The sequence below is a fragment of the Thunnus maccoyii genome, chromosome 22, assembly GCF_910596095.1.
Source record: "Thunnus maccoyii chromosome 22, fThuMac1.1, whole genome shotgun sequence".
Classification (NCBI taxonomy): domain Eukaryota; kingdom Metazoa; phylum Chordata; class Actinopteri; order Scombriformes; family Scombridae; genus Thunnus; species Thunnus maccoyii.
The window spans coordinates 7,076,362-7,148,450 of NC_056554.1; the positions used below are offsets into that span (position 1 = coordinate 7,076,362).

General features: G+C 41.3%; 3 protein-coding genes across 34 annotated transcripts in view; 2 read left to right on the forward strand and 1 right to left on the reverse strand.

The window, feature by feature from the left end:
- Positions 1-18,835: 18,835 nt before the first annotated feature.
- serpinh2 (serine (or cysteine) peptidase inhibitor, clade H, member 2) lies at positions 18,836-41,166 on the forward strand. Its single transcript, XM_042400770.1, has 6 exons — positions 18,836-19,241; positions 19,466-19,640; positions 20,239-20,879; positions 25,136-25,228; positions 25,842-26,074; positions 39,798-41,166. The coding sequence occupies exons 3-6, from the start codon at positions 20,246-20,248 to the stop codon at positions 40,101-40,103; spliced, it is 1,266 nt and encodes a 421-aa protein (XP_042256704.1). The 5' UTR covers positions 18,836-19,241; positions 19,466-19,640; positions 20,239-20,245; the 3' UTR covers positions 40,104-41,166.
- LOC121889082 (zinc finger MYM-type protein 1-like) lies at positions 26,673-30,761 on the reverse strand. Of its 2 annotated transcripts, none has more exons than XM_042400769.1 (3): positions 30,493-30,761; positions 29,849-30,271; positions 26,673-29,300 (listed from the first exon to the last, which is right to left on the reverse strand). In XM_042400769.1, exons 2-3 carry the CDS (start codon positions 30,267-30,269, stop codon positions 27,139-27,141), a joined length of 2,583 nt encoding a protein of 860 aa, XP_042256703.1. In that variant the 5' UTR covers positions 30,270-30,271; positions 30,493-30,761; the 3' UTR covers positions 26,673-27,138. The 2 variants fall into 2 exon arrangements, with proteins under 2 accessions (XP_042256703.1, XP_042256702.1); XM_042400768.1 differs by having other exon boundaries at positions 29,849-30,274.
- A 2,956-nt stretch (positions 41,167-44,122) lies between the features above and the next one.
- Positions 44,123-72,089, forward strand: part of LOC121888825 — a 149,165-nt gene continuing 121,198 nt past the window's right edge. For 10 of the 31 annotated variants that reach the window (XR_006093316.1, XR_006093317.1, XR_006093318.1 and 7 more), the window contains exons 1-6: positions 56,720-56,822; positions 60,343-60,500; positions 64,408-64,542; positions 65,504-65,638; positions 71,424-71,510; positions 71,753-72,089. The exon at positions 71,753-72,089 is cut by the window's right edge and continues 763 nt beyond it. Coding sequence is in view for 12 of the 31 variants with exons in the window: in XM_042400344.1 (XP_042256278.1) it covers positions 45,948-46,085; positions 49,404-49,544; positions 50,596-50,637; positions 50,750-50,819; positions 53,290-53,400; positions 53,895-54,087; positions 54,448-54,484 (732 nt within the window). In the remaining 19 variants the exon portion in view is untranslated. Of the gene's footprint in view, positions 46,086-48,716; positions 48,805-49,403; positions 49,545-50,595; positions 50,820-50,984; positions 53,401-53,894; positions 54,088-54,447; positions 54,561-56,715; positions 56,823-60,342; positions 60,501-64,407; positions 64,543-65,503; positions 65,639-65,829; positions 66,443-66,464; positions 68,116-69,933; positions 70,024-71,423; positions 71,511-71,752 lie in introns of those variants that run through there. The other 21 variants (XR_006093311.1, XR_006093308.1, XR_006093309.1 and 18 more) reach the window with 21 other exon arrangements.

Genomic DNA, 72,089 nt, shown 5'->3' on the forward strand with positions numbered 1-72,089 from the left:
TTCGCCCTACTTTTTGGTTCATTTTATCTGCTTTCATTTGTAAGTTGCATTTCCAAGTGTCTGCTGCCGAGATTGTTTTTAGAAAACCTGCCTGGTCTGCAGTCTACTGATCGATTCTACATCAGCGACCTTCACCTGTGATCTTTCCTCTATTATCAATAGAGATTAGCCTTCTCCTCGTATTCACATCTATCACTCCATCTATTCTCTGCCTCTCCCATACACACACAGTCACACACACCTAATGCTACATGTGATATACACACAGTCGATCAGCTCGAGTTGAAATCTCTTCACTCCCCATTTACTCCCGACTCCGTGTGTATGCATGCATACAGACACACACACCCACACACACACACAGACCTGTGAGATGTGCACAGGAACAAATCACCAGCTGCCAGTGGTAAATGAAGATATAACCACTCCTGGCCGCCATGTACCCTCAGCAGTGCCACTTAATCCTGCCATAGGACCTAATGTGGATGGACACTCAGTGATGGAGAAAGACACGCACTAACAAACACATCCACTCGGGCTAACAGTGATTGACACAAGCCTGCACAGCGCACTCTGTCTTTTACACGCAGTCATCCCGCACAAACAGGCCAACATGCAGAAACATGCATGCACAAGAACACACAAACACACACAATGCCTGTATCCTATTACTACAGCTGCAAACTCGTTAAAAAGATACGTACCAAATATAGTTTTCTTTTTCTACTGCTGCCAAATCTCTGATGTTTATTGTTGAATTGCATTTTGCCAAGACAGAATGGAACTATGATTTCATGACACGCCACATAAACACGCTTTCATTAATTAATGTACACATGCTCGCACACCCTCTTTCCCTCTCTTTGTACTGTAGGGTTTCATCAAGTCTTTAGCTCTCCATTTTGGTGCTGTCAGAGTGTTAACATTGTATCTCCAAAATGAATTGGATGAATGTACAGTACATTAAAGGGGACATATTATGCTTTTTGTGATTTTGTTATTTATATACTGTTATAATGTTGGGTATCTATTTTAAACACAGTCAAAGTTTGAAAACTTGAGGTTAATGTATGTAGAAATGCTCCCTGCAAGACAAAAGCCAGGGCTTCATCCTGCTCTGAATGCTTCGTTTGCGACGTTTTTTTCTACCTTGCCAACGAGCTGATGTCAGCTCATCATGCATGCTCAAAAACGTCGATTCTGTACCTTTGTACCATTGCTAAGGTTTTTGGTTTTTTTGGTTTTTGTTGTCCACTCTCATATTTTGGATCGGATTTTGGCTCACACATGTACAAATGTATTTGAGAAGTTTGTATTCCGAGTAAAGAACGAGAAAAAGCAGTAAAATCCTACCACTATGGTTTGTTGCATGCTTTGTTGACATAACCCCCAGAGTAGGCGAAAGTATCACGAGAGGCATCTTCCAAGAGCTGGCCAATCAGAACAGAGTAGGCTCTTTGGGAGGAGGGCCTTCAAAAGACAGGAGCTAAAACGACCTGTTTCAGACAGAGGCTGAACTGATTTAAATCATGATTTAAATATTGAAATTCTAAATTAAAATTTGTAATCAAATCTCCTAAAATATTCACTAAGATCAAATTCACTAATATATTTTATTTAATGTACTTTTTTCTTCTAAAAGTTGTATTGGCAGGTACCACATTTCTAATTTTCAAATGAAGAACCTACATATAGCTCTTGCCACGGTGTACTCTCTCTCTCTCTCTCTCTCCCTCTCTCCCTCTCTCTCTCTCTCTGTCTGCCTCCTTTGTTCCCGTCGCCTCTCTGTCGGGGTCTGTCACCATTGCCTCCATCTGCAGAGAGCAGTGATCATCGTTAATGACAGGCGGGCTTTAATTAGCCCACAGTAAACAATTAACACAACAGAAAAAAAACATTTCAATGCAAATCACATCCTGCCATGATAAAGTGCTGCAACAATATCAATGAATACATTTGCCTGTAATTAGGAATACCTTCCAGGTTATTTCTTTGTGTTTGTGTGTGTGTGTGTTTGTGTGTATGTGTGTATTTGTGTGTGTGTGTGTGTTGTCCTAATAAATTCCTTTAAAACTGTTTTCCTTTCCACTTTGCTGGCCTTTTGTGTGACTCACTCATTAATGCTTATAGAATTGCTATTTCAGTAATGGATGGTCTGAAAGAAAAGCCATAGAAACTACAATCACATAAGACTGAATGGGCTGCAAATGAGCAGGGAAACAGGATACAATGAAATAGCTTTTTCTGAATGTCTCTCTCGCTCACTCTCACTTTACTTAACGTGTTTTTAACGCATCTTGTTTATGGTGTCCAGTGTAAAGAGGAGCTATACTGTATAGTATCTGCATTGGATCGAATAGACTTCATGAGTAGAAATGAAATATGGCGCACTGCCAAGAATAGCATACAATCACACCAGTTGGATTGTATATGAAAACACATCCAGCATTGTAATTGCAATTGCAATTACATTGTTAAGAACAGGACAAAGAATTACATGCGGAAGGAATTAAGACGTATTAGTCCATCTGTCATTTATGGGTTGTCAGACTCTAGAGAACATCTTCTCTCTGTTGGTGATTTGGTATAGTGAGCCTCTCCATATGCATCACACTCCCCAGATCCCTCAGTCACGGATGAAATACTGGACTCCAGCATCCCAACATCGTAATGTCTGGCTTACAAATTAAAGACAGACAAATGGCATCGATCCTTGAATGCACTGGCTTTGTGTTAATTGCCGCAGAGTAAGTAATGGGTCTTGGCTAAATCTCTGCTAAAGGCCGTTTGCACGTAACTGATCAAAGTTCCCACATGGAATGAAACAAGGGGCTATGGTGGTATTTTTCACTTTCAGTCTTTCTTTTTTTTACAGGGGACTATAGTAAATGGCATGGAGTGAAAGTGGTGCTGTTGACAATAAATAATTTGTCATCTTCAGGTGGTGATACAGTAGGTTTTACTGCGAGTAAATTGAAAGCCTTCTCCGTTGTAACAATATACCAGCTGATAGGCCTGTTAAAAACCAGACACGAGCAAAAATGTCACATCCAGCAAATGCTGTGGTTTGTATCTAGGTCAATCACTTACAAATATGTCACCTTGTTTTGACCTGTAATAGTAGGACCTCCCCTTGGGCCAGTCACTGGAATATAAGAAATAAGCAGGCGCCAGATGTAGAAATGATGTACAATATCTTGACAAAGGAAAACCACTTTTCCACACAGAATCTGGTATTTATTGTTAAATAAATGTGCATTCCCTTTCACACAGGCTTTACACCATGTGTGACACTTCATTTGAAACCGCAGTTTTATCATGACATCATAGCCCTCAACAACAGCTTCGGTAACATTTATAGCTGTGTGAATAAATATGTCTTTCTACACATTCGGTTTTACTCCAGCATGTGCAAATTGTTTTATATAGTCACCCAAATTATCAAAACAGGATAATCACGAATTTGACCTACTTATGTATCATTATTCTTATTAGTAGGCTGTTAGAGGTCACTACACTCTGTATACTGATACATGCTGTACTGCTCAATGTAACACCACTAAACGCTGCTTTGGCGCTGTCATAGCACACTGCCAGTGCCAGATCAATGATGGAATGAGTCTGGGTTTTGTCCAAACAAGATTAAATAGGGGTGTGTTAACATTAATTTATGAATAATTTTGCGCACATGCAAACACTTTCTCAATGACTCAGATGACTATAAATCTGCCACAAAGACTGAATGTAGATGTTTCAGCTTTTGTGCACAGATGTTTTAGTCTATGTACAGTAGGCGACTTTTTAAACATCAGGCCTCTAGTGAGATGCATTATTTAGCAAATCAAAAATCTTGGATGTGATACAGAAAAAAACACATGGATATAAGTCTGATATGCTCAAAAAACATGAGATGTGTTCAGTGTACTGTTCCATTTTGAACCAAACCTGTGTTGTCTCCATCTGGATCCCTGAGCCTCCAAATGGATTTTGCATTGTCAAAATTACCACTTTGATTTTAGCACATATTAACTGCATCCCTTCCCTTTAAGGACTAAAATCACTCTCCCTCTCTCTCTCCTCCTTTTTAATTCCGTGTTTTCCATGGCATCTCCATTTTGGCCCTGTTCTCCCATTTTATTCACTCCCCCCTCTCTCTCTCCCCTCTCTCTCCCTTTCTCTCTTTCCCCATTCTCTGGAGTAATTGCATTGATAGTGAACAGTGCTGCTAATTAATTATGCAACAGCCGAAAATTGAGGTGAGAGCGAGGGATGAGAGGAGGAGAGATGAGGCTTGTGCCAAATGGTCTACAGTAGAGAGAGCGAGAAGGGAAAGAGAGAGAGAATTTATGAAATACTTTGAGAAAAAAAAAAGGCAGATGGGAAGCAGAACAAAGAAAAAGCACAAGGAAATGAGGAAAGGAGGAAGATGAGAGGCAGAGAACGTAACAACTGAGAGGTTATGTTTGTAACAAGGATCTGTCAGGACATGGAGATCAACAGTGCGGAGGCAAATCAGGGCTCTTCTACAGAGGAAGATCAGAACCATAGATGCAAACACTGGTGGAAAAGTCAAAGGGAATTATCTGCATTCCCTGCTCTTCTCTGGTAAAAGGCAAAGATGTGTTTCTCATACTTAACATATGTCCCTGTACTCCACATAGAAAGTCCTATGGGACTTATACATCTATTGGACTGGAGAGGGTCAGGTTGAAAGGGGCTGATGCTGATTAATAACTTGAGTCAATATATTCCAAAATGAAGAGTGAGATGAAATTGTCTTTTATAAAAGAAATATATTCATATCTACTCCCTGTTTGGGGGATTAGCAGAGTAGCTAGTAGCTTAGCTACAATTTCCAGTAGCATGTGGTATTTTAACTATTGAAGCTATTCATTAATTTACACAGCCCCACAGCAGCAAGAGGGTTTCATATTCATTAATTGTTTGGCTTACTACTATTCACTTTCACATGAAAAAATAATAAAATTTTTAAAAACTAAAGATTAACTTTAGAAAGTAGTCTTCAGAATGTGATTTATAAAAAAAAAAGTCTTAAAACATGCAAAAATATGTTTTTTTAAATTTGATAGCCTAACTTTTTATTCATATTTATTGAAGAGTTCTTCTGGAATAACATGTTCTTGCAATCAGTTTTTCTATGAAATTGCTTGAATATATTTAAAAAAAAAAAAAAAAAAAAAAACCTCAACTCAAGGTCAACTTACTCACTTGTTACTGAGCTTTTGAACATATCACAAGGTCTTCATCAGCAGAAGGAGTTTGCTCAATTGTCATAGAACTGCAGACTTTCAACTTTGCATAATTTATGTAGGTTCTTGTCCTCGTTGGCTGGTTTGACAAATAGGGCTGTCACATTGGAGTCGAAACCTAGAAAAAATAAACATTCATTCTGTAATCCCCAAATTCAAGTGTATAAATGCAACACGCCAGGCCTTGTACTCCAGCACAAGTACTATATACTGTCCATGGCCCATTGCATGCCCTGTTACCCTGTCAGTAACTACAGTAAGCTAACACACAATGGAGTAACCTTCAGTAGCAAGCTGTGCTGAACAAATAATCATGAAACCAAGCCGTCAAGTAATGTATGGAAGCATTTTGTATTCAACACATACAACTCCTGAAGAAGACAGCGCAATATGGCTGAAAGCTCAGAAACAAGCAAAATCAAGAATGAACTGTCAGCTTCAATATAGTTAGCTACTGATTTGAAATAGCTTTAACTTTACCGCGTTTCTCTGAGTAGCAGCTTTGCTACAGCTGAACTACTGAAGCTGAGTTAGCTACATTTTGAGTTTAGCTTCCACTGTTCTCACACAATCGGTGCACTATGATATATCATATTTTGCATTAATTTGGGTTGACATTGAATTTAGCCAACTCTTGTACATCCTCATCAATTGATAGTTTGCTGAGTATTATTTTGAAAAAAAATCCTATCAGTGTCTTTCATGAGTCAATGTCAGCTATTTTAAGAGAGTAGAAGCTCTTAGAGAACTCTGACCTGCTGAATCAGTTTTAATTCAGACTGAATATTTTGTGCACACATCAGATCAAGTCTAGTCGAGCTTTAGTCCTGCATATCTCTCACTTTTCCGCCCCGTCTGTCATTTAATATTAGATTTAGATAAGATATTTTTCCTCAATATACAATCATTTTCAGTATTTTCAATATTATATTCCAATATTCCATCCCTCTGCAATGCATTCTCTCGCTTTATGCCTCACCCTTGCGCAGACGCTTCCTCTTCCACTTTCCCTCAAATTCCCCCACCCTCTCCTCCCCACCTCTCCCCTCTTCTCTCCCACTGTCTTCTCCATCTCTGCCGCCCTCTCCAGCTGAAGTGCTGGCTCGACTAATTAAAAGCCTTAATCAGGATTCATAATTAGGTCTAATCAGTGCCTTGTACATCATTCCCTTGCATTCTTCCTTCGCTGGTGGTGAAGGCCGAGATGCTTATGAAATAATTTAGGCAACTTAATGCGTCCAAATGCGGAGCTGGGAGCAGGGCTTCAGTGAAAAGGATAGAGAGAGGAACATGATTAGGACCAGGCGGCTGATTGCTTCCCCTTCCTCCCTCCCCCTCTGGTTCTCCACTTCACACATTCAGATTTTCTCTCTCTCTCTCTTTCTTTCCCCTTCTATCTTCTGCTCTTTTTCTCATACGTGTGTGCGCGTGGTGCCCTCATGACAAGACAGTGGGGTAATAAAGCAGACAGCCTCCCAGATTACAGCTCCCTCCTCTAACTCCACTGCATCCGCTTCATTACAGCTGAGGCCACAGCACACTAAACCCTGCAACAGCCCCCTCCGCTCTTTACCGCCTTCTGTCCACCTGAGCTCTCATCTGTTAGGATTAACACCCAACACAATGCAATACAGGAACAGAAAATAATTATACTGTTCATTATGCAAAAGGCCTCCGCATACCAAAGACTACAGCCTCCTGGTTTATTACCATGTCTCTGTGCTGCTGCTCTCATCACTTCTACAAAGTAGGAATATGATCCCACTGCACAGAAGCTGCTCCTTTTGAATTTCACCGGTCTGTATCATTGTAGCTCATAGAGTCCTGACCGTGCAGAACATTTCTCTTGTGCCTCTGTGTCAGCCTCATGCTGCCTGAATAAGAAATTGTTAAGGGAGAAAAAATGTAAATTGCCTTCAAGAAAGAAAACAGCAAACAGTAGGAGTCTGAGAAAAAAGCTGCATAGAACAGATTTCAGTGTGGCGCTCATTCTGCCCCCTTCAGAACCAGACCATTTGAAAAATATACACCAGGTACCCAGGTATGCGCTCATGCTGTGGTACACACATGTAATCGCTATTATGATGACAATGATTTTCCAGTGAGCCATACAGAAATTTGTCAGAATTATGATGTGCATTGTTCTGTGTGAGCTATTAGGCTTATAATGGAGTGGTTACCTTGGCGACCATAAATCAAGCCAGATAGTGCAACAGGATGAGGGTTACTGAGGGCAAAGAAAAGCTAGAATTGGTGTCATTTTCTAAAAAGGTTACTTTATTATCAGAGGGTGTAGTGTAATGCCCTGCAAGGTGGTCTCAGGAGCTGCTCATAGGTCTGTGGAAACCAGGCTTATCTACAATTCAGAACAGCCAAACAACAATACAGCAGACTCAGACTATTCAATCTACTTTTATATGAACAATAACAAAAATCCTTTGTATGCCCTTTGTTGTATGTGAGCTATAATCCAAGATATTTGCATCCATACCAAATAAAGCTCAGACTGACTTGTCTTGTCTGGAACATTAAACGAGAATGTTCCAAACACAGAGAGTTAGCATCTACCATAAGTCATTCAATACTTATGAAGAAAGGACCCCCGGAGAGGAAGACAGTAGATATGTATAACTTCACTTGCAGCAGCTTTGAGGAACACTACATCAGTGAAACAGCATGGACACTAGCGGGGTGCTATTTGTGAAAAAATCAGACGGGTGGATGTTTTTGAAACATTTTTATTCATGAAAATAAATCTGAACCACAGTGGGCCTTTATAGACTATGAAGCATATTAGGCTGTTTCTTGCAGCTGTCACAGTAACAGTTTAATAAAACATATACAAAACTTGAACTTGACCACTGCATTTGTAGGAATATTTTAATTCTTTTTTTTTTTTTCAATTTAATTAATCAAGTAGCGTGATATTTTCCCTCTCAGGGATGTGATGTCATGTTCATGCGTTGTCCTTTCCTCATCAGGACACATAGGAGATGTGATCATATACAACAAAACGGTTAAAAGGTTAAATGCTAATTTAACATTCCAGAATTAAATCCCCCAACACTCTTTTCAGTACTGTGGATAGCGCCGCTCGGCCGGACGTGCCAATACACTTAATGTCATTCTTGCAAAGTCACTGTTTAATTCAGCTCTATGTGCAGCACGCAGCAAACTTCAATATTGAATGGAAAATAATCATAACATGCAATAGCAAAACGTGCTGTCATGATCTAAAAAATAGGCTACAGTGTACGCGTACTTGTCAGACTAAGAAAACAGTCTGCTTTGACGATGGACTTCTATCTTCTTTTTATGCTTTCCTGTAGAGGGCTCATCAAGCGTCACAGCAGTGTGTCGCCATGGATGTATAAAGAGGCAGTGTTGGTGGCAGGGCCCCGTTCATTCCTTTGAAAGTTCCTCAGTGGTGCATGAAGCCAAAAAAGCCACTTCCCACCATTGGCCAAGCTAGCTAACTTCAGGTTTAGCCCTCCACTAACTTGAATGGGGATAAAACGATTCAATCATGTGGCTCTTCTAGATTTTCCAAATTTTATCAGACCGAATTGATCAAATTCTGATAGTGAAACAAGTCATTTCACGGGGGTTGTGATGTTGAAAAAATTTTATCCACCGTTTTACAGCTGCTCCTTTTCCCATGATTGTGTGTGAAAAAAATGCTTTTTGGGCCCAAGGTGGACCCGCAATATTTCCACAGTTTGGTCACTATGTCAAATTAGCTTCAAAGCCTGGCGCACTTCCCGGGGGCTTGCGTGTCGCCCATCTCTGCAAATCTCCAAGCAGGGAAGGAGGAAATCCCTGGTCCATTTACTGCATCATCACGTAGCCTAGACGCCATTTTATCTCCGATTTTATTGTTTGCACTACAGACTCTTCTCACATTGTGGCGCTTTGCTATATTAATTTTAAGTAGCCTATTTTTATTTTAGATTTTATCTATGGTTTATAGGTGAAGCAGCATAAATCACTATATGGGGGATAAAAATAACTCAATAAAGGCAGGGACGTATAGACCAGAGGGAGGGAAAGCCCCACCATCTCCCCCGGAAAATAACACCCTGGACACTAGACGAGACTAAAGAAATAGCAAAAGTAGATAACATCAGCTGTTGTTGAATACCAGTCGAAAGCTGGCCACAGAATCGACTGAGAGGGGGTCAAATTCATCGACACGGAGATCATGTTTGTTGTTGAAAGATCAAGGAGGCCAATTTGCATACAACAGCAAAGACCATCCTTGCACTGAGCTGGAGGTTACAGTCTCCCCCTTATGTATGATTACCTGTTATCAAATTACCCATGGTTCACATTAAACCTGCAATAATGATGAATGAGTTTTGGCCACTTGGGGGCAGCCAAAAAAGCTATAAATATAGAACTGACATATTATCACCATGTGGTTGCCTATATACACATCAAGCAGATATGTAGCCTTCATTTTGAGCCTAATAAATATAAATCCAATATTAATTTTCCTTTTAGCTCAGTCTTACTCTCCATTTGCTCCTGAGGGAAATATCTGGCTCTTTAGCTAAATGCTGCAATACTGTATGCTCACCAGCTAGTTATTCATTTTATCAGTCTGCTACCTGATGCTGGGCATGTATCACACTGTATGTTTTTATGCTTAACAATGAGCTGAAAGATGCTATAAAGCTCTGCAGAGCTGAGGGGAACTGCAGCGTCAGGTGATTATTCTCGTTCGGTTCATCACTACGAGCGACAGCTTTCACATATAAATAGTCATGTGATCCACTGTTGATTTAAAAAAAAAACTTTAAGGTCACATGAGGACACTTGAGCCAGCCACATTTGCTCAAAGAAGACTGTGAGATGTGGTTGAAAGCTCCAAAATCTACAAAGTGGACTTTTGAGCTCTGTTTATCTTAATACACTTTTTGTCAATATGTGTTCCCCAGAGGCAGACAATATTTTCTCATTGTACTTAACTACATTATTAAGGTGCAGTACTGTACCCTAGTGAATTCATTTCATTCAGTTTACTTAATTACTTAACTACATTTTCTCACCAATAATTCCATACTTTTACTAAATTAAAAAAGAGCATTTTTGCACTGTGGTATTGCTACTTTTACATAAGTTAAGGAAGCGAACATTTTTCCTACCACTGCTCTTCCCACTGCGTCTATTAATGAAATGAAAAACAGAAGAACTGGATGGAGAACAATGCACGGCCACTTCAGGCAAAAGAAATGTAACAGACCCAATCAGATTGTCCTTGTCACATCTGTTATAGCTTGATCTAGCATGGTCAGCCAATAACTATAAAATATGAATTCTCTTTTCTAAATCATTGCGTTCAAAGTTCTGGAAATCATTCATGCACGGTTATTAAATGAACGGATACAGCACTGTGGCATAAAGTAAGTACTAATCAATTGAGACAATGATGGAGATGATTGGTGCCCTCCGTCTCACGCCATGAGTATTTTAGCACGCATCCACATTTCCAATAATTACTGTTAGTTTTTGTCACAAAGATGACGTATCGTGCAGCACTGAGGTCAGTACAGTACATTTTTGTTTATGGAAATTGTTTTTATGTCTCAGAATTAATGTGACACAGAATTATGTATGTTTTAAATGCAATTGCTTTCTTCTGTCCCAACATACTATATGGGATAGACCTATAGATACATGAAGTACATACAGTCGGAGGCTTACAACATCACAAAAATAGCAGAAGGTTTGCTTTTAAACGCTTGGAGTCCTTAAGAGTCTGTATGTAGTGGACAGCCCCTTTAAAAATCCTCTGTGTGAGTTCTTGACTGCGCATTGCAGCAGGATGAGAGAGACATGAAGTGAATCTGCAGATCAGCATCACAACACAATGTAATCCAACAACTTAAAAATTTAAATGTGCTTTTAATAAATGCATGAGGGCTGCACCTGTGGCCACTTTGGTATTACAGAGAAGTAATATTTACAAGCCTCTCGGTGTATATCTTTTGACTTCACATTGGGTGAGACTGAAAGTAATGTAAATTTGATGAATGCAAACTGAACTCACGCACGCACTTTGACTAAATGATTTTTTTTCTTTTTATAAATCGCTGTGTTTGTAGTGCTTTAGAGAAAATAAAGAGCCAAGGAGCGCCATGGTAGCAGAATGGTTACAGCACATGCCACATCACCACAACATCCTTGGTTCTGATACACCTGGGACCTTTGTTGCGTGTCATGCCCCTCACCTCTCCCCCTTGTTTCCTGTCTGCTTCTCCACTGTCAACTGTCATATCAAGGCAAAAAAATGCCCCAAAAACATATCTTTAAAAAATAAGGGGCCAAAGTGGAGCTATAAACAAAAGGTCAAAACTGTACAGAGGCTGGATGAAGAGCAACGACAAAACGGACAAAAGTGTTTGTGTGTATGCGGCTATATGTGTGTGTGTGCAACTGGACGTGGATGAGTTTGAAGCCCGCTTCTGATTCAAAAGAGCATTATTAGTCTCTGTCATGTGACTCCACTGCAAGGTGGTCTCACTGCCTCTTGATATGACACACACGCGTGCACACACACACTGTATGCAGCTGTCTGAACAGTCATTTCCAGGGGTATTAGAGGCCCTATACATGGTGGGCCATTAACAGCAGAATAATATCACAAGTTGACCCTTGACATTCACAGCAGCTTATATCTCCTTGCTGATAGATGCAGGCTCTGCGTATACCACTCTGTACTGGAAATGAACTGAAACAGACGGAGGAGAGAGCAAAATCCCTCCATCTTAAGCCTCGCCAGAGCGAATAGCAGAGCAGCTTAGGGGAGGTGGGAGCGTGGAGGGGAGGGAGGGAGAGAGAGAGAGAGAGAAAGAGAGTGAGAGAGAGGCTTTGATACAAACTGGAGAGAGAGGAAGAGATGATGGGATAATGAGAATGGAGAGAGCAGATTTTTTCCCCCCTCCTCTTTTACAAGGTTGCAGTTACAGCCCCTCACCCAGCTCAACCCTGTCGCCCCAAACCCGGCGTGACGGTGTTGCATTCACTCAGATGACATCACCTGTTGATTTGGTAGCAGAGCAGTGATATATTAGACTTCTCGCTCTTTTTTTTACACGCGATTTTATTCTGCCCCTGCACGCCACTCACCTCGGCTTTCATTCCTTTGCCGTTACTCATCCGCTCATTCTCTCTTTTTGCCTGGCGCTTACCAGAATTCCACTATTTTTGGATGTATCTTTTTGTGTGATCCTGTGATTCCCCCGTGTTTAACCCGCCCCTCCACCTTTCCTAGCCGGAGTGATTAATAAAGCAGTAACACTGTTCATTAACATCTCTCAGTTACTCAAATCTCTTCCTGCGCCCCATACTTTGACCTTCTCCCCTCTCCCCTCTCCCCTCTCCCCTTCTGCTTGCTTCTGCTTTCCCACAGGATTTCGGTTTCCTCCCTCCATCGGTGTGTGCCCTTAAGCGGTGGTGGAACCAGTTTCCCATGAGGCTGAGTGGCGGTTTGACCGACAGTCTACCTCTACCTAACTTCATCTCTTTCCAACCCCTCCCTGCCCCAAGATTCTCCACCTATTTCCCCTCCATCCATTCCACCTCCCAACACCCACAGATGACTCAACGCCCACCTGCCCCGCAGCCATCATCTATCAGTCAATCTGAATCACACACACACACAATGGGTCTCTGTGTGTGCTCCATGGGATACACGCGTACAGTACAGTAACCGCTGTGAAGGACTAAAATGACAGCTTCAGCCCTCAGGGATAGGCTGAACTTCTGTGTGCACATGTGTGTGTGTGTGTATGTGCTCACGGGTGTCCATGTACATGTAAATGCAGTTATCTCTATAAATATGTATGGTAATGCACAGGGAGAGGTTGTGAATAAAACATGGGAACAGGTGATGGTTGCTCCGCTATACTCTTTATGGATGTTAATCTCTGAGGCCGTTACCTGGCTGTGATTGTGAGGACTTCACAGTAATCCTGTTCAAATGTCAAAGCCTTCTGCGTTAACGCTAAAATGAATATATGCTATATGACTGCTCTTTATGTTAGGAATTACATTACAATAACAATGACTTTTTTAATATATGAATAATCTGGCTGTATGAGGTAGAATGGTAAAAGTTCAACAATTTAATTTAGCCAGCGAGCATGAAAAGTTTCACGATAAAGTTTGACTATAATGAAAGGGCAGCCATAAATTCTCTTGTTATAATAAAACTTGAAAACTTTCACGACAGTCAAACACAACGCAGCTACTTATAATTCTGGTTATATAACTCATTTTGACAGACTTGTGTTTTTCTGTTGATGCATGTAAACATCATGACTTGCTTATAATGACCCAGATAAGCTCTTCTCCCAGTTATGAAGAAATCTAATTAACATACAGTATTTTTTTTTTCAGATTTGTGGAAACATTTGGAAATTTGAGTGTATTCAAAGATGTGTACATGGATATTTGTACGTGGGAAACGAACATGAAAGTTTGCCCCGAATAAAACCTGAAATTGAGTGTGAAAAATCAATGTTGACCTTGAAAATAGTAGTTTGACACAAAAACATCGGCCTTTGCAACTTACAAGCTATTACTGTAAGTGGATGTCCAAGGTTTTTTTTTGTGAAAAGACTTGAAATACTGAGCCATCTTTCAGAATTATATGGACTGAATGTCTATTGACTAAAAGGTATCCAAAACAAATCGAATTCACTCTATAGAATAGAACATTGAGACACTTCTTAAAAAGCTTATACACTTGAGATCCCAAAGATATTGTTGACTAATTGCACATAGTAACCTATTCCATCAACATGCTGTTTACCACTGATCAGGTCCACCAGCATCACTTCAGCAGTTGTGAGTGAGACAGCTTCTGAAAAGAAATGGGGTCTCTGAATTTTTTCGTTTTATTTCTCATGCAAATACCTACAATCTTTTGTTCTGGAAAAATTAGAACACAATTGAATAAAATTGGACCCAGTCTCATTCAAGACAAACCGTTCATTTTTGGCTGTTTTTTCCACTTTCTTTATCAAACACAGCATTGTTTCTAATGATATCTGTCTCTGTGAATTAATGATGTGTGAGGTATTTCTAATAAAGTAAATGAGTAGCTTGTTCAGCCCTTTTGGTATAACATCATTAACTAAAGACTGAAAATCATTGTCTTATAGACTGTCAATCAACCAGCGTCTCCATTAAACATATAGCAGTTTGAAAATGGGGGAATTACACGCTGATTTTTTTCATGGATCATTTGCCATCAGAAGGCAGTTAGTATTGCATAATAAATCTGTGACCTTTATCAGCTTCTGTCTACTTGGCCATTAATTTTCACAAACAACAAATTCCCTTTTTTCACATTGCCAAACTAGAATTGTCTAGTCAGGAGGTAAATTCAGACATTGCAAAACACTGGAATAATGATATTGACTTTGTGCTTTTTTTTCCCCTTTTTTTTTTAGCTATTTGAAGTGTGATGAATGCTATAAAATCACATCGTGGAATAATTGCTGAGCGATTTGTCTTGATCAACAACATTTTAATTATGGCTGTTCTGTCTTGCAGGGCCGCAGAAAATCTTACTTATTTCCCCTTTATTAAAAACAACATTGCTTACACACAATTAGACCAACTGGTACAAAAACATTGCCTCTCATTAACGTGGTGTCGATGCATCATTTATCACAAGGTAGGTAGGTCACTTATGCAAAAAAGAAAAACAAAAATGTCCTGTAGTTTAGAGGACTGGGATAAAGGATGAGGGGGAACTCCCTATGGACCCAAATGAGACAGTGTAATGACTTGCCAGGGTTTGATACAGTTTTCCCAATCAGTAACACACTCATCCAGACAGACAGGGGTCTTACTAATGCATTCTGCTGTAGACATTTTCCCAGCTTGCCTCCCTCCTTCCCTCTTCCCTCTCCCGGCCTCGTCTCCATCTCTGTCTCTGTTCCAGCCTATCAGACATGACAGTACCAGCTGGCTGCTGGCAAACTCACAGCCAGAGGATATAAGCTGTGTGTTTATGAGTATGTGTGTGTGTGTGGGTGGGTGGGTGAGGGTGTTAGCATATCTTTCTTTTGAAGGTGTGTGTCCATATTTCTGACAGTCAGCGTTTGTGTGTGGCACATATATATGAGCCTGTGTCACAAAAAATGAACATGTTGATTTCATGAGTCTGAGTGATCTGAGTCACAGGTGTGATACTTACTCGGGGGTGGGGTTAAGAGCAATATTTAATTCCAATAAAGATAGTTGTCAACACTTGCTTGAAGCAGCTGTGTACTCTTGTGGGTGCTTGGCATTTGCTTTTCTGTCTGACTCACCGAGCACATTAAAAGCCACTTATTTGGCTTTCTTGCCGTGTGGATGTGTGCCTGTCGAGATGTGTACCCTTGCTTTAGTACTTCTCTGCATTTTCCCCCGAAGTTTGGGAAGTTTATAGAAACGTCTAATGAAAAAGAAAAAAAAAGTGAGAGACCACCTATTTCTTTAACGCACGCATGAAGAAAATCAAACACCATCCTCCTTCCGTCTTGGCAGCTCGGTACACTTTCACAGGGCTGCAGGAAACATTTAAAGCTTATTGGAAACATTCGAGATGAACAGCAGATGTGTCTGTGATTTTGGCGCTGTTCAACATGTTCACCCCGAGCCCGACCGCCACTGCCCCTCCTCACCTTTCCCCTGCTGCCCTCTCTCTTTCCTCCATCGATTAAATACATACAGTCCTCTCTTTCCATCTGTCCATCCATACCTTCTGTTGCCCTATGAGTTTTGCCCTAGATCCAAAGAGGGGGGAAAATCCCATCCAAAATGTGCATTTTTAGATCTTAGGTAAAGCAGACTTAAACATCCATTTCTTTATGTTCCCACATACCCAACATTACAAGCAAATAATAATAAAAAACCGGAATTGTCAAGGTTATAGTGGGCTTTAAATAATCCTGTTAGGTTATTGTATGTTATCCATTTATTTACGGTCAGGCTTTGGCGCAAGATCCTCAGCCAGGATGAAGTTGGGGTTAAGGAAACGCTCCAATAAAAATCACACTTGCAGCTCAGAAGCTTGGCCAGACATTAAGTTTGGAGACTTAATTTGAAGGGACCACAGTGGAACTTGATGGAAACCAACAGGACCTCTGTCCATATGGGCTCTGAACCAGCTCTTTACTGGTTGAAATGGGCCAAAGCTGATGACAGACAGGCTGCCCAGAACTGACGAGAACAGGGTCTCACATGTTACACACTGTTTGTTCTGTACAGACTCCAAAATCGGTGAGAAATGGAGCGACTGGGAGAGATTCAGACAGCATTGGATAGAGAGAGGGAGCAGACGAGAGAGACGGGAAAAGAGTAGGAGTAAGGGTGAAGGAATGAGAGGAGGTGAGAAGTGGAGAGGAAATGGGTTGACAAGGAGGAAGAGGAGGTGGGATATGTTGCAAAGAAGGTGGAGGTGGGAGGACATTTTCACATATTCATAAGAAAAGTTTTTGTTGTAGGTATGCTTTATGGTGAAGGGGCCCCATCTGCTATATGTCCTGTCTAAGAAATGTCACTTTTCTCTCAGAAAGGAAAAAGGAGGAAATAGATGTGTGTGTAGGAATAGTATAGTATAGAGAGAACTACTTAAAGGAAGGAAAGGAGGGGGGAAAGGAGATTATGGAGTGAAAAAGAAAAAGCTGAGCTAATGTAGTACAAAGTGAAATATATCATTCTGGAAAAGAGCAAAGGGGAAGAGAAGGGTAGAATGAAATAAACGAGTGAAACGGTGAACGTGCGTTAAAGAGAAACAGAGATCAAATGAGAGCAACAACAGGGCATGAGGCAAGTGCATAGCTGTAGGCCAGTTGGCAGTGACCATAATGGTTTTCATTGCGAGGTGTTGATTCTGTTGCCGAGCCCTTGAGCTATGGGTGTTTAACCTCGGCAACAGCCAAGAACAATGGCTGACAGCTGCATAAACGTATAACATGTGGAGTGAAACATGCCATTTACTTCCTAAGACAATGACATCTGGAGCTAGAGAATGGAATTAAGGTTCGAGGTATGGACAAGGTGTGGAGAGGTGAGGGCAAGCAGGGAAGGGTGCGAGAGAGCCTTTCAGGGGCAGGGCAAAAAGGTAGGATGTGGAGGTTTGTTGTGGTTAAAGTGCATCCCTTTATAAATCCCTGGATGCACAATCTGCTTACCGTGTGGCTTCTCGGGTTCCCAACCATTTCCCCCGGGGACTCGTTTAACTGCAAGCCCTGCTTTTTATGAGTCACCTGCACTGTAATGCATGTCTCTGCTCATTACTGACGAGACTGACTGTGATGAGGTGCTGGGGGGTCCCAGGAGGGGGGCCGTGACTTCTCTGGTGAGGGTTAAGACCTCTGAGGTTGCACATGTCGACTCATCACCACCAACATGTATCTGCAGCTTGGTGGTGTGTCTTCAATGTCACTAATGCATGTGTGTGTGTGTGTGTGTGTGTGCAAGCGTGTGTTTCTTTTCAAGTGTCCCTGTGATGTGATTTCATGTTCGCTGTAGGTGTGTAATTTGACATGCTGCTTTTATGTGCCTCTTTTCCGTGTAGAAAGTGTCCAAATGAGATGATACATGCCTTATTTCTAAGGAAGTCTGATAACTAAGTGTGTGTTTGCAAAAGAGACAGAGAGCGAGAGTGGCAGTGAGCAGAGTGCTCAGTGTGTGTTTGTGCTCTCTGCTGTGAATGTGTTCCAGATAGTGCTGCTGATGGCTATCTTTCGGAGAGAGCTCTATTGATTTGGCTGGGGTGAATAATTGGTTGGGTCTACAAGCTGTCATTTTCGGCCTGATTGCTGAGCATTGGTGGTCTCGAGCAGTTATCACTTCAATTCAATTCAAAGGGCTTTTATTGGCACGAAGGTTTCAAGAACAATGTTGCCAAAGCATCAAAGTACAATTTGTCCAAATATTTGGACAGTGCACAACAGTAATTAACACAATATTAATTATTTAATGATCTTCCTCCATATCCCTCTCTGATCCTTCTCAAGCCTCCTTAGTATATCTCTACACCCTATATGACCATTCTCCATCCATCAATTTGGGCTGTAATCCCTGTCCTGAAGCTGTGTGTTACAAGTTATCTGCTCTCCATTCCTTGTTCTGCTGTAGGGAGAGGGGCAGGTATAATTTAGGAAGGCAGAAAACAGGAAAACGAGGAGAATACAGAATGAGGACTATTTAGAAGGGTCAGACGTAACACAGGCTCGCATAGTCTGCCCTACTTTTCCTAGACAGTAGACTACATTAGCACAGCTACTGAATAGTGGGACTCTTAGGTGGAGAGTGTGGGGTGGTTCCCTGCAAATTTAATTTCCTTTAACTTAAAACATAAAGAAAGTAGAAGAGGGACTATTTAGAACATGCGTTTTACTATCCCCTCCCTGATTAACATCCCAAAATGCTGACAGATTAAATCATAATTTAAAACAAAAGTTTCCTCAGTTGGATTTGCTTGGAGCAAAACCTCATCAGCCTGCTGGCTCTGTGGTCTCCATCATGCTATCTACTGGGAGGGCTGGCTGTCAGTTTTAGGAGGGCTTGGCCCACATGCAGCAGCCGTTCACAGGGTCACTGAGCTGAGGCGATGAGAAGACCATTAGCGACCCCGCTTGAATGGTTTGGGGAACTACAACCCCCACTGAGCCAAGAACAAGAGGGTTTATTATGACTCAGGCTATAACCCTCAGAGTTTTCTCTTGAATGTATGAAGAAACGCCTCATTTAATGCAACTCCTGGATTTTTATTCGTTTTCAAAGCTATACCAGGACTAACATTACACGCACAGCCAAACTCAACTATAATATATCCCTGCAGGGACTTTGTGATATTTAATGATGGTTTTGTAAAGCATAAATGTATTATACCTACATAAACCAGTTGGATACAGATACCACAGCAGACTATAAAGCGAACAAACCGAAGATTTTCCAGCAGTGGTAGGCTTCTTTAACTTATTTTTGCAGCTACTTTTTGCAGCATATTTAGCTGTAAAAATGACGTAGTATAATGTACTTGTCAAGTATAACTGCAGTAAAACGAGGTTACTCACTATATTTTCGTAAGAACTACATTTCACTGTGGTTATAGGTCTATTTTGGATGCTATTTCCTGGGTAAATCATCATAACATCGTTGTATCCGACTTTTCGTTTCCCCTACAGCGCACAGTTAGCTGCACTGGAAGTTTCTGGAAAAGCTGGAGTTGAGGGGAGACAGAAGGTAAACTTCCTCTGTGTGCTGCCACGTCTGAGCCCAGTCCCAGCCCAACTTCCTCTGGAGCCCACATAGCTTAACGGACGGCGGCGGAGGAGAGGAATAAACTTGAATTAATTAACGGTAAACTTCAGCAAACACGCCTTCATTCTTTCTTTCCTTTTCGCCGAGTAGGGAATCATAACAGGAGTCGGCTGAAAATGAGACAACAGATGTTTCCCGTCACTGCTGTCACCGGTTATAGGCAAAAATCAATGAGTCGGGGGTTTGTAAGGCAACATAGGAAAACGCGGATTTACTCCTTTCTCCTTTTTATCTACTTTTTTCAGTCCTAGACTCCTTTGAAACTTCATCTAATTGTCACACTCTGGTTTTTTGCGCAGCGGGTGAGATAATAACCATGTTGCTAAGAGGGGAGGAATTTACAAAATCAAGTTTACTGCTGTGGCACTGTGGGAACAGGGGGCTGCTGTTTGCACATGTAGTAGTTTTAAAGCAAAGAGGGAACCCTTAGGCTGTTTATATTGCTTTATCTCAAATATGAACAGTGCTGTAACAGCATGAGTAGCTATTATACTGTAAAAAATGTGTCAGAAGATGTTTAATGAATGGTGCTGTATTATAAATGAGATGGATGCAGTCTCATTGTCATACACACATAAATAGTGTATCTAGTGGAAGCAGATCTTTATACTGACTCCCTCCCTGTGCTCTCCTGCAGGTCTGCCATGCTGCCCAGGCTCCCTGTCTATTTCCTTATTTCTCTACCAGTCCTCCTGGTGCTGGGCAGCAAAACCAATTCATCCAAGAAGAGCACTGCTGCCCCTGCCACCGCTGCACCCCGCCCGCCCCCGCCCCATGACCCCAGCTGGGCTCTGGGTCTGCGTCTGTACCAGGCCCTCCGCTCTGACTCCAGCGCAGTAAACACTCTCTTCTCCCCTCTGCTTGTGGCCTCCTCACTTGGAGCTCTGAGCGGAGGCTCAGCTGGCGCCACTGCCAGCCAGCTCCAAGATCTCCTCAAGACCCCATCTTTAGCCAAGCCCGGAGCCAAGGCTGGAGAGATTCTGTCCGGGGCGCTGAAGAGCTTCACTGAAGCTAATGGGACCAGCTTCCACCTACATAGCTCCTCAGCTGTGTTTTCCAAACAAGCTCCTTCGGTCAGCCCGGCCTTTGTTAAAAATAGCCAGGCTAAGTTCAAACTGCAGCACAAACCACTGGGGAAAGGAGACTCCAAGGCTGACCTGAAGCAGCTCCATACCTGGGCTAAGGCTGGGCTTGGCGGGCTGGAGAGCGCTCCTTTAGAGGCTGAAATCAAGGCTAAGGCTGGAGCTCTGATAGTGGCTAATGCCCTGCGCTTTAAAGGTGAGTTGAAAGTGTGTACAGAAAATACAATACACAGGTGGGCCTGTCTGCACTCAGCTTCACATGCTAACTTTGGTTTGAGATCACAAAATCTAGGAAAACGTAGAGCTGATAATGGAAAACCATTGTAAACAAACTACCCATGTCTCGACTGTTGTCAAAAACAGTCTTGACAGTCATCCTATATCAAGAAACTGCACCCAGCTGCCTGAATGTTCAATAATGGCCAGCAACCAATGGCATAACTGGTTGGCTTTAGCTGTTTTTTTTTTAACAGAAGCAGCTAGGCTGGGCTGCTGAAACAGATTAGTGTGCTATGTAATTGTGGAGTCATTTGTGATTATGCAACGTCTCTGTATTGAGCAGAACACATTATTGGAGTTATTTTCTGCACTGGATGTAAAGTGTTAGAATATTAAATGGCATGCACACGCACAATTTTCCACATTCAGACAGCACTGAGAGCCTATACCACAGTTTGCCCACTACAATGTGTGTGCCAGCATGCCCACCTGTGTGTTGTGTGTTGTGTGTGTGTGTGTGTGTGTTTCTGTGTGCGTGCATGCGGTGGATTCCAGCTGGTGGACACAGCAGATAAAGGATGATTCTGGGGTCTATCACTGAGAGCTTATTCATCTTCCATTGGGGGGTGATGTGTCATCTTAAATAATTGAGTAACAAGTGTCCAGACTCTCTCCCTCGGTGTCATGCCTAACATCTGTGCTTGGAGCGCTCCAAGTCTGCGTCGGCACAGCTTGGCTCAGATCTGCTCTTTGTGACGGTCTGCAGTGGTGGAAACTAGTCAACGTTTCAGTACAAATGCAGTCATTTAGAAACCCCATCTGCGATTTTACAATTGCGTCCCAAAAACATATCCATATTATCCTTATCTGAAGTTAATTGTTCATCGTTGTACCCTTTAAAAAGTAGCATTTAAGGTTAGAGAGTTAAATTCATGTTATGAGGCTGTTAAAGGGAGTCAGCATTTGTACAACTAGATTTTACTTCACCACAAGTCAAAGAAATAGCTTATTTTCCATTTTTTCTGATAACTTTTCAGGAATTTAATCTACCATCTCTCTCTTTTCCTCCGAGCCCAGCCAACGTTCGTGCGCCCGCTGACGTCGGATCTCATTTTTGTTTGCCGTCTCCGACAAAAGAGGACGATGTGTTAAATATATCCTTCCATTTCACTTGTTCTTTTTGTGGCGTTTTTGTCTCTGTTTTTGTGCTTTTGTCATTGTTTATCGCGGGTCTAATCTACCCCTGCCTCCTCTTCCTCTTCTTCCCACATGTCTCCTGTTCACATCCTTATCTGTGTCTATCTGTCTCTATTCCTTCTGTTCCCTCCTGCAGGTATTCTTTTTTTTTTTCTTTTATTAGGCGCAAAGAAGGAAAGGCTGCCGAAGTGAAAACAGGTTGCCAACAGATAGACAGCCCTCAGAAAATAACATCCCCTGACAGACTATACATTGATAAGCAATTTAATTATTTTTTCTTTGTTTGATGTTTTGACTTCATTACCAAATTAGTTTTTCTGTGAACCGACCCACGTTGGGCGGTTCATTAATTTTGTGGAAGAAATATACAAATTAGATTATACAGCAGATTGTGGCACACAAATTAGATTACGGAAAATTGGATTCCTTTAGTTTTGATTCATAATTTGAAAGTAGTCGATAGTTTTGCTTCTTGCTCTTACCAGCTGCCTCTGGTTTGTTGTAACTTTTTTTTTTTATTTGTCTTTGATTTTAAGGTCCTAAGGCAATTCATAGTGTGTGATAATGTAATGGTTGTTGGAATTTCTCTTGGCGCTGAACAGGCATCTGCTTCCTTGCCCGTTTTTTGTTTGTTTCACTTTCATTCCCTTTAGTTAATTATTGAAGGGGAGAATTAAAAAAAAAACAACCCAAAACTCGTAGCTGTCCCTCCTTCCCTGGGCTGTGCACAGCATTCAACACAAAGGGAAGGTTGGGGGCAATTAGTAGTGGAACATGTTTATAGTGGAGAGATGTTAAAAGCAAAGAGAATGGCACGAGGACTGCAGAGAAAGAACAGTATGAGGAGAGATTTCTGGGTGGGAAGGGGACAAAGAGATGCAGAGTAAAAGAGACGGGAGAAAAGTAGAGAGGGAAAAACTGAGGGAAGTAAAGAAAGAGAGGGTGGCCTGCTGAGAGAGCGAAAGAGATTGACAGACATAGTTGAGGGATGTAAAAGGCCTACCTTGGGAGTTCCAGTCCACACTAGTTAATTAATTCAGGCTTTGTTCCTGTTTTAGACAAACAAACACTGGAGACGGAAGAAGAAGAAAAATAAGAATTGTGAAGGAAAAAAAAAACAAAACCCCGCAGTAGAGAGAAAGTTATACACAAGATAACGCAACAACACGGGGAGCTAGGAGAGGACGGGAGAGAACAGCAAGTCCCCACATATTTAACCTCTAATAATAGCTTCTGAAATACCACAACTACTTGTAATCAGAAGTACATGAGGGAGGAGAGGGAGCCATTCAGTCGCATTGATTCTTCTCTGGTTTTTGCCTGAAGTTTACAGTATGAATTGGTTAGCCTGTGAGCGATTGGATTTCTAAGCTGTGCAATTGTTTCATTGTTTATTGCTGATGGATATTAATGGATTCAGGTTTCAAGCGATGCTGGTCCCTCCGCTGCTGTGCTGTACAATAAAAGAAGATAATGCAGCACAAATCCGAAGCAGGCCTACTTGTCTAGATGCGAGTCCACGCAGCCACACACAGAGATCAACAGAGTCTGCAGTGCAGGCTTGTGAGGTCATTAAATCCCTGCTTGACACTTACAACTTCGCACACACACACATGTACACATGCTGTGGAGAAATTGTTCGTCGTCATGACATGACTTCGACAACACGGCTGCCACTTCAGGTAACCCTCAGCCGGTTGTTCTAAAATTCCTGTGCGATCATATTTCTCTCTCTGATGTGATAGGGAGCGGAGCGAATGTGTGTGACTTGTGCTAGCATGCCTCGGAGGGAGAATCGCATGTTGTTCTGCTGTGATTTGTGAGAGGATGGGCGGTTGTTGGAAAAGCCACCCCTATTGCTGAAACAATAACATGATAATAAGTGGATTAATCGATCAAAAGAAAATTAATCAGTTCGAACAAGTTTAAAGGAGCTCCAATTTTACACATCAGGTTCAGTTTGCTTGTCATGATGAGGACTACTCAGCATCTGAAAACAGTTGTATAATGTCTGTGGCTCTGGAGGGAGCTTTCTGAAGTCTAAAAAGAGAAAATAACAGATGACATCATCAGGTTTATTTCAACTGTGGCTCAGAGTCTGCATAGACATTTCTAACCGAAAGCCTGGATTTCAAACTTGCATTATAGCAAGTCATACCAGAGACTAAAAGTTTGCCTATCTCTGCCTTTGTTTTGACAGTTTCAGTAGAAGTAGAAAGGCAATATTAAATTGCTAGAGTACCCTTATAAATCATTTATGGCACAAAATGCCAAGCATTCACTTCCAAATGTGAGGATTTGCTGCCTTACTGTTGTTAATTACACAAAACAAGCAATTTGAAGATGTCACCTTGGCCTCTGGGAGCTTTCTGGGGCCTTTCGTCAGAGCAAATGAGGCATTTAATTCTTTTTGGCCTTTTTTTTTTGCACCTTAGCATTGTGTCATGAGTGTGGTGATCTTTTCAAGAGGTTAATCGATAATAAAAAATCGTCATTAGTTCCAGCCCCAGCCATCTCCAGGTGTCATTCACAAAGAGGGACATAAGTATAAGTCATAATCTGCCCGACCTCCTTGCTCCATCCCCTGTCCCCTGCTCTATTGAATGGGCCAGCGGCTTTGGGAATGTGTTGTGAGGTTATTACAACAGTAATTCCACTACTCTAAACTGACAGCTGTCAGGGGGTTAGTAGGGTCAAGTGGGATGCGGTGAACAGTGAATGGGATGCTATGGCCGTAAGGACCTCATAACAGCCTCTGTATAGTGCTCCAACTCAGCAGCTTTGAGAATACTAGACATTTTTTAATAGGCAGTCTATATCAATGATTCATGCGCAGTGTCAGTCGATGTCACTGTGTGTGAAGTCTATATGTATTTTACGAACATGGCGTTGTTTAACATAGTGCGTACCTTTTCACCTCTTCCAATCAATCATTCAGTGTTTTTTATTTTTTTTTTTTTTTTACAGCCTATCCATGTCAAGCTCTCTGTATTCAAAACACTTCTGTCCCATGTGTTTGTTTGGCTGTTTGTTCAGGCCTGTGGGAGAGAGAGTTCAGCGAGGAGAGCACAGATCGTCGCACCTTCTTGGGGAAGAAATACACCAAAGTGATGATGATGCACAGAGCAGGTAAAAGAAAACACAGTCTGTCGCTGCCGCACTGCTGCCAGCAAATAAATGCAGCAAAAAGGAATCAAGCTCTGAAATGGCTTGAACATCTGTAAGGTCCAATCTGCTGCCCTCATATTTATCACTGTGTACCTTATCATTTATTTAGCACCCTTTTCATATTTTATGTATTGTCTTAAAACAACAAGGCAGAGTGAATTTCTGCTATGACAGCAGTAAAAGATGTTGGAGGAATGCTTTGTATTCTATTTGATATTATATTATAATGTCATTTCCAATTTATGAAATAGATTGTTTTGGTGATCCTTTGTCATCCTGTCTGAAGTTGCATTCACATCATGTTTGAATTGATTTACTATAACTCTGCAGTGTTTACTGCTTTAGTTCAGTTCATTTAGGCAGGTGAGAACTAAGGTGGCACCTCGTAACTGCAGTGACACAGCTGAAAATACAAGTCTGAACCCACTTTCAAGAGAACTGCCGTAGAGCAATACTGCTAAGAGCTACTGCTGAAAAGCAAAACCGATACAATATAGCAAAAGCTCATCCTCTCTTTGACACTCTTGATATTTTCCTCAACTCTGTTTCTGTCTCCTCCTGTTCTCTCCTCCAGGTTTGTACCGTCATCATGAAGACGTGGAAAACATGGTGCAGGTGCTGGAGGCCCCTCTGTGGGGAGGAAAGGCCAGCCTGGTGCTCCTGTTGCCCTTCCAGGTCGAGAATCTGTCCAGGCTGGAGAAGCTGCTGACCCTGGAGCGGCTGTCCAAGTGGCTAGAGAAGACCAATGTCACCAGTATGGCTATCTCGCTACCCAAGGCCAATATCACCAGCACGCTCAGTCTGCAGGTTAATACAGCAAACTTTTTTCTTATTAATCACATTTCTGAACGCTATGACCCCAAAATCAGGGGCGGATCTAGAAAAATATTTATGGGGTGGCAAAAGGGGGGCAGGAATTTTCGAGGGGTGGCAATGAATTAAATCACAGTTTGATAAGACAATAGTAGACATAATTTACACAAACACTTCTGCTTGCAGGACTTTATACATAACTCAAAAACATGTCTCATATGTGGATATAATGGCATGGGCTACTATTTACAAACTCATACAAACTTAATCTCATGCAATCAGTGTTTCATATGAAACAGTCAACTGAATGAGAGAAAGAACTTTGATGACACTGCTGTATGTGGGTCATTATCACATGAAAAGCATTAAGGTAGGACACTGGTGATGAATGACATATGTGTGAAAGGAAGAATAAAACTGTGTCAGAGTGGTAGCATTGCAGGATGCATTTGTATAAGTAACTATCCAAAGTAAAACTTACCCATGACGATCTATGCAGTACGCTGTACTAAAATTAGTATTGCTACATCTGATTACCTCATGTCACTGATGGCCCTGGGTCAACTATGGAAATAAACAGTATTCAAACAAGGACTGGACATGACTTTTAATGGTTACTCAGAGCATACTTTTGACAAATGAGGTTTTTACCAATAAAATCATATCAAATACAGAACATTACAAAAGAGTATGTTAAATTAAAATCTCCACAAACCTGGAAAGGAGTCACATGAAAATAAACCTTGCTCCCAGTCATAAAATGTACAAAGAACTTTTGTGAGTAGACTGTTCCTGGACAGTTTTATACATACAGTGAAAAAGTTTTTGGGCCCATGCATTTTGAACATTGCATTAAGAATCATTCTTAAGTCTTTAAGTACAATTTATTTTAGTACAGTCATAGCTAAACTCTAAATAAATTTTAAAGACATTAAAAACATAAAGTAGGTTCCATAAAAGTTGAGACTGGGGACATATTTAAGGGTGTCTGAACACTTTTTTCCCACCACTGTAAAACAAAGAAAGAGACATTTAATAGTCACTATCCAATGTCATGTCTATAACAGTTGAATGCGGCGATTTCCATGCTGCTCAGCAAAACGTTTTACAAATTTATCTAGATCTAATGCTTTTGTGCGTTTTGATTCAATGCTGAGTACAGCCAAACTAGATAGTCTCTTTTCTGTCATAGTAGACCGCAAATAAGTCTTAATGAGCCTAAGAGATGAGAAACTTCGTTCACAGGATGCACTGCTCACAGGTAAAACAACTGCTATTTTACACAATCTGAACAACTCATAAAAAACATCCTGGTATGGGTCCAAAAACCGAGTGAACTCCATTAGAGTGGTAGGTCTCTCATTTTCCCCCTTTTTTCTATCAAGTACTCTCCTCGTCTGATGTAACTCGTGTTTGAGATCCTCAATATTGGAGTCATAAGCTTCAGCCAATAACAGTACAGCATCCTCTCTCAGAAAAGTTGGACTTGATGGATTTAGTGCCTGAACACCCTGCATAATATCACAATTTGTGTTGGAAAATCGTCTTCCTATTTCTCCAATCATGTTATCCAGAACTGGATAGTACACAGAGACACAAAAAGTGTGTTTGCTATCTGGAACTACATGCTGTCCCAAGGTGGAGTGGATGACAGTATCTTGAAGCACCTTTGTTGTCTGTCTTGGCCTCTTTGATTTTCGCTGAGTCGTATCAATGTTACTTTGTTGACATAAATCAAGTGTTTCACTCCACATTTCATCAAAAGAGGCTTCACTACGGTACTGGACCAGTGTCTCTTTGAGTGCTTCAATAAGTTCAACAGCCTTAGCATAGTCTACTGTTTTAGACTGGAGCATGTCTGATAAAAATTTGGAGTCACTCAGGACCTTTCTGAACAGAACAAGAGAGCCAGCAAAATTCAGATCAATCTGGGCCAATATCCCTCTTGCTTCAACAGCTCTTTGTGGATGGTTCTCAGATGCAATCTCTTCAAGCACTTGTACTATTGCTGGCAACCTGTCCATAACATTGCGACATGCTATGTGTCTACAGGCCCAGCGTGTATCACTCAGCTGTTGGAGTTCTCTTGGTGGGCCATCAAACATCTCTCGTTGCACTTCCAGCCATTTGTTATGCACATAAGACCCAGACATAAACACATACATTTGCTCTAATAATGAAAAGAAGTTTCCTGCATCTGCCACACTTTTTACAGCGTCAACTATGACTAGGTTCAAGCAGTGTGCACTGCAGTGAATGTAGAAGGCATGTTTGGCCACTTCTTTTATTTTTGCCTGGACACCTGCATGTGTCCCACGCATTACTGCCGCACCATCGTAGCCCTGGCCTACAAGGTTATTCTTGTACTCTAGCCCATGCTTTTCAAGAAAGCATATAATTTTTTCACTTAAGGCAGCAGCATGCAGGTGTTCTGCCACTTCAAATTCCAGAAAGCTCTCATGAACCACACCATTGTAAAAATATCGCAGAACAAATGACATTTGCTCTTTTTTCTGAGCATCTTTAGTTTCATCAACAATAACCGAAAACTGCTTGCTCATTTTAACTTCCTGGATGATTTCTTCTTTAACCATAGAAGCCAAGCATTCCAGTATTTCGTTCTGTATTGTTTTACTGGTGTATTTTGCATTCTTAGCTTGTTGTTCAAGTCTTTTTTTAATAATGGGGTTATGGTTACCCACCAAGTCTAACATAGACAGAAAAACACCTCTTTTTTCTGAGTCAACAGACTCCCTGTGACCCCGCTGAGCTATGTTTTCAGTTGCTGTCAGAATCAAGATTTCAGCAAGTGTTTTGACATAGTACTGATTTTCAGCAACTTGCTTTTTGTTTTGCTCATCCATTAACCCAAACATTGAGCTATTTTTATCCAAATTTTTTTTGTTCTCTCTCCAAGCAAACATGGCATTTATGTGACCTTCAGATCTGGCATGAGAATGGAAACCACTGTCTTTCATGGTTGCCTTTTTCCAGTTGCAGTAGCCTTCAAATGAGGTGAAAACTGTCCTTGGAGCATCAGGTAGGGAAAAATGCCTACATGCAAAGCAGTAAGCTGAATTGTTTGATTGCGAATATTCTAGCCAGGGGTAAGTTTTGTACCAGTCACTTTGAAAGCTTCTTCTGGCTCCTCCTTGGAGGGTCTTGGGGAAGCTGCCTCGCTGTGGTTGCATAGGCACCTCACACCTGGACTTAGATATGTCTAGAAGATGGAGGGGAGAAAAGATTAAAACTGCACTACATATGAACTAGTCTTAAAATATAAGAACTAGAAAATACAAAATAAATTTGGAACTGTCATTGATTAGTTATAACTTTCAGATTGTGTAAACACACAGTAACATTTAGAGTATTTTTTGATTCATGTGTTTAATTTTGGCAATCTAAAATACATTTCAAACAAAATATTAAAATTCTGTCCCCATCTAATTACACTTTCACATTTACAAGTTCCCCAATTATTCATATTTAGACTAACAAGAATATTTATATTTATTTGAAGAAGTCTAAGCAATGTCTCTTGTAGGAAAATTTTATAAGGCATTAATTAGCATATAATAGCTAATACTTAGTTATGGAGTTTAACTTGTGGTATATTACTAATCAATACCAACATTTTCTTTTGTAAATAATGTAAATTGTGTCATGGTTATTATTTTAATACAGTATTTTCTATTACTGAGTTTTTTTTACTCTATTTACTGTCCACTTGCTGCTGTAACTTATCTTATGCATTATCTTATTTCATACCATGTGGACCAGCTCGACTGGAGATAGCTGGTGATGGTTCACTCCTTTCCCTTTCTCTTTCTGAGCCCTGTACTTCATCTTCTCTCTTATTTTCTCCGTCCTCATCTTGGTGGTGCACTCCCTCCATATAATCTCCGCTGTGTTCTGTCACCTCCTCCTGTCCCTGGTCACCTTGGCCTTGAACTCTGTCGCGTTTCTGTTGCCCTTCTCTCTCTCCTTTCAACTCGTCTCTGTCTTCTTTCTTTCCTTCCATCTCCTTTCCCTCTCTCTCCACCTCGTCCTCTCCTCTCTCTCCTTCCTCATCTTTTCTCTCTCCTTTCACCTCATGTCCTCCGTCTACCTTGCTCAATTGTTCATTTTCAATCTCTTTGGCTTTTCTCTTCGGTCCGAAAAAACTGTGTATGTTACCTTTCCTCTTCATTTCTGCTGGATTCACAGACGTTTAACGTTAATCAATGTTAGCTTAAATTAGACGATAGCCAATATTAATGTAACGGTTACATGTACAAAATAACCTTCTTCAACTAGATTTTTTCATCTTAAAAGCAACATAGCAACTGTACAAGTTACACTAACTAACTAACTTACAACTAACGTTATACTAGGACTGTACTTTCATCATTCGATAATTAATCGGTATTTACCTCTTTACTCCCGTGTCTTCTCTCCTTGCTCCTCTGCTTCGCGCCACACAGTTTAAAAATAAAATAAACAAAGAAAAGGTCCAGTAGTGCCGCTCTGACGCTCTCGTGCTGCATTCGGTGCAGTAGGACATCAGAGATTCGCGCTCGTAAAAGTCAAGTTGGCCATAACTTTTCTTTGAATTCGTTGCTGCCAAGTGGGGTGGCAGCAGGGGAGGCAAGGCATTATTTTAGGGTGGCAGCTGCCACCCCATGCCACCCCGGTAGATCCGCCACTGCCCAAAATATATGTATGTATGCTGTGATCATATTTTACTTAAGTCACTCCAGTTCTGAAATCACTTGCAATGTAGTTTATAAATCCACACAAAGCTCAACATTTTTGTTTTTATAAACTGTTGAGTCTCATGTAGTTCAGACTTATGCATTATGAATGTGTACGATGGCAGACAGAGTGGTATCTCTGATGCTGTCTGCTCTGAAATGCTTGGATAGAAGTTTTGATAGAAGATAAAGGATTTGGCTGATGTCTTACCTGATTAGTTAAGAAGCTCATTGAGGATGTGACACGCTGTTCCATTTCAGTGTCATGTTTTGGAAGGAAACTTTCTCTTTTAGTTTGGGTCTTTTGGTTGTCTCCTCCTTTCCCTCTCCAGGAACATGTATACTGCTGGAGCACAGCCACATTAACTTGTACCCCCCTGAATTTTCCCTTTGGGTTTTGGCTGGTTCTGGCTAATCCTGGGTGTGAGTGTGAACAACACGGTGCTCTATCCCCACTGGACCAAGCCTATAGTCAATTAGCCTCATTTCCCAAGTCACCTTGGCATCACCAGCAATGGGATTTGTTGTATTTTCTTTCTAGGGCATCTACAGGTGTTCCCACAGGAGTGCTGCTTGTTGGTTACTTTTAGTTTTGATCTGTGTAGCCTGCATTTGTACTCAGCACAGCAGACTGCACATATACATTACATTAAATGTGCAGTGGAGAGGCAATTGCTCAGCTTTTTAATGCTGCAGAGGAATTTGACAGAGTGGTTTCCTTTCCTGCAGCCTCAGTTGTAGTTTCTTCTTACAGTTCCTGTCTTTCATTAATTTCCTACATCATTTTTCAATTCACCTGATACGGTTTCTTACGTCTCAAAGCGATCGACTCCTCACTCATTGTTTCTTTGTCTTCCTCATCATCCTCTTGGGTTTTCCATGTCTTCTTGTTTTCTGCTTCTGTCTTGGCCACTTCCTCCTCCTGACTCGCACTCTGCTTATCTTGGTTCTCTTTCTCTTCGCCTTCAAGAGTCATTTCTCTCTATTCAAATGTCTCTCCTCTTCCTCCCTGCTTGGCTCTGTCGCCTCCTATCTCTCTGTCCTTGTGCCTCGGTGCTCTGCCTCCATGTTGCACTGTGTTTTTCGCTTGTCATTTTTTCTTTTCTTTCCTTCCTCCATGCATTCTTCACCTGCAACCTCCGTTTCATGCCTACGGTTCTGTCTTCCTCGTCCTCTCAGTGCTCTTTGTAACTGAAACAGTGGCCTGACTTGCCCCCTTCCAGCTCAATGTAGATTCAGACACAGGTGAGTTCAAATGTTTCTCCTTTCCACATTTCTCCTGTCTCCTTTGAGATGATGGGCATCCAGCTGTACACACAGCATAAGGCTGTAACAGCCTTCAGCAGGGAATCAAACCCTGGCTACTAGGAGGCTAAGAGGGGCCTGAGGATGACCATGACCTGTACCTCTACTGTGGGCTTCTAAAGCATCCTGCAGACCTCCTTTTGGAGGAGCACAAAGGCCATGCCACAGCCCAGCTGGTAGTCTGCCTGGATCTTTGCTCCTGTTACTCCCAGAGCCAGTGTGTGGCTGATCTGAGTCAGAGGAGAGAAAGCTCGGAGGAGCATCAGGCAGACAGGCAGCGGTTTAGTGGCTGCTGATGCTAATGTGAGTGCATGGGAGTTGTTAAGGTTCATAAGGCCAAACCTGAGGCTGTGTCGGGCTGCTGACTGAGAGGTTAGAGAGTTGTCGGCATGGTGGAAGAGCACGTATTTGACCAGGCCACAGTGTACATAGCAGGGGCAAGGGCGCACAAGTTGCTAGAATCACACAGGCCTCCACAACTTCAACAATATCCTGCTGATGTGGGTCATAGCAACAGAAAGTTCCCTTTTGAAGCTTATGTTGAAACTAATGTTGTCCTTACTAGCAATAATCTCTACCAGCATCGAAAACCTGTCAGAGAAAACACAAACAGCCCAACCTGACCTATCACAGTTATTGTTGTCTGCATGTGGAATCTCTGTGGTCGCCATTTGAGTCCGAGAGAGTCATTTCAGAATAAGAGACAGAAGGTGATGGTACAATAGTTACAGGTGAGTAAGAGAGGCATAGAAAGAGAGAAAGAGGTTAGTTGTACCTGACAGATACAGAGGACATGTCAGCAAAACCCATTCCCCAGGCTAGGGTACACTGACTGGAACCTATTACCATGTCCCCTTTAGATGTACATATTAACCTCATCATGGATGGCCTTCTTTCTAGTTTAACAAACATCTCTGTAGAGTTGCGCTGCCATGTTATTCTGCTAGCCATGCCCTGAGGAACAAGCTTTTGACATTAACATTGTCAGGACTCTCTTGGGAGGAGGCTGTAATCTAGAACTAAAGCTTTAAACAACTCCTTTTGACACAGCCGTGACTTTGCCAGGGAAAGAGCAGAATACGTACTGTTGCGCAAATCCCCTTTTGTCTCTGAAAGAGAGTTTGCTAGACAGGAGAAAAAAAAAACTTTTACCATTTGTAAATAACTAAAAAAGTAGCTGTACAGCATTCTCATTATGTAACATAATTATGGATAAGTGCTTGAATGTTTTGGCCTCCGTTTCTCTGACTCGTCACGAGTCTTCTCCTGCCGTTTGCTCTCTAAAGAAAAAGAAATGCATTTTAGGAATCATTATGAACGGGCTAAAGCTCTGAACAAACCCTCAACCCATTCCAATCTCATTTCATCTGTCTGTCCAACCCCTCTGGCCAGTGACAGCCTGCCATGTCTTCTCTGACGATCATTTTTTCCAATTGGGTCGGGCAAATAATTGCTCATCACCGTACGTTAATGCTGTTTACCACTCTGTCTGTCAATGCTTAGGACGGTCATGGACTCCTGAGAGTGGACGACGGCATCAGGACAAACAGAGGATCACAGTAGTGTGTGTGTGCGCGCATGTCAAGCCTAACACTTGTGTCCTGTGTGTGAAGCAATTAGAACAAACAAAATCACGCACTTCAGAGTCATATTGCGCGCATTTGCCACATCCAAACGCAGCCGTTCCCTTCTGCACCTCTGTCCTCTCTGTCATATCAGCCTCACGGATCTAATTCCTTTTTCTAGATCTCTCATTTGCCTCTAATATGCCATCACTCAGTCCCCACCTTGGCTCTTCTGACCTAAATAGGAGTGACATTCGGCAGGCAAGTGAGCAGGAGGACGAGGGGGGTCAATGATTGCTCGGGGACAAGGTGGAAAGCGTCACAGAGAGCTATAAATAGCTGCAGAATTCTGCCTTTTCCTTTCTTTCCGTCTCCCTATTTGTGGTGTTCTCCTCTGGTGAAGGGCAGACTGTGTTGGAGTCTGTAGCCAGAGACAGAGAACCCTCTTAACAAGCCTGGCCCAGAGGTCACTGAATAAACCACCCTCATCGCTCTCTCCCTCTGTCTCTGATCCATTGCTGACCAGGCCACACACACATACACATTAATGGCCAAGCTTAAGCTCTGTTCTGGCTGTATCTCCAGTTGGTGACTAAGACATATGAGTGTGCACCGGAGAGCTCACTCAGTCATTGCTAATGAGGTCAAAAGGCCATCAAATATTTACAAGAGCACACGCCGCAGTATACAGTGTCGAGGGGCAGCTGTTTTAACACAGCTACCACAGCCCTGTGTCATATAAATTAATCAGATGTGTTTCATGGCCATTAGTTAAATATCTTGCTGAATGCTAAGGCCTCATTTTCCTTTTTCATTTGTGGTAAAAATGGTCTTGTGGAATAAAAAGCCGTTCACGTGTATATGCGAGCTAGTGAATGAGAGACAGAGAGCGCATTGACCGTTCAAAAGAGGTAAAAGCCCATGTAAATAAGATAGCAAAAGGAGTATTGCTGATGAGACTCAATAAAGAGATGGAGAGGCTTTGAAGCTTCAACAGAGCTCATGGTGTGAGAGAGAAAGAAAGGTTTCTTTAAAAGCCGGTATCAAATGTGTCCATGAAATGGAGCTGTGATGATGCCAGTGCCACATAATGCATACTTGAAACCACCCACGCAGGATATTAAGGGCAGTATTGAAAAAGGCAGAACACGTCTGTAGATGTTTAGGGTGGCAATGGCTTAAAAGAATTATTTGGCGGTTTGATGATTGGTAAGCCGGAGGGAACAGGAGGTAAAAACTGTGCAGCAGCAGCAGATGCAAAGAGATTTATACAATTGTTGGGCCAATTATAGTCATGATTTGGGTGTCACAATTGATTGAACCAGGTTGGACCGAGTTTGTTACAGTCTGAGCCAACTGATAATGAGAACAGGGTGATGAAATCATACAGCGAAAGATCCTAATCATCGATGCTTGTTGTTCTCATAAAAAATATTATTTTAAACATCTGTGTTTGAAATGTAGATTGTTAAAGGGAAATTTTGCGTGTGTCTTTTTCAACCAGCATTGTATCATTACAATGTGCGTAGTATATGCAAATAACCAATGTTTAACTTCCCTCCATGTTGCCTGCACCCAGAGCTCCGTGCTCATTTGCTGGCAAAAGTCTGCCAGGTGACTTTGGAGATCTGCCTTAGACTACAAGCTAGTTTCCTCGTTTTCTGTAGTGGTGCCTTCAAGCCTACGGTAAAATTCCGGCCTCCCAAAATACTCCTGTCTACCATGTTACACTAGCGATAGGGAAAAGCAGATACTAAAATATCATACTACTAAATACTTTAAAATATCAGTATATTTGGAAGAAAACTAGTTTCATGATAGGAGGCTGAATATCGCACTGTGGAATCAGACACTAACAGTTACAGAGTGTGGACTGGAAGATGACGGGAGTGACATTACAGCCGCAGCTAAGCTAAGCTGTTTTTCCATGGTACATCCAGAGGAGCTGAATATAACACAAAAAAATAACTAGCTTTACAATATAATGTCGGAGCAGAGTTGTGGTGGTACTATTACAGTTTATGAGGCGGAATACAGTGCTGTGGAATCAAACAAACACGGGAGCTCCATTACAGATGCAGCCGAAAGACAGGCGCTGCAGTTGGGGTAGCTTTGGATAGGAGGTTCCCAGGCAGAGGGAGAACATTTGCAGGGCAGCACTTCACCAAAAAGCACAATGTGAGCAGCTTTTGCTCCAAGGGTGACAGCCAAAATGAAGAACTCTTCAGCGGGAGAGTGAGTAACGTTAACACCGAACTCCATTGAAAAAGACGTCAATTTAACCTAACGATGATTGGTGGTGGATTGCTTGTGAACTGCTCATTTAAGTAACATTTTTACTGAAACAAACATTTACCTACAAAATAGGTGCCGAATTACAGTAGCTCCTAACATGACTTTATTTTTAAAATATCATCCAATTTGCTCGTGCTACATTTACAAGCAAGGCCTATTTTAAATTGTGTATTTTTCTGAGGGATTTTGGCATGAGCGTTGATAGTATCTTACCATATGTGGCTGCATCCTGCTTTGCTTTTCCCACACTGTCCAAAACATGTGTGCAACTCTTGGCACTGACGGCACAGGTCTGCAAGCAGGAAAACTCAGAAAAACTCAGCTTTCTCAGTCAATATAGCATGCACTGAGGAATTAATTGCTTCAATTGACCACATTTACCATCAACACTGATTGAACATCCACATAAATAAAGTGGCAAAATTTTCCTTCAACATCACATTATCAGAGAAATAGTCATTTAAAAAATTGTCAAAAAACATTGAGCCATTTTGTGGTGTGTCCTGATGACTTTATTATATTCTGATTTCAGATGAAGTTCACCTCATTCAGCTTTCTGTAGACTTTACAGTCCTTGTTGCCCTCATCTCTCCATCTACCATCTTATCCAAATTTAGCTTTATTTTTACTCTGTAAGGCAAATGGTTTTTGATGGATATCTACTTTTGTTTTGTTACAAGAATCATTGGAGTTTGCTTAGTAACACTACTTTAATCATAGTGTACCTGATGTCCAATATGTTGTCCTTTTTACATTTTCTGATATATGTCCCTCTCTGAATACTGAAAAAAATCCATTTGTTGGTGGAAACGATTATGTGTCTTAAGTAGGGTTCAATAACCTTAAAGTCACAGTGAAAAAGAAGTTAGGGTGTCCTCCATGATGTGACAAACTGTATTTCTGAGTGAAACGAAATAATGTGAGCAGGCATAGTTACAGGAGGGATTTAAATCCAGTCAGTCAGATCTAATGGGATTGCTAAAAGGGGGTGTGGCTTAGCAAATATGGCTGTGTGATTAATACTGTATCAGACTGATGGCTTCCACCCACACCTCTCTCACCCTAGATGTTAGATCAGGAGGAGGAGGAGGGAGTAATTAATAAATTAGAAGTCAACCATGTTCTTTCGAAAGTGTGGGCAAAGGTTTTGTCTAGTGACAAACCTCTGGCCCACGATATTGCTCTGCTACTGACTACAACCCACAAGCTAACTGTAAAGAACATTGTTTATGATGAGAGGGTTTAGCTAGCCACTCCAAATCATATTTGATTGGATACATTTATGTATATGACCTGGAGTTCAAGATGAGTCATCAGGAATATTATAATGTTTAACAATGATGAGTGATTTTGATATAAAATACTTAAAATTAGGACAATTTTGCATCTAACAAGAGACAGCTGACACACGGACACAAGGTTAGAACTTGGGAAATGTATTTTTCATTTTAATGTGTCTTAAAGGTCTTTTCCCAGCTCAAGATCCATAGTTTTCAAGCAGCAGCTGAGATGAAAGAAGCACTGTTTAGCGATAGTCTCTCTGTTTGATCTCTGATTTTCCTCTCAGTTTTCCTTCTTTCCCATCGTCATTATTAAGGCTGCTCTGTCCTTTAACATCAACCCGCAGCAACTCCTCGCAGAGAGGGCTATAACATGTCCTGGCTGCCTCATCCTATCCCCTTAAACCCCCCACAGGTACACCCAACAAGCTACTTAGTGGGCTCAACCATCAAGCAGAAATAATGTGATGTGGATTGCTGCATGCCTCAGGGTTAATGCCATGCTACCTCAGGCCTGGTTAGACTGCACCACTGTAAGTAAGCTACACAGACACCCACAGAGGAAGCAACCAGTTGACGCTGTGCGCGAGGCATCAGCAGTCTGCCCAGTACAGTTCCATCTAAGATTCATGTAGTGCTTGAGAGAGAAAGGGCAGCCAAAGAGCATCTCCCAGAGGTTTCTCTTCCCATATAATGCGGTGCCACACCTCTGTTGTGCACAAGGCCTCCATAGGCTCCCCTGACAACCCTGGCCTGTTTCCCAGCATGCTGCCACAGGTTCCCTTAATTTTTAAACACTATGGCTTAAAAAGAATTAACCAAGTGCTTTTGCCTTGACAAGCAGAGCATGAGTCAGAGAGGAAGGCAGGGTCATGAGGGGTTGGTGGGTATTATTTATATGCTACATAGTGTCACCTGAAACACTGTAGGCCAAGTGAGCTGGGTCTGCAAGGATCACTGGTGAAGAGAATGAGGGAGAACGGATACGAGCAACACCGAGAAAGACAGAAACCAGCTGCTTTTCCTCTCACAGGTATATGATTTGAGGAATCCAGCAGCTTAAGTCTGTTTCCGTTTCCTCATTGGATAAGGAGCGAAACGCCTCGAAACGATTTCCAGCGGAGATCGACAAGTTGAGAGAACGACGTACGTATATACCGGGGCGAGCTGGCTTGTCAGAGAAAGAGAAGGATGAGGCGGAGAGGAAAAAGACTGAGTTAGGAGCAGAGAGAGAGAGACAGAGTGGGATAAAATAGAGGCACGCGGGCAGATGAGGGATGGGGATGCCGGGCGTGTGGCAGAGGACAGTGATGTAGTGGTAACGGGTGGAAGAAGAGAGGAAGAGCGGAGGAATAATGGATGAGGACAATAGAAGTGCATTAGAGCAGGAGATTGTGTGTGTGTGAACGTGTGTCTGTGTGGAGGAAGGAGGCTTGGCATGAAAACACTAGAAATGGAGTGACAGATGCCTACAACTGTATATAACATCTACTTATTTCATGTATAGGCATAAGCTGACATGATCCAGTTTAACTTCCTCTTGCATGCACACATGAACTTTTAAGTAGAAAAGCAGGCATTCTACATGGATTATTACAATTGTCTATTAGCATGCCATTTGAAGAGCTCAGAAGTATTAGGCTGAGCTATCACAACGTGGTTTTGAAAAGCAAGCCAAAGTCAGCGAGGCAACACCCACAGAACATCTACTTTTTGCCAGAAAAGTGGTCCAAATATTTTACTGCTGTAGTCTGCCAGTAAAAGATATTTCCAATAAAGAGTTTAATCAACAAAAGTTTAAATAATGTTTGAAAACACGGTCTTCACCCACTCATATTCCTCTGCAGCTTGTCTTCTAGCCGTGGCCTTACTCACGCATATCTACAAAGAAATCCACACACACACACACACACATACACTCACACCCACACATGCTCTCATCTGGCCCCTGGAGAAGCCTGTCACTGTGAGTGGCCCTCTGCCATGGGAGGATAAACTACCTGTCATGACGACGACTTTCTGCGGAATTCATATCAGAGGCAAAACAAAGGAGGTGCCGAGGTCACGGGGCATCACTCTTAAATTATTCATCCTCTGCTTCCTCCTTCCGTCTCCTCTCTGCCTGTCGCCCACTTTGTTCTGCCAGCTCACAACAAGGGCAACTGTCAGCCTCCTTCCCATCTCAAATTTTTGGGGTATAAAGTAAATAAACCTTACGGTGTAAAACTCCTTTAAAAAAAAGTTATCGATTGACTGCGGCGGAGGATATGTTTATGTTTACGTTAAACATGTGGCAAGCTCCGGAAAGGTCAGCTCATGTCTCCCACTTCTGAATGTCACAGCATCATGAAATTTTAAAATGTGCTTTCCCTCCCACACATTGTTTGGTCTCCTTGCGTGCATAATTGATCAGTGTCCTGGCAGCTGCTCGTACACATACGCTTGCAGGATGTTTCTATATAGGATGGCTTCAAGCTTCGGAAGAATTGATTCAAAGCGGTTCATAAATCCACATCACTCTGTGTTTTTCTGTCCCTAGAAACAGTTATCTGCTCTGGGCTTGACCGACGCGTGGGACCAGAAGGTGGCTGATTTCTCCGGGGTGTCGGACAAGAGCAAGGGGAAGCTCCACCTGGGCGGCGTCCTCCACTGGGCCTCCCTGGAGCTTGCTGCCCAGGCCGGGAAAGGAAGCGCAGATCTAGAGGAGGAGAACATAGAAAAGCCCAAGATGTTTTACGCTGACCACCCTTTCATTATGTTTGTTAGAGACAACGCTACCGGAGCCCTGCTGCTGATGGGAGCTCTGGACCACGCAGAGGGAGAGGCCATGCACGATGAACTGTAGCACCACCAAAAGTTACCAACATCTGTCCTCTTTTTTTGTCTTTTTTTTGTCTCTTTCTCTTACACATTCACTCTCAAAGACTACACACCAGTTTTTAAGAGGAGACATTGTCATTCACTGTGGCATACTATCACATCAGACTATGGCTGGCTGTCATACATTGACACTGCATCTCACACTGACTGACACTGACACCACCATACTTGACACAGTCTCATACACACACACACCCACACACACATCGACACCTACATGGCATACATAAATGAAAATACTGTACAAGACATTACTAAAGTTGATGGATACTGAAAAAACACTAACTCGGACAGACTCGCAGTTTATATCCCTGCTCCTTGTCACTCCCACGCATGTAAACTCTCTCACACACACACATTCAAGACCTCAATGAACAAGTCAACACGAAGCAAAATGACAAACAAGAGTGCACTGACAAACACTAACATGCTGACAAGCAGTAGTGGTTACATTGACACAACACTCCAACAGCAACATCAACAAAGAACTTTAACAAACAGATGCTCACAGTGACACTTGAATCTTCCCTGTCAGGGCAGGTGAGAGTGTGTGTGTGTGTGTGTGCCTGAATATGTGTGTGTGTGTGTGCGGTGACCGACAGATCAAGGGTGCCTGTGCAGCTTCTTTCGGAGCTGGCAGGAACCTATGGCGGGGTCCCCTGGGCTGCATCTCAGAAAGACTGATGGATCGGCCAAATGCTTATTGATGAGCCAGCTTAATGCTAATGGCTGTAATGAGTCACAACGCTTGTCAACAACACGGAGAGGACAGGGAACCTTTTAATCTCTTAATACCATCAGGGATCGATGACACCGTTATACCGCTGGAAACAAACATGACTGACATCGCTTGACTTAAATGTAACAACAATGTTTAGGGTGATTACAGCAATTAAAAGATGTATTGATTTTCATTTGTATATTTGCTTTTTGGATGAGTTGAGTAAATTAACAACAGTGGCTACTGCTGGAATGCATATTTGATGTTTAATATGAGGATTCTTTTAAATAAATATTTTCTTGCCTGGTTTTTATTTTATTTTTTTGTTGCTTGAGCTACAGTATATTTATCAGTTTCTTCACCTGATCCTGGTACAAACCAATGAATCAAAAATTGCTATTAATATATAATACGAGTGGATTGCCACAGCTCCATCTTTGTTGACAGTACTGATAGAGGCTAAGACTGGAGGCTTTTTTCGTCTTTAATTCTACCCTGAACTGAATTGACTGACCCTCAAGGGTGTATGAAAGCAGATTTAAAGCCCTGAACTAGCATCAGTAATCGAATTTTGAGGGGCAACACTTTCACTGTACAAAGTGCAGCAACAAACTTAAAGGCCTCCAAACTAGTAAGGGTAAAAAGTCCTTCCTCCCTGTTTCACCAATGAATTATTGAGAAATAAACATGTGAGTGAAAGAAAGAAGTAGTACCTTCTTGCAACTCCACTTAAAACAGAGTTAGCATTTTGGTATCGTCAATGTTTTATTAAAATACTAGACGATTTCAGAACAACTGCATAAGATGTTTTTGTGTAGTACCATTGGTCTATCTGCCTACACACACACACACACACTAAAACACACTGATGTGATGGTTTTATTCAAGATGTGATTGAAGTCTGGTAGCAAAACCAGAAAAAGGAGCGGTGCAGTGCATTTTCTTTAAGGTTAAAATGTAAATGTGTTCTACATCTGTCCTGTTATAGTGCTAAATAACAGCGTCTAGACACACAGCTGGTCCATCTGATGCACAGCATTCTGTGAATCTGTTCCAGTAACACCCCACCATTACAGCTTTGTTCCTAATTTAGCTCTCTGCACAGGTCTGCTCAGCAACAGTGTGTGTTTGTGTGTGTGCATGTGCTGTTCACATGTGCATTCATGTGTGAATAAAGCTACTTCAATGACCTCTCTGCAGTGCCCTCCTGTGCGGCAGAAAGTTGTAAAGGGCACAATACTGCAGGTATACTCCACACTGAATAAACCCAGGGGCTCAATTTAGACAAGCCGATGATGGATCCGAGGCCGTCTGCTGTGCGCACATCAATCCTGCTCATTCCAACACCAGCTCCCCGCTGACTCGCCTTCACATTTTATTCAGTTCAGAACACTGACAAACACATGCATGTCCACATCCGCTCACAGGTAGCCAGACATAATCTGATTTACTGAATAGGAGAAGGTAAGAAAACCACTTCTGAGTGATGTGGAGCAGCTATATATACTGTATCACAAACAGAGAGGGTTCGCGTTGCATGCAAATGTAATAGTTAACCATGCTTTGAATGGTGATTGTGCTGATAAACACTAATAAACTCAATTTTCTCCTTTCTTTTGGTATAAATGTTTTGCCTGTGGTCTCAATAGATTAACATCTAAAGTCACTTCCAAAGCTTTAAAAGCTTCCAAAGCTTTAAAATAACACACAGCATGTGTTTTAAGAGGAATATGAGACTATTGATTTGAGTTCTTAATAGGCCAGTTAATGTACACTTTCCCATTTACATTTTTTCACTGAGCTGTAGCTGCATAAAATGGAATATTTTTCTGGATTACAGCGTTTAAGACAAAGTTTTCAACTAATTAGCAAGAACTCCAAAACCAATTGAATCCACTGTGTAATAAATTTGTTTTTGTAGGTGACCCTTAAAATGATTTGTCATGCCACTATGGTTAATGTTTTTAACTGTATTCATAAAAGTGCTTTTTCAGACAGCCTTTTTTGTTGACTGTTGGTGTGTGTTGTCTCTTCAGCACACTGTGGCTGCAGGGCACTCTTTGGCAATAGCAAGCAGCAATATTTTGGACAGGTAATTGAGGTGAAACGCATTATGTGCTCTGTGTGATGACTTGACACTATCACCAACAGTAGAGCTTCTCCCAAACCCTCTCACATGAAAAAAGGTTCGAAGGGAATTTAATGTTTAATATCTGTTTTTAAATAAAACATGATGTAAAAGTGGAACCATGAACCCGTCTCTCCTGCTGCCTCGTGTGATGGGTTCAGCTCTTGGACAATCCGAGCAGCAGAAAAGAGGGGTGAGACAGCGAAAGAGCACTCAGAGCAGAGTCATGCCAGTTACAGTACTTACCCTTTAGAGCAAATCGTAGAAGTGGCTCTGCTCAATTGGGGGTCAACTTGCTGATAGGGATGCTACAGGGGCCCCTCCATTTTCGCCTTGCTCTTGTTAAAAGCCTGAGATAGGTCAAAAGTAAGAGGCAGGCATGTGTTAGATGGATACAGAGATGTTTCATACTTTTGTTCAACCGTAGGGACTGCTTATTGACATTCTGAAAAAGCCACACAGGCAGCAACTGCTTCAGACCATTTTCATTAAGAAGCTGATTTAAACCTCTAAAGGGAATGGGAGAATGGGATATATGGTGCATTTGGCTTGACTTTAATGAAGATGCACTTTCGCAGCCACTTAGATGAACAAAAGAGCCTTCAGTCATAAATTTACCTAAGTATTTACATAGCTAGAGTTCACATTAGGCAATATCTAGAGTTAGGATATGCTTCCCCAGGACTATTTATAGCTCAGGGAAAACCTAGTTAATTTAAACAAACCTTTTTAATTTTGTATGAATTAGTGAGATTTAGCTAACATGTATTAATGAATAAGGAGCCCCCACAGATGCATAAAATAAGACAAAACCAGCCTGAGAAACCAGAGGAATGACAGGGTTGAAAATACGGCAGGGACAATCAGGTGGAACCAAGTCAAATAGCATTTCCTATAGACAGACTTCATGTCTCAGCATGTTATTTAACAGATTGATTTTGCAATAGAGGAACACTATGTTTTCATTATTTTACTGCTGCCTGACAGAGATTTATTTTCCTCAAACTACTTTCCAAGAAGTTTTCCTCTCCACAGTATGTTACAGTTTTGGAGGGACAGCCAACCAATCAGATGGCTCACGTATTTTGGCATCCAATAGGAGAGCCGGATTTGTTTCAATTTTGGAACAGCGAAACCGCCTACTAGCCGTCACCCTTTAATCGGTTTACCGTTGTGCTCATGGAAAAAGAATGCAATATAGCTTCCAAAGACATAAAAACCCCGTAATGTATCCTTTCAGCCATTGCAGCGGACCCATAAAAGGTGATAATATATAACTCTTACCAGATATTTTTGAGTTGGGCTGTGTTTAGCTTGTGAGGCAGCCAGCCAATGTTAGCTAGCTAGCGCTAAGTGTTTTTAGCTAATCTGTGAGCTAGTTTACACGTCAAAACACATGAAGTGTGTGTGTTTAATGGTACTAAAAAGTCATGCTTCCCTATGTATCGTGGTTTTGGTGTCGTTGTTGATTTCAAAACAGTCAGCATTGCTCCAACTTCCAAATTCAAAACCACAATATGTGTGCGTCATATTTCATAGCAGACATTTTGACTCATCATGGCAGGAGATGCACAGGTGAAACTAATAATATTAATCATGACTGTACCACTTATGTGTCTCTATAAACCACAAATTGACCAGCATGTACAATATCTGGGTCCTGGCACTGACATATGCATGGAATGTAGTATTATGTGCATAATGTGTGTTTGCTTAGTTAATAATTAAATATCGACCAGGAGAAAGTTGTATATTGGGGCTCAAGTAATATATGCTTGAATGATGTGCTCTTTATGAGTATGGCTTCTTATCTACAGAGATACACTCTCCTAGTAACACATAGTAATAGTAGTCATTTGTCAGTAAATGTTTTATACAGCTATTTTCTGCTGCTGCTCCCTTACTAGGATTGAACCATGTCAAAACATGTTACTGCTGTCATTGATTAGTTTTTGTTCAGTATTGCTTGCTAATTTCCTGGGAAACCACAATGCTCCCCAATAGTGGGTCTAAATGACATTGCTACTGGATAGGATGACTTCACCAGCATGGTTTGGCTACTAGTCAACACACTTCTAAAGCTTTCCAGGAGGACTTTGCACTTGTAAATTGCGGTTTTGAATGTGACAAGATGTGAGCAATTTGGACTGTATGGCTTTGCATAAATGTATGTAATTTTAAACCTATAAATGATAAGTGGGATCTGACTTGGCAAACCGCAAGCTAACAAAAACATTTGAAAATATTTACATTAAATATCTCACAATAGCTTTACTCTGTCACAATTGTCTATTGTCTTCTTCAGCAGCAGATAGTTAATCTGCCTGAAGCGGACTGTCTCCAGCAGCCCATATTAATGTTATTGATCATTGTCAACTTTTGTGCTTCCTCCAACCTTAGATCACACTGTACTATGGGGTTTCTTAGCTTTTCTCCTTCCAGTTAAGGTTTCTTTTTTCATTAGGCCATTTCTCTGTTCTTCTCCCCAATAACCTGTCTCCTTTATTGCACACAGTCCTTAGAAACTGACAACTTGGGAAACTGAATCAAAGTTTCAATAAAGCCTGGACTGCTGTGGGCTTTGACAAGTGAGGTGGCTGGAGTGGAACAGAACAGACAGACACCGAAGGAGGACATATCACTTCCAGAAAGATAAATAGTTCATGAAGCTGTTGACTTCACCATTTTATTACTTTTGTCTAAGAATTTTCTGCCTGCCTGCAGATCTTTCAGATCACAAATTATTCATCGTGCTCTCCACAGGCCCCCAGCTGTCAATCCCAGGATTAGAAAGAAGTTGGTGGGGAAGATGGGTGTTGTAGGTTTGTCATGATCTCAGGTGCAGGCATACTTGCCAAGACCTTGATAAAACTGTAACAGCTGTGACTGGACCAAATCATCATTTAGCGCTATGTAGAAAAAGACAAAGCGACAGACAGCAGTGAAGACTCTGAAGCTGGATGAGACTGCTTCTTACTTTTTGTTCTTTGGCCTTTTGTCTCCCCAGTGTTTCAAATCTGACCCAGAAGGGTTGGCCAGGACAGTGTGCCACAACCTTTCTGACAATGACTGGAAGTCTCAGGTGGTCCAACCTAAAGGTAAATGATAATGACGGCTGCACACATTAACATGCATACTGCATGTGTGCAAACATGACACACATCTTGTAGATCAGGAAGTGATTATTTGAACTTAAATGTCACTCTCAACATTTTAAGAATATTGTTACTTTCGGAGACTTTGAGGTGTTACATGTAAATGTTATGTCTTTATTATTTTCAGTATTTAACATAATAATAATTGAATAATTAAGAGCATGTGCCATTATGATTTGATATAAAGATAATGCATGTTTAAATATAAAAGACAAAAACAAATGAATGCTCTTGATGTATTGAGAATTAATTTTATGCATACTTGTGCGCTTATGAGGTGAAATCCATATCTTTCCTACACTATTGCACAGCCTGATGCCCTGAATTTTTTCCTTTTATGTGGTTTCTAGCAAATCTTTAAAATGACAAGGCATCGCGCAATTATGTTGTATGGGTCTCCTCCAAAATGCCTAATTATGTAATTATGTGATTATCTTTGGAAGGAAGAAATTGTGTGATTTTTTTTTTTCTTTTTTCTTCAGCAGTTTGGATTTTCGTATTTTCATTTATACAATAGTAAGTCTCGGCACAATTACATAAACCCTGAAGTTCAGACTACTGTCAAAAGTAATGACTGTGCTCAAAATAACAGAAAAAGAAAGAGTAGTGAGCCTAGATTATTCTGACAATGTGAACCAGATGTAATTATGAAAATGGGTGTCCTTCTTTTATCGTATCACTGCAATGAAGGTCTCTTGAAATGTTTTTTTTGTTTTTTTCGTGCATTCAACTGTGTGTCTGTACATGTACTTACATACTGTAAACCACAGTAACTGGAGATTAAATGTAGTGAAAAGGCTTTGGTTCGACTGTGCACCAATAACCTGGTAAAGCCATCAACCTGTTAATGGAAACCTTGTCAGCAGTGAAGAATTGATGGTCAAGTTCTCCCAACCACCAACAGTGGACCTCCACAGGGTTAGAACTACAGTATCTACATTGCAGACGAACATTAAAGTGGAATACCATTCAATGCGAGACATATGTTATTCTTGTGTTCTACTATGGCCCAATGTATGTATGTGAACACGAACAACTCTCATCCAAAGCCAAAAACCATACATCCAGGAATCACCTGCTGTGTCATCCAGACTGTGTGTCTCACAAGTGCTTCATACACACCGAATGGAAGTTGGATTTTGTGAGCCACCAGATGTTTGTCTAAGCCTTTACAACCAAATGAGTGTTTTTTTTTTTGTTTTTTTATAGTGGTAATACCAGTGCTGAATTAGACATTATGCCCTAGAAAATCATTCCAGTTCTCTAAGCCAATTCCTTTCCATTTTTTCTGATTGATTCTCAGATGTACTGTGCATAACATGACTTCTGAAATTAGATGAGAAAAGTGTTCTTGTTTACTCAGTAGTATAAACTATTTTTTCTGTTGCATAGGAACAACATATGTGTTGAAACTTGACACTAATTCCTGAATTAGAGATTCATTTTGCAGCTCTTTGCAGCGGTTTCAATCAGGTGAAGGCAGGGAATCAGAAAATGCATTTGGCTAAACATTTTAGTTCATTAAAAAGAAGATACACACAGATATGTTTGGTTTTATTTAGATTTTAGATATGACAATACGCAGTACTACAGTACAAGCAGGACTGGCAAATGTACTATGTATGCCAGAAATAATAATACAGTATTGTTGCATATTTATAATATTGTCTTCAATGATGTGAGTGTGTTTTTTATTTAATTCGACAATCATAAATTGACACATTGAGGCAATGGTTTGTTTTATTAAGCAAATGTGAATAGACTGTGAACTCTATCAATAAAAGCTCCAGCGCAGTAGATAACAAGGAGTTAGAGAGTAAGACATCACATTTCAATTTCAACTGCAAAAGCCAAATAAAGTTTTATATAATAGCTTTCAAATTAAGAAAATGTTCATGATATACCCTACGTTGGACATAGTGATCTTTCCTTTCTCCTGCTGTGACAGAGATACTTTTCCTGTCCTGGGTCTTTGTCATGTTAATGTGCTTTGTTAAAAAAAGCTTTAAGACACCTGATTAAGTGTATATATGCCCAAAAGTCAGGTTTCTGTGGGAAAAGTTTATCTTTGATAACAAGGTTTCTTTTAAGACCTTAATCTGATGAGGGAAACTAGGTTTTTCTGTTTACATGCATTTCAGAAGTCCAGTGACAGTTAAAAACCAGGACAAATCAGACTACCGAGGTCCATGTAAATTCAGTCACTGCCATATGGCAACAAGGATATAAAACCCAATTAACACTTTTTTTTTATCCTTTTAATTGCTTCCCTGTTGTTGACAACAGGAGCAAGAAGTTCTTAAAAGAGGGTGAAAAAAATGAATATGTTGACAATCTACATTTCCATGACAACTGATCAAACTCCATCTACTGCTGATGATCTTGCGATATGATGGTGGGATTGTTTTTGTCAACTGTTGTTTTCAAGATCAACCTTTACTCAACTGTTTCCCTTTTGCTTTCCTCTAATCTCATCTCTTTTTATTTACCTACTATTTTTCTCTTTGCTGTCTAAATCATTTTAAATTATGTTTGTAAGTCGTTAATCATTTTCTGTTTTTTCCTTTGACTCAGGCAACAACTGTGCAAACTCATTTGAATACAGTGAAAAAACAGAATAATGGCAGATTTGGAGAATATGGAGACCAGGCCGACATTGTTGGTGTGTGCTCAGTGAACCTGCACAGTCACTGTCCTCTCATCAATTGAATTAATAGAATTAATTACCACTCTCTTCCTGGGAACACACTGCTGGCATTTACATGTGGTGACCCATACTCTGTTCTCTGCAGTGTTTATATATGCGTTAGTGTGTGTACGTGTACACGCACCTTCCCCTTGAAAATAACAGCTGCTGAGCGTGGGCAGTGATCTCACACACACACACACACACATACACACCTCCAGTCACACTCTGGCACGTGCACATTTAGCCGTACCTGCCTATTAGCATTATCCGACAAGACAGCTCTCTGTATAATCTGCATAGTGATATCATTCGGTGATATTGGAGGTAGCTCAGGCACCACCTGCTTGCGTGTTAAAATTGCTGGTGAGGAATGGGGCCAGGTGGGTGGGGAAGCTTCATGGAGTTAGAACACAGCCTTCTCCAATTATGATATACATCGTTATAATTGGGGGATACATGTCATTAGTTGTAATTGCACCAACTTTTCCTGCCATTTCTCTGGGGGTGTGCACAGTTGCACGGTGACACTATCACACCGAATAACCACTCTTGTCCTTGGACTCTCCGTCCAGCAGAGGTTGTTAGTTCTGTGGATCATTCCCGGTGTAACCAAGGACTTGTGGATGAAGGACAGAGAGAGAAAGCTGTATAATTCCACCAACACACCTCCATCGCAACCGTGGCATCGGGTGGAGTCCTCCGTTCCCTCACAGGTGCACCACACATTCTCCCCCTTAGCCAAATGTAGCTGCAGTGGAGCTCTGCACCAGATAACGACTGAACCCCAGTGAGACATGTGTTATGGAGCCCTTAATGAAAGAGTTGTGCCCCATTGAGCCCTATAATGAATGTTCTGACATTGAAAATCCTGGGGGGGCTGCTTAATTCCTATGAGTGGGTTCAAGCAGCTAACGCATTTTTGATGGAGAAAATAGTGGCTGAATGAGGTGATGGATAAGACTGTGTTTAGCTGTGTCTTTTTAATTGGCCATGTTTAGTTAGTTTGGTATGCGTGTACCTGCATGTCCCCGTCAGAGAGGTGTTGGAAAGCCTTTGTTCAGGCTCTTTATGCAGCCTTGTCCAGCTTTTCTGATACCTGTTTAGCTTTCATCCTGACTAATGGAAATGTCAAAAACACTGTAGAAATGCTGGACTGCCCATTCTCCTCAGAAGCCAGAAGATGTGAATCAGAGATTGCTGCCAAGCCTTGTCAAAGATATACACACCCCTACACACAGGCGCAGTGCTATGCAGTATTATAACTGATAAGAGCTTTTGTAGATTTTGGTAATGATGTCCCTGAATACCAAGTGAGCTGCATCTAAAGAGACCCACAGGAATTAATAAAAATGTCTCCTATTTCATGGCCGCAATAGTTTCCTGCTTTCGAGAGATCACAAAAGAGAATCACTGAATGCCACAATTTAATTATGTATTTCAGGATGTCTTGCTGTGTATGCGGCTTTGTAAATTTTGCATCCCCATTATGGTCCAGCTCTTTGTCTTTCCCCTGTCTCCCTTTTCTTCTTCACTCTTCCATTCCTCTTGTGCTTTTTTTCTTCCTCTCAACTCTCATTTCCATCTCTTTCCTTTTTCTCCCGTCCAACGTCTCATTTCTCCATTTTTTCCTCTGCCCTTTCTGTCTTGTCTTTCTTGTCTTTTCACTCCCCTCCCTTTTATCCCTGTGTTCTCTTTCATAGCTCATCCTCTCCTCGCCATCACTCTGATTCATTTCTCCTCTGCTTCACTCTTTTACATGGGCAGGTGGCAGAGCAGCTGGCCTACTACGTCCATGTGTCAGAGACGGTAATCACAGAGGAGACGTTTGATGCGGCCGTGCAGTTTAGCACAGTGTGGGGCGAACCCACCCAGAATGGAGCAAGATAACCCGTTTGCATGCCCCCTTGTTTGTCCTCAGCCCTACAGGGAAAAGAGCATCAAGGACAACTACACTAGCAACATGTACCGGTACCTCGCCAGCCTCACAGGTGGGTACCTGGAGGACAGACAGTTTACTGTCAAATGACACCACACAAGGTAGTAGTTCTAAAAAAACTTTATGACTCCGGTAAAGAGTATGTTTAGGGGGGGTCCCCTCTACACACCAGGAAATAGCGACAGACATTGATATCCTCTGTTAACATTTGCTCCAGTCCTCCAGAAGCTTGGCTTTGTCCTGGTATCTGGCCCGCTGGTCTGCAGCAGTGTTCTGATGTCGGCGCTGCTGGCCTGCTGCTGGTTGCTACTGTCTGCTGCAGCTGTCTGGATTCCAGGATTTTTTTTTTTTTTTTGAGAAATTGTATTTGATCTTAGGCAACACAAACAGACTTAACCAGACAAGATATTCAGAGAACTGATTAGGGTTTACAAGACAGAACGTGTTTGAAAATTGAATTTCAAAAATTTAATGTAGGGCTTTATTTTACTCCTCCTTATGTGGTTCTATTTTGAGCATGCACCTATGATGTACAGTAGTTGTCTTTCAGTCCTTTGGAAGATCTTATGTCTTAACCACAACCTTCCTGAACAGCAGCACTTTCAATCAATTTGACTAAAGCTTCCTAAAAACGATCCTGTCATAGGCGCAAAACATTTCCTCTTGAAAACTGAGTGTGCATCACAATAAAGGTTATAGTGCTCTCCTCTTTGACAAAATGTCAGTTTGACAGCCGACAATTGATCCGCTTCACGTGGAACGACAAGCGCCTCTACAATTTAGGCTTGTTCTTTCATGTTACAGCCAAAGAGACGCTCTCTGTTGTTCACAAAGCCAGAAAGGTAAACGCTGATGGACTAGTTGAATTGAGACACACACGGGGGTAATCATACAGTATACTGGTGCGTTGTGATGGTTCAATTCTCATGCTAATTTTCTCAATCAGTGTACAAAACGCCACTGCTTTTCAAAGAAGCAACACGCACTCCTGCACAGGCACACGAATGCACCCACACTGGTAGTAAACAGAAACCGCACACCCGCAATTACAACCTTCTCTACCTGACGCAGCCCCATGTTTCCCGGATAATCAGAAAAAAGATTGGATAATCCTGACAGAAATCCTTTTCATTACCTCAGCCCCCTGCAAATTCTCATTTTGCAATATCATTTTCAGTCAATATGCCAACAATCAAAGGCATTTCAAGGATTTAAAATTCCTAGACTCTCAAATCTGGCCCGTGGGGTAAACATTTTTTCTTTCTTTTTTTTACAAACTTTATTCTAAACTTTCCAGATTCAATAACAATGAGGTCACGATGATTTGCCCACTGTCACTGCAGACGGGGCGTTAACACCATGAATATGTATGTAAATGGAGAACACCGGTAATATTATAGCTCCTCCTGGGTATACAGATTTCACTCCCATGTCAGACGGAGTGGTAGCAATCATGCAAAGCACTTATTTGGCTAGGAGCAAGGCTGTACCTCAATCACTTTTTTTTTTTTTTTTCATCTATTCACTTCAGCCTTATAAAGGTCAACTGACCCTAGAGAGCATGCACATAGACACCCACATTAAAAAATGCCCATATACAGCACAAACAGGTGTGGGAAGAAAACAATACCCACTGAAACTCTCACACATAGGTTTCTGTGCGCTTCAGCTGTTTTATTTACCCTATGTGCTCTGACTCGGCTCATTATTTTTGTTTTCCTTCATAGTTTCCTGTCCTTATCCTCTTTAGCTCTTCTGTTTAAAGGCTAATGGAGGGCTTCATGTTGCTGCCATTGGGTATGAAAGTGTGTTTTGATGATGCCCAGATATCTTCCTTATGCTGATTCAAACTGTTCTCTCAGTGAGAACAGGAAGCTGTGCTCTCATCAATACCCTGGCCTTTAAAGTCCCTCATTATTCATTATGACCTTGCAAGCTTGTTCCCTTCTGTTTTCATTCATGTACCCGTTGTTCATTTATGACTAATAGTTTATTCATATTACTGTATTATGTTATTTTTCAACCTGTGTACCTCCCTTTCAAATCAGAAGTGGTACACACTGCATATGTGGTTAGCTTTGAGTAGAAGAAGGTTTTCTTGGCTTTCTCTCGTCCATGCCGGTGAAATTGCACACACAATTTTTTTTTTTTTTACCGCTGAGGGTTGCAGATTGAATTCCATTTGATCTCAGTGCAAAGAGTGAGTTGCATATTTCATTCCATCTATCTTAACAGTTGTTTTCCTTGTCCTTTGTAGACATAGAAAACCTAAAAGAGTGCCACTCTCTGTGCTCTCCACTCTTTAATGCATGTTCCTATCCTTGCACTTTGTAGGCATAAAAACCTCAGAGAGCTGGGCTCTCTTGAGGTGATATACAGTATACGACTTTACTGCATCTGCTGTATTTTGAAAATAACACTAACCTTTTTTCTGCATGATCTGCATTATCTCACACCAGAGTGTAATCCAGTGAATGTGTTGTGTGATTTGTAATGTTTTATATAAGGTTATTTTTGAACAGACGATCCGTGTAAGAAGGCGGGCAACATAGTGCTGTACATTCCAAAGGAAGGCCTACAGCGCAGCCCTGAGGAGGCCAGCAAGGACAAGAAGCCAGTACAGAGACTGGAGAGTAGGCCTAAGGGGCTGTGTGTGTGTGTGTATGTGGGGGGGGGGAGTGGTGCCTTTGTCTCTACATTCGTCTCTCTGGGGATTCTGTCTAAAAGGTCACACAGACTTTATCTTTTGATCTGTGATTCTCTGTTCAAAACGCCATTGAAGCTCCAGCATCTGCTTCCTGACTTGGACTCTTTAGAGTTTTTATTTAATGAGGCACTGGGCTTGCCACCTCTCACCTTCATCTATCCGCAGTCTTCATCTTTTTTTTTTTTTTTTTTGTCTTCTGCTCTCTGTAGCTCAATCATCTCTCCCCTTCTATTTCTCACCACGCTTTTCCAATCCATGCTTTTTATTATTATTATTATTATTAATATTATTATTATTATTATTGTTATTATTTTATCCTTTGTTCTGTTTCCCACATCATTCCAACCTTTTTCTTAGCTACCTTTGTCCCTCCCTGTCCTCCTTACACTGGTTTGTCTTCCTTCTCCTCCATCACCTCAGATCAAGGAGCTACTGAACGGCCAAGAAATGTTGAGGATGAGGGACACCTCTGTCCTCCTGCAAGAGATAGTCTTCTGGAGGACCTGCTGTGCCAGTCACATCAGCCAGCAGCTGCAAAAGCCACAGGTCAAGCAGATCAAAAGCATCACACAACTCTCCAGGTACAGCAAGTCTGCACATCCATGAACAGCAGGTAAACACAATTAGTCTCAAGAGAAAACTATTTAGTTTATCAATATACATCTTGATGTTTCCTTGTGAATGTAATAGTAGCTGCCATCAAAATGTCTTGTATAAAATGTAGCCTGCAGAAACATGCATATATTCTGCTGTCGTACTTTATAAAACAAAGTGATGTATTTAAGACGGTGCCTCGACATTTGTGTAAAAATGCATCTCCCGTTATTCCTGGTGTAGGAAAATTTATGCCTTGTGTGATTTAATGTGTTTTCAAACTTATTGTTGTAAGTTATTCTTTGCTGTGGTCTGAATCAGCTGATGAGTTGGTAAACTTGATGCATTTTTCCCCTTGGTTTGGTTTCTTTTCACACAGAAAGAAATTCAAGCAAGCAAGCAAAACGCATCATTAAAAGCCACCTGAGAACGTTCACTCCGGTCATCGATCAGATGTGTCTGGAGTGGGACTGAAAACAAACACAGGAAGAGGTAAGGCAGTGTACTTTGTTGCCAGTGCAGGGCGGGTCAGACCTTGATTCATTCTCCAGCCAGCTCTCAGCATCTGTTGATTTTGCTCATCCTCTCCCTAGTATACAAAGCACACATGGTTACAGGAGCCGTTTAGCTCGAACTTGCAGAATCGGCTTTATAGTTGGGTCAGATCACATTCCAATCACAAACAAACAGATTTCATTTGTGACTTGAAAGAGAGCACTTCCTCTAAAGGGTCCTGTGTGGTTGTTTTGGTCCACACCCGAGTACGATTGCTGTGTTTCGATCTGCTCAAATGAATCATACCAAGGGGGAAAACAAACCAGAGATGTGATTCAGCGAAACAATACATGTATGAAAATGTCTTAGTCAAACAGTTTTCAATTTAACAGTGGTGACTGTTTTCTCAGGTAAGTTAGCTATTGAATCTCCTCATTGAGCTGTGTGGCTTGCAGCATCATGCAGTGTGACACAGCACATAGCTTAGGCCAGCACGGCATATTTGCTGGTATAAAGCCACCATACACGCAGAGTATGATGAATTACAGGCAAACAGAGAATATTGAGGCTTTATTCACTGTGCTTTACAGCTCAGAGTTGGCTTAGCCAGCTAAACAATCAATTTAACACTGTAGGGCCAACTCTGCCCAACAGCACCTGCTTGGATGTGAAATTTAGGCACTCCATGACTGATGAAACTGGCCATTTCTCAAAGTACACACAGTTCCCTTTCTGTATACAAGAGAATGAAGCCAGTGTTTTGAGTATATTGAATGTATTTAGAAGGGACATGGTAAAGGATGTGGAGCAAAGTCACAGTATATGTACACACAGAGACCAAAGCAGGCTGCAGGGAAGAGGCACACTACACTCTATAAATGTTTCTCCTTTGTATGAAGTGTGGAGCAATGGTTGACGTTTGCCATTTATCACTTAAGATATAAGTGCAAAATATCTGTAGATTACAGTCCTCAACTGTCCATAAGAGTATACAAAAAGGGAGATGTTAGCGTTGTATAGAGTTACGCAGCAGTGTCTACTTTTACTTTCTAATGGGTAAATGTCACTTTGTGTACTCAGCCTTGAATGCTTGTTATGCCCAAGATTGCCTTCTGCAGGCACAGTCAAATCCTACCTGTCCATTTCTAACAGCTTTGTTAGAGAAAATGAATAGATGTGCTTCTACAAGGTCCTTTACACAAGCAATCATGTATTCCACAGATAAGACAGTGGAGCAACATTAACAGATAACCTTTCGCTGTCAGAATTTCCTTTCACTAGTTGATCAGCTCTCCAGTTGGATTTGGGTTTTTTTTTTTGTCTTGTTCTGATAAGCCATCATCATCACTGAAGCCCACACCCACTCATCCAGGGTGCTCACACATCAGAGCTACAATACCCTGAAATGCATTGAATAAAAGGCCCCATCACTGTTTTCATTACCCCAACTCTTTTCATTTCATATGACAGTTCTAAAGACCAAGGGAAAAATGTTTAACCTCAAATAATTATGTTCTGAACCCTCATTGTTACAATCATTTGCTGCCCTGTTGCATGACTTTTCTTTTTCTTTTAGTCTTTTATGTGTCCCTCCATTTCAACATCTTCCTTGTCTTCTTCTTCTCTGCCCTGCCCCCCCCTCTCTCTCTTATTCCTTTGATAATACATCAAGGCACACTGGCTCAAACAAAACATTTGGTGTAATTATTTTCGGAGTGTGGATGTGGTTGCAGCGATCTGACAGCCTAAGCACTTAGGGTGATGCTTCTGTCAGTGGCTGAAGTACCTTCAAACCTAGTGTATCACTAAGGGTGCACCTTTAACCCACACCAAGGACAGTGAACACACCATTTCCAGTTCTACCACCGTGGACTTTGTAACCATTGGGGTAAGGTGGGTCATGTAGGAGAACTCCATAAATCACGTTAGAATGTTTTCCTCAGTTTGAGAGAACAGTGGATGTGTTGAGCAGCGTGATGGCTGTGTAGCCTATATCAGCCTCCTCAGACGTCAGCATCTCACATCTGGTTACATCTACATGGTCTGGCTTAATGTTTTCATACTTTCCAGTACTTTTAAGCGATTTCAGAAAAGGCTTTTCTGTGCCTTCTGTGTACTTTCACTCACTTATTTATTATTTCTCATACCATAGGTAGAGGAGGTAGGGGAAAGCTGCTTTACTGCTGTTTAGGTGCCTTGCTGAAACTGCTGACTCGGCCAGCAAGCTTCACTGCTGACCACTGACCCGGATCTACAAATGTAAGTATATTTGGGTTTGTGTGCGAAAAAAAACAGGAAAAAAAAACTCAGTCTCCCCTCCCCCTAAAAAAAAAAAAAAAATCAGATACTAAACATAACTGTAAATATGCAACTGTGTCTTGGTGTGCATGTGTGTATATTTTTTTTACCTGTCAACCTGCTCCTTCTGCACTGGTGCATGTTGTCATTGGCCATAGAGGAGCTCGGAAATCTGCGGCTCACTGTGCTTTATGCAGCTCAGATGGCCTCGGCCTCTCCTGCAGCACCGCTCGGTTTATGTTTTCCATCTCCTCTCATGGTTGGGAGGCTTTCTTCCCCCTCCAGTTGTATGAAATAATAGAGAAGTAAAATGTCTTGTTTATTTTCTGCAGAAAAAAGGATTCCATCAGGCAGTAAGGCCCTCTCCTTCTTTTCTGGAGCAGAACCAGATCACTGATGTGGTTTCCATTTGTGTCTGATGTTTTTTGGCTAATACTTTCTAATCAGAGTCCATTTGTGTCATAGCAGCATGTGTGGTTGTCTTTTTATGCGCTGTGTGATGTGTAATGCATGCACTCAATGTGTCCTGTTGTGTGTTCTCTGTGTGAGTGTGTTTATACATCTGTGACTGTGTGAGTCTGCATTGTATTCCAAGTTTGTGTGTGTGTGTGTTTGTGTGTGTGTGTGTGTGTGACTTGCCACTGCCCCCTCTTTCCCCTGCAGGGCCTCAACCATTTTCTTCATTTGTTGCAGCTTTGTGTTTCTTTTCTTTTTTCCATCCTCTTCTCTTTTTGCACTGGGGAACACAATGTCTGGTTTAATATCATTTTCCAATCACTGAAGGCTGCAGGGCAAGGACTTTTGACTGGGCTGTTTTGTTCCAGCTAATACCAAAGAGAGGGGAGAGAAAATAATAACCCTAGTGGTTGATAATAGCTGCAGTGATCATTCTGCAGTCATTTGCCTCTGGTGCTCTCTGTAGCTGCAGCTGATGTTGTCTTTGTTTTGTTACTCCTCGCTACACGGAGCTACACCACTATTACAAGCTGTCCGACACCCTTCGTCTCCTCCATGTCCATCTGAGATATATTCAACACCATCTGGTTGTTTTTACAGAGGGAAAACCAAAGAAGGGAGACATGTGTAGTTAGAGGAGAGAGGAGAACAAAAAGTCCAGTGGATGTACTTTTAAAGTCAAGACTGGTCTGTTGTAATGCACATCTTTTTGAAGAGGTCCAGATTCTGAGGAAACTGATTATACAAGAGCTTAGGGGAAAATCTCTGGAGAGTTAAGACTCAGGGACATATGTTGTCTTCATCTTCACCCTCCTCCCTCTCCTACCCATCCTTTTTTTTTTTTTCTGAGAGAGGGAGGGAGTCAGACTGAGAAAGAAAGGAGGGAGGGAGGGAGGGAGGGAGGAAAAAATCATTATTAACTCATAAGCTGGTTAATGCTGTAGCACTCTCAACCTTCAGCTCAAATGAGAATTTCCGTCATTTACATATCAATTTAATTTCCTGTGTTTCCCTCTCCTCTCTCCCCCTCCTTCATTAACAGCAGCATTTGCTTGCCACTGCAATCAGGCTGTACAACACATTTTCCTGGGTGGTGAGAGTACTCGCACGCACTCATCCCGCGCGCGCGCGCACCCAATTAATACACACGCAAACACAGAAAAAACACACAGGAACGCAGAAAAAACAGTTATGTTTTGACATAAGCAAAGAGATTCACACACCTCCATACACTCCGTATCATCCTCTCACATGCACACACACACAGATACGCGAGTACACACACACACACTAAAACATAGAGGCAGTGTGTCGGGAGCCCGGGCAGGCAGACAGAGCAGCTCCGTGGCCCGCTGTAGCTCTGTCAGGATTAAACCAGTGATCAGAGAAATGAAAGGGAAGCTGTCATTCCACATAGGCCTCTATACACATCATCCTCTATAATTACACCCTCTCCTTCCTTCGCCTCGCTTCCTCCTCTCTTATAACCTCCTACCTGTGTGTGTGTGTGTGTATGTGTGTGTGTGTGTGCGTGTGACAGACGGCATGCTTGACTGACACCCAGCACATCAAATAGGGGCTTTTATGAAATGTGCGCCCGCTTGAATTACACTCACTTGAAGCCTTACCCTTTTCCCTCTATTGTATAAAGCCACACCTGTATGTGTGTGTCAGAGATCTGTGTATTAAGGCGATATGCATACATGAATTCGCACACATGTGAGCACGTCAACGCGCATTCACGAGCACGTGATCGTCCTCCGTTGAATCGATACAGATGTGCCTAGCCCCGCTCGGCCCACATCTGGCAGTTAGACTGAACCTGCAGGGGATGTATGCAGCTAACTACTTCAATCTGGGGCTCTAAGCTTATGAATGTGATCAAATATTCAGTTCAAGCAAAGTGTTACACGACAAGGCCTCAAGTGTAAAGTAAGTTTAAGGTCTGTCAATTTAAGTCAATGCCATATGTGACCTTTGGTGTGAAAGTCAAGAGGTACCAGATCCAAGCTGTCATAGAATGATCCCTTTCATTTTTTATGACTATTTTTATGGAATTTCCATTTACACTGGAATTATAGAGAATACACAGGAGGTAAAGGCTGGATGTGATGTGTGACACATAGGGTTAGTGTTAGTTACATGACTCGAGCGGCTGAGGAGTGAAATCATTTTATTATCGGATGATACAGTTACAGACTTCTTTTAATTTCAGTTTGATGTTCTCCATTTCACTTTTCTATTTTCTAGATTTCTGTGTTTCAGTACGTTTTCTTTATTTTGGAAATTGTTGTGTATTTCTTAATTAACAGAATATTGATAATATTTGTTGTTACAGGTGATGCCTCTCTGGAGTGGTAGCACTTTTTTTTTTTTTTTTTTACATCAGTGCTAATGGACAATAAGCTTTGATCAATATTATGTTTATTTTTGGTTCATGCCAATTTGTGAAAATTCTTCACTGACCTCTTTGTACTGTAGTATCAGCATGGAATGATGGAAACAATTAAATTGTAACAGCTGTGGTGCATTGCAGCCAATTTAATTTGGGTTTTTTTGAATTATTTATTTTCATTTTGGTTTGCCTCTTGTGTGGTTTATGTGTTAGTTTTAGTCATTTTAGCCATCTTTAAGAACATGAGACATAGAAGAAGGTTGAGAAGGTCAAGTCTTTTAGTGGACCTTCCTGGACCCAGACCTGGAATTTACACTGAGTCCACTTTAGCCAGTCTAATAGTTCAGTCTCTTCAGCTGAGCTTTATAAAAACAGAAACATGTGCTCTGGAGCGAGTAATGAATAAGTTAATACCTTGGTTTTCTTGCTGTTTGTCCCCTTTTTGTAGCTAATGACTTTGTACTGTAAGACCACTTTGTATCCTGGGTTTTGTATAACAGTGACTTGTTATTATAGCTCAGCACTTGAGCGTGTAATAAATGTAAATCTCAGTGTCTGTAACTTGGTCCCCCGAAGCTCATTATTTGTGACAAGTGTGCGAGACAGTGTTTGTTTTCTGCTGTGTTGCAGATGAGTAATGAGATCATTCGCCTGTGCTTCCAAAGCATCTCTCTGGACAGGCTCTTCGAGGGCTACGTGATTTTCAGCAAGCAAAACCTCAGCAACTGTATTCAGTGCTGCCTGGCCTGGAAGGAAATTTACCTGCACGCCTCGCAGATTGACCACAAGTAAGAAAAATCTCACTCATATACGGACTCAACACTCTGAAGCCTGCAAAATGTTACATTATATTATACACATTCAAAGCCATATAAAGCATTGCAGTGATAAGTGTAGTAAGGATGTGCTCATTATCATTAATAAATTTCATTTTCACACAACTGTAAAATTATATGATATTTGGTTGGGGTGGGAAGTAAGCCAAAAATAAACCCTGTAAAATCAATGGTAAATGAATGGGACAGTGCTGCAGTGTGGATTTATGTTCTTATCCTCTACTACAGTACATTAAGCTTGAAATACACTAGAAGACTTTTAAAATCCTAATCAACTATGAACATGAATGGCTGGCCTTTGCAAATTACACTACAGAATCCCATTCTACTCTTCAGTTCTTCGTCCCTATTCAGTTCAAATCCAACTGTTTTTTTTTTTTTTTGACATAAACGTGACAACTAAGACTGGTCTGACCCTGAGCTTACAACTAAAGCTACACATCAGCAGTATGGAAATGCTACAAAAGCAATTGTCGACCCAGTTCATTCAGATTTATTTAAAAGTAGAGCGCTTTACAGGCTTGTAAATGTCAGAAATGCCACAAAAATGGTCTTTTTAATGCACAACAATAGTTTCCAATAAGCTTCACAATGGCTATATGTTAGAATTACACAGGAGTAAATTGGTCACGTCTCGGATGTTAACAATGTACAGTAGTGAAAGTAAAAGGCAACTGCTTATTTGTGATTTCAGTGGCCTTACAATAGATGCAGAAAAGAAAAAAAAATTTTGAGGTGGTGAAGTCGCTCATGAGACACACTTCCTAAAACGCTTCAGAAACCGTTTACAAAACAGTGTGGAGGGGATTTGGCCCTGAGCCTCATTTGGGAGGAAGAAGATTTGAATCTACAGTCAGTTAATGTGTGCTGACTGGGGTTATAATTAGGCTTAAACAGTTTAGTGTGTTCCCAGCTGCAATGCATTTTCAGTTGATCGTGTTAGGCTTTACATGCATGTCTAGTCCACAAGGCCAGTCCACTCTTAGATCAGTTCAGACAAGGTAAATACCACATGCAAGAACCTTTCTTATGCTGTTGATGTATTATTTCAATACTTTCATTAGCTGTGTTTATTCTTAAATAATTAGATTTAGCTGTTTTGTGTGTGTGTGTGTGTGTGTGTGTGTGTGTGTGTGTGTGTGTGTGTGTGTGTTTGTTCTCTGAAAGTTTGGAAGCAATCAGATCATCCATGTGATCAGTTTATCATCAGTACATAAGGTGCCACAGGGATTAAATTTGTGTGCTAGATTAGCCAGCTTCATTCTCTAGAACTAATTTTAATTTAATTTACTACATGAGAGCAAGTCATGTTTTTCCTCATTGTAAGAACAGAATACTTTTCCTGCCTGCAGAAAATACAGGACAAAGTGTTAAGTGCTGGTTAAGAGGAGGAACCCAATTTGCAGCAATTACTACTCATTACAATAGGAAAAACAGCTGGAGGTTACCACTATGACAGGTTAAACAATATATTGTTTTTGGAAAGAGTAGAGACCTACGTGGTGTCAGTCAAGATACCATTTTGAGGTCTTAAATCTGTATCTTGGATTTGAGTCTCTATTGTACAGTTTTAAAGGAATTCTACAGCCTTACAACTCCACTGACTGACTCATCACCAGTTTTAAATACATAAGCATTAATGATTACTCGTATTTTGTTGTTAGATTCCTAAATACATCGCCTCAGTGGAAAATGTGAAAAGCAGATATCATGGCACTACCTCTGCCATCGATGCTACTGATAGTAATGACACTTTCTTATCACTAAATGATAGCATAATAAAGTGGTTGTCTATAATGACAAAAGATGAGAGAGACTGCTTACTTCAGAGTGCCACCGAATGCACCGCAGTGACAGCAGATCACTGCAAATATCTGCTTTTCCTGTCAGCTAGTTACCTTGCTGTCTTTGCATGAATTTACATTGTCTCAAGATACTCTACTGTAGTAGGTAAGTACTGTGGAAGTGCACAAACTAAACCAAAATCCAGCAATTCAGATATTCCCAACAAAAGACAGATACAAGTATAATGCAGAACAAACTTAGCACCTTTTACGAGGTCAGTGGGAGGGGAGGAGCAAGAAACTTGAAGTGATTTGTTTCCTTCAGTTGTCAGTTAATCAGTGGGTCAGTTGTTTACTGAACTGCAGATTTTCACTTCATTACTATGATTGCCCTAAGAGAGTCTGAAGGGCTCCCTGTGATTTCATTGGCTGGCACGCACACATTCCAGGCTCTCCAATACCCCTTCGGGCCCCTTGCTGTCTGCACGGGCAATCGACCTCGTCCAACCAATTAAAGACAGCGCTTAGTTCCTGATCGATGGCTGAGGTTGGGGTGGGGCAGGATGAGGACAGCAGGGGAGGAGAGAAGCTATTCAGGAAGATCCACTCCGTGACCCAATGAGTTTTTATTTGGTCTCCCTACCTAAAGCTCCCCACCCTGTGATCACATTTAACGTGCCAAATGCATCAATTGCTCTCCCTAGTGGAATTTGTTTTAAATGAGAAAAATCAATCATTTCTGTATCACTTTGCTGGAGACCCATTGTTTGATAAAGCTGTTGCACAGTTTGGATTTATTCCACATTCTGCTGTTGCCAATTCACACACTGTAATGCTTTTGTGATGTTTGTAAAGACACAAGTCAGACATAGTAAATTATAAAGTATTGCATGTTGACTCTGACGAAAACTCACAAAGTGTCTAACCCACAAAATCATTGAACACATAGACATATATATGTGTGTGTGTGTGTGTGGGCAGGTGTGTCTTCAACACCAGTCATGTACTCAGTTAGTAGGTTTAACAAAAGATAGCCTGTAATGATAAGTGATTACACCCTGCAATTTGAATGAAAGTAAAATCCGATCCTCAGGATCAAGACCGGGGACAATAAATCCAAGCATTTTGATTAATAGGTGACAACCAGCTATAAATCCAGACATAGCTCCTGAAATAACAGCAAAAGTGACACTGTGCTCCATTAATACAGACCTCACACAGTATTGTGACTGAATGACCCATGAAGCCACAGATGATATAAAACCAGCAGTCACCTTGCTAATGCTGAGATTAACAAGTGTCTGCCTACATCCTATCTATACTGTCCTGCAGCAGATCCACACTGACTCCTCTCTCTATGGAAATTATATAAAATACTATTGAACACAATACCAAATATTATAGGAAACAAGCATGTTAGATTTTCTTAATGCTGTTATTATTCAGCTGTGAAACATATTTCAATTGTTTCACTTATTTTAGTGCAGGTTTAAAGTGTGGGCTACAAGTTGCGTAATGAAGGAAAGTAGCCAAAATAGAATTAAATTAAACACTGGATTATAGATCATGGTCAGGACAGTCATAAGTGAGTGTCACACAGCACCTCAGTACTCACTGATAATGTGAGTGGCACAGACCAGAAGTTGAGTGATGTTTAACATAAAATAATAAAATGTTACAGTGAAAAGATGTCTGGCCTAGGGCAGCAGAATGTTGAGAAACAGCCCTGCTGTCTTTGGTTCATAGTTTATATGTGGGAATGCCGGCTAGATACTGTATGTAATGAAATGTAAGAAATGTATATTAAGTATGAAAGCAAAAAAATAGTCACAACTTGTAAACATTCTGAATCAAAACGATTTCCTTTGGCATCGTTTTTTTAATTTTTTTTTTATTTATAGAATTTCCAAGAGACCTTGAACTCAAAAAGGCTCGCGGATAAAGATAGCCACCTTTTGAAAAATAAATGAATAACATTCCCTGCTATCTCCAGTCAGTCCTTTCCTTCATCAGCGGCTGGTGAAGGAGGGAGGGTGTTAAGTAAAGAGACGCTGATCTGTTTTTCTCCCCTTCAGATATCACACCAGTGAGCTTGTGACCCACGCAGCCAATATCACAGTCAGTCCACACACCGGGTTCAGTCACAGGGCAGGGAGAGAAAGCAGAAGGGAGGGAGGATGAAATGAGGAAGAAGGGAGAAGTCAACAAGGGTAAAAACGTGTGACTGTCGTGTGTCCTGGTGGCTCCGAGAAATAGGACTCTGAGCGGATAGCCGTGTGCATACAGCGCAGTGTGTTTTAGCCTATTCCCCAACTTATTTGTCTGTCTCCTTTTATATAATGTAGTAAATACATACAAAAGAAATAATTATTGATTTATTTATTTATTTTTTGCCGAGTCAGAAAGGAGTAATAAAATTAAGAGACAGGTGAAGCGGAATAGATTTGGATAGGCAATACGAGATGGCATCTAAGGAATGCTGCATGAATAAGCAAAAGAAGACTTTTACATCAGAATACGCCTCACTAACTCTCGCGCTGGTGAACCCATACATATTTTCTAGCTGTGAAAAGCACGATCCGAGGAAATTGGTGAAGTGCTGTGAGATGCAGTGTCAACACAACAATACTGACAGCTTGGAAACCCATTTATTAGTCCCCCAAGGATTCCACCATCTCTGAATTTGTCACAGAATTAGGTATCAGGCAGGGAAAACGCTGCCTTTTCTGTGGCAAATGGAATAAACTGCAAAACAGTCATGAATCGAAAGTCTACTGGCAAATTGTCACCAACACCACAGCGGCCAGACTGTAGCGTTTGTGTCCTTCTCACCTCCCTGCTCCTAAAGCGCAGCGCAGACTCAATCACACATCATTTTTCACATGTTTCTGCGGCGATAAATTGGTTACTCCCACGCAGTATTAAGTGCAATAAAGTGATTCTAGGAGTCATTAACACTGCAGAACAGGCTGTAATTGCGGTTAAGTAAATCTTTCTGATCTGTGATTGCCCATTTCTTAACAACTGACATTTGAACTCACTTTATTCAGTTTTCTTAAGGCCACAAAGCAGTTAAGAAATCCCACTGTGTAATCATAGATACAATACTAAGTAACTTTATGAAAAATAGGCACTAATGTTCACATTTTTGTAATCTCTTGGAACCATTAGGACTATCAAGAAATGTGGCATATCAGGAGCCATGTCGATGATTTCTACTCCAGCCAGATTCCTCGTCGTGCAGCCTGTCAGAGCTACAGAGACAACAGCTTTCGGCCTCATCACACAACACCTTGCTCTCATAAGGTAATAAACCAGGTGTTGAGCCCTCCATCTGCTCAAACTATTTCTTCCGTTCATTTCCTCACTCTGCCTCTCTTCTGTCTCTCCTTTCTTTTGTTTTCTTTATCCTCCTCCTCCTCCTCTCCTGTCCCTCTCTCTTCTCGTCTCCCTCACCTTCCTCCTCGCGCCCCCCCCCCACCCCGTCTCTCACTCAGCAGCCAATTTAACGAGTCAAGGAGACACAGGAGCACAAAACGCATTCACTGATCAATCAAAGTTGAGACTTCATCATGAAAACAACTATGAATCACAGTTAGCTTCTCTGCTCTCTTGACACCTTTTTCCGTTACTGTAAGCACACATGTTTAAATTAGGCTATACGTACGTGTGTGCGGCCACACGCTGAACAGTTTATTTAGTTTATATAACCCTCAGGGGTGTTATTTGATATGATTTGTTTCTGTATATGTGTGTATGGTCATGTGTGTGTAAGACACTAGATCTATCTTGTATGTGAATGTAAGTGTTGTACGAGCGTGGCGTGGTGACACATGATAAATGCCGCAGTGTGCCCTCCCTCCTCTCCTGTCCTCCTGGTGGCCTCTCTGTTGCTTTCTCTTCCTCTCTCCGCCGTTCTCTCCATCACTGTCTCCCTCATTTTCAACCTTTTTCATCACCCTCTTTCCCTCCTTTTATTTTTCTTTCAGACCACCTCCAAGCTCTGGCTATTCACTGTGTGTCTTTGCATCCATGCAAAGACACACACACACATGCAAATACAGTCACGCACACACACACACACACACACACACACCTTTCTGTCTTTATTTAATCATTGGCTCTATTACAGGGGATATTTTCCCAGACAATGCCTCATAAGGCAGTGAGCCAGGCAGGCAGAATGAGAGGGGGAGATCTCTCTATCCCTCATCACATGGAAGCCACGGCACTGGCACTCCCACTGACTGAGATGAATGAATTTAATATATCTCCCTTTTGAAGCACAGATGACCTCCTGATACGGCTCTCTGTCTCTGTATCGCAGGAGGCCTTTATTTTTTGGCTCCGGCCGTGAAATCCGGGAATGCACAGGAAGACATCTGAAGGGATTCTGACAGAAACTAATTTGTTTTGTTTTTGACTCGTGTATATCTTTGTCTATATAGAAGCGGCCACATTATCCCAGCAACACTTTTATGATCATGAGATAGTGCTTTTCATGGGAGTTTATGTTTGAGTGCAACTGTAGCTGTTTTATAAGCAACAGGCATGCCTATGGCACATATTGTATTAAAGTCAGTTTAATAGCTGCTATAGCTTATGATGTGGTAATGTTAAATGATAATAAGATAGAGAGGGATGATCTGTTTCTTTATGTAAAGGAATATTTGTCCTCTGATTGTTCTAATCCCTGAAGTGGATATTATTATTTAACCCTCTGGTAAGGGTCGAGCATCAACCAGCTGGTGTGAAGTCTCAAGAAGTGGTTAAAAAAAAACATTTATTGTATCTGTAATCCTGCACATTTGCCTTATCAGCCTCACTCTAAGATCAGTCTGTTTCCTTTGCTAAATTGCATAGTGTCTGTCTTTTAGGCTAGAGTCTGTGTATGCATACTGTGTGTGTATGTGTGTGTCAGTCTATTCTGATGATGTGCTTCCATCCTAAAGTAAGCCACAGTGACCCCTCTCTTATTTCCATCCTTATTGGATCTAGTGCTCTCCTGAGACAGCAGAGACGTCGGTGCCTCCGGTCATTTTTCTGTCCCTTATAACCGACTGTCCCAGAGTGCTATGTAAGTCCCACTTAATTAGGCTCCAAATTGGATGGATTTACGCTTATCCAGACGTCAAAATGTCTTTTATTGGGTATTTATCCCATGAGGTTAGGGCCATACTGATCAAATTACCCTGAATCAGACCTGCATAGCTAACTACTCTGTTTAGCACTGTATGTTCTTTATGCATGGGTACATTTACAGTGTACACACATACTACACATAAATACTGAAACCCCAATCCTACTGTATATCCATCAGTCATTTGCTAGTAACGAAAACATGTTTTTTTGGTTTTTAAACAAGCCTAAGAGTCTTAAAACCCCAGTAGAGACCCCTAGAGGCAACACTTCATTTTTCATCCACCAAGTCCAAACTGGCTCAAAGTTAAAAAAAAAAAAAAAAACCAAAACAAAAAACTGAACAGCTGTGTATTGCCATACTTGGAGCTGTGTGTGCTGGCCAGCAGAGTTTAAGATGATAACTAATCAGTTACTTTAACAGAATAAGCAATCACAACAGGTGCTTTCGGGCAAAAAACAGTTTAATTGGGAGACTACAGAGTGTAGTAAAAAATGTGTTGTGATTTTAAGCTCTTAAACACATAATGATGTATAAATGTAGCTGGCAGAATAAGGTGGATTAACAGTCTCTAAACTGTTGTCTTTTACAACATTTATTTTGCATTTGATGGTTCAAATGTTAATAAAAGTCATAAGGTTAACCATTTCTTCTCCTGCTGTGATGAAAACTCATGCATGACAACGTTAACATTTTTCACAAGCATTATCTGTCATTTAAATTATAATCAACCCGGTAAATGAATGATTCATCATAATGTTTTAATGGCATAATTTAAGAGTCTAGAACTCCTCCGGTGAACGAGTCTATTAAGTTAAAGAGGCCACAGTTTAAAAGCAGGCATCATCCTGTGTCCCCTGAGCATAAGAGTTGCAGAAGCAATGAAAAACACGGCCTTTGCATACTCACAGCACCTGCATGTCTTTGTATGTGAGCAGAATTGGGCATTTGTAAGTGTGTGTGTGTGTGTGTGTGTGAGTGAGTGAGTCTGTTTTACCCCCACACAGGGCACCAGGGTACTGTTAATTTCCGCCCGAGCAGGGGAACGGCCACTAAAAGTATCGTTGAAGTGATGAATGTGCTGCTCGGCACCGGCATCAGTGTTTAATCTGAGTCATTGGAGAAATAGCACCACATCAACTTCAAACGACTTCCTTTCATCTGCAGTTAGAGACAGAAAGTCACAGATGTGGACCCTCTCCCCTTCCCCTTGTTTCATTTCTCCTGCATATTTTCTTAATACCACATGTATTCTCTAGTGTAAAATAAACGCGAGACCCCATCTCTCATGTCTCAGCCCTTAAATGTACGTGCAGCACTCCTGTGTGTGTGCATGTGTGCATACATATTTAAGGAATGGGAATGGGAGGGGATAGTATTATCAAATGGCTTTATTTGTTGGCTAATAGAGGGTTTTAGTAGAAATCCTAGTATTAAGTTAATCTACAGTGAATCATACAGCCACATAATTTCCACATTAAAATGACTGCAGTAATTAAGATTTATTACTAGAATCATCCGCTAGGGGGCCTCGTGGCAAAAATGTGCCCCACTGACTCCTGATTCCTCCCACACAGTGTCTGTACCCTCCCTCCTCCAGATACCCATAGAGTACTGTGAACACATCAGACCACACATAGCACCTTAATTACATTTTGCCTAAAGACACAGAAACAAACCAGTCTTCTTATGCTATAATACAGCATGGCCCCAGATTAGTGTCAGTTTGTGGTTATTTCATTAAAAACAAATGTATCGAGGAGTATACGCCACGTGTTGCGGGTGCAGAGTTTGATTTACATGTAGCTATTTATTTGATTTTCTTTTTGCCTCTGTGCTGGTCTTTTTTTTTCTAATTTAGACTTGGTTTTATTTATTTAGATGTGTTGTTTTTAAAGTTTTTTTTTTGCATACAGAGGTCAAACAGAGAACCATCCAGCAAGAATCGCTTATTTTAATTATAGCAATGGACTAACATAACAAGGAAAAAATAAAAACAAGGGTTAAATGTGGAGACAAAAAAAAGAGCGTGTAGAACAACAAGACAGAGACCAGAGCAGCAGCCAGAGGACCTCGGCGACTCCCCACCATGATGATGGAAATGATGACAACAATAATAATGAGGAATGTGACTATGACAGAACGATCTGACCACGGTAGTCTCAATGGAGGATGACAATGAAGGAAGGCCTACACCACAGATAAGGTGCGAAGGGGAGAAGTAGTGACACGACTGCAGCGGGGTGAGACCAGGGAAGAGAGGTGAAACTGTGATGAGGATGTATGAACAGAATACAGTGTGTCAGGAAGTCGGTGGTTAATGGCTAATGGGAACCGGTGACCTGCCAAAGGAAAGTTATGTTAAGGAATATGTAAAAAGGTTCCTGACCATGCACTTTTTTCAGAGCAGTTGGCATGTGTTTTAATGACTCTCCTTTCCCTCAATGGTGTTTTGGACCAGTCCAACTTGCCACAGAGGAGCAACTCTGCAGTTCATTTAAGCTATGTGATGGGAGGTAGCCGGATGCTCATCTTGGACTTTGATCACAAGTGACAGGTAAAGAGACGAGTCTGTCCATGCTAATCTGTCTGACTCTGTATTTTAACCAGTGTTAAATACTATTCATTTATTAGTAGGGCTACACTTTATTTAAAAAGTGTTTTTTTTTTTTATTAATTGCTAATGGTTTTATTGTTGCTGTTACTTCAAAAGAACCTCCACACCCTTTTATTATGACATGCACAAATCAACCGGAGTAATACAGGTCTTTAAGCTGTATTTGGACCAAGGCCCTTATGATTTCAGTCGATGTAGTGCTTTTGTTGTGGATGTTCCCAAATAAATTAACAATTGATCAAATCATCACAAGCAAATTTGCAGAGTGAATTGGCCCAGGGGCAGTCTCCTTTACCTGCATGGTAATCCAGCCTTGCAAGTAAATTCTCTATACATTATGTGTCTTATGGATGTACTGAATGTCAATGTTTCTGTACAGACTTCTTGATACAAAACGTTATGGACACTGAGCCATCATGTGTTTCAGGAGTTGCTGTGTTCTGCATAGTAACACAACAGAGAGAAAAATGCCTGCTTTCCTTGAATGCCATGTTCTTTTCTTGTAGTAGCTGCTCTCAAGCCATAAAGTCACTGAAATAAAGAATTCAAGTTCAAACTGGTGCTTAAGTCCCCGCAGTTTGAATTGAACATAAAAATATATATAAATCCCTCAGCATTCCTTACACAGGCACTCTTTGTTAGTGAAGAAAAAATATGAGAGCAAAAGGTCATCAGCTAGTCCGCTGTTACAATATCTAAGCGTGTAGATTTGTTGCTTGAATAACTGTACAATTGTAGGAGTAAATGAGTATTTCTTTTCCTTTTTCTATTCTTTTTTTTTTTTTACTTTCTGAGGACACATGTCAGTCCTAGTCTACCTGGTGTCACTTCCTCACCTGAAGTCCATCTCTCCCTCTCTCAGCTTCCCATTTCCGCTGTGAACAGCAACCATAAACTTTTGTGTCTTCAGGATTACCTTTCCATCAGGGGCAGAATGAAGTGTGAAAAGCAATCTGAGAAACGCCTGGCCACCGATACACAACTTCAGCGGATGCAATTATGCCAATGACAGATCATTTTCTGACCTTTATCCCTCAGTCTGTATGGATGGCGGCTTGCCACTGTGACAGCTTGCTTTTTGTTTTTGTGCACTTTACAATTTTGTGACAGCTGGAGACCCAGCTCTAAAATGCTGAGGTTCTCATCCGTTTGAAAGACAGCTTGACTTTTTGTGCTGCTCTTTCTCCTTCACTCTCTATTTACTTTTGTTGTGTATGTCTCTGTCAGTGTAACATTCTCATTATTTCTTTATCGGTCCCTCTGCTCCCACTTCTTTTCTCTCTTCTCTATCTTTTGTTCTGTATCTCTCTTTCTATCATTTGTATTTCTATCAGGTATCCTCCAAAGGCTGGGTCTTGGACCAAACCAGCATTTTTGTTCTGGTTGATGCCTTCGTTCAAAGGTTAAGAGACCTGCTCGAGGTGAATTGCTCTCTCACACATACAGAAACATAAACACACACAATGACACACCCGCACATGCAGTTTTGCAGTCCACTTTCTCAACTCTGCAGGCTCAAGCTGTTGGAAAAAGGTGTCAGATGTATTCAGTGCCATCCACTTCATCTCATGTTTTCATGCTGCTTCTGTCACTTGTGTCATATACTTGAATTTATCTGAAACACTGTCTGAATGCTTGATTTTTCTCTTCTTATCTCCTCCAGAATTCAGCCAAGCCCATACCTTTTGTCATACAAAGTGTGGCTATCTGTCATCTCTCCGGTGGGAATGCATTGTCTGTTTTGTTTGTCCTCCTCTCCTTTTGTTACCCATGACCTTGCTGTGGTGCTGTCTCCTTCTGTCCTGAGCTGGCTCGCTTGTTGGGCTGCACTGCATAAACAAAAAGTCATGTAATTCTTTTTTTTTTCTCAATTTTGAGATCACAAGGTAAATGCTCTACATCAAAGACAGCATTTCTTACAAGAGAAATGTGCATCTAATTCGGCATGTGCCTTCAGAATACATTGGTTTGCACCCTTTGTAAATGACTGTTTGCCCTGA

Coding starts and splice junctions, on each gene's coding strand:
- serpinh2 (XM_042400770.1), top strand. CDS start 20,246: ATGCTGCCCAGGCTCCCTGTCTATTTCCTTATTTCTCTACCAGTCCTC. Junction 25,229..25,841: donor GATGATGATGCACAGAGCAG/GTAAAAGAAAAC, acceptor TCTCTCCTCCAG/GTTTGTACCGTCATCATGAA. Junction 26,075..39,797: donor CCAGCACGCTCAGTCTGCAG/GTTAATACAGCA, acceptor TTCTGTCCCTAG/AAACAGTTATCTGCTCTGGG.
- LOC121889082 (XM_042400769.1), bottom strand. CDS start 30,269: ATGAAGAGGAAAGGTAACATACACAGTTTTTTCGGACCGAAGAGAAAA. Junction 29,301..29,848: donor CAGTCGAGCTGGTCCACATG/GTATGAAATAAG, acceptor TCCATCTTCTAG/ACATATCTAAGTCCAGGTGT.